This window comes from Poecilia reticulata, linkage group LG10, assembly GCF_000633615.1.
Source record: "Poecilia reticulata strain Guanapo linkage group LG10, Guppy_female_1.0+MT, whole genome shotgun sequence".
NCBI classification, from domain to species: domain Eukaryota; kingdom Metazoa; phylum Chordata; class Actinopteri; order Cyprinodontiformes; family Poeciliidae; genus Poecilia; species Poecilia reticulata.
This window is the reverse complement of record NC_024340.1, coordinates 18,970,343-19,039,563: the sequence shown is the minus strand read 5'-3', so window position 1 is coordinate 19,039,563 and position 69,221 is coordinate 18,970,343. Positions and strand designations below refer to the sequence as shown.

At 37.5% G+C, this 69,221-nt stretch overlaps 4 protein-coding genes across 11 annotated transcripts; 3 read left to right on the top strand and 1 right to left on the bottom strand.

Annotated features, from left to right (window-relative positions):
- The first annotated feature begins 30,106 nt into the window (after positions 1 to 30,106).
- Positions 30,107 to 44,675, top strand: clnk (cytokine dependent hematopoietic cell linker). 6 transcript variants are annotated; one of them, XM_008420538.2, is made up of 18 exons: positions 30,107 to 30,283; positions 30,920 to 31,038; positions 33,399 to 33,439; positions 37,399 to 37,552; positions 39,449 to 39,501; positions 39,590 to 39,638; positions 40,966 to 41,016; positions 41,111 to 41,139; positions 41,252 to 41,262; positions 41,339 to 41,422; positions 41,763 to 41,787; positions 42,385 to 42,409; positions 42,484 to 42,568; positions 42,648 to 42,664; positions 42,744 to 42,835; positions 42,915 to 42,992; positions 44,076 to 44,231; positions 44,321 to 44,675. In XM_008420538.2, exons 3-18 carry the CDS (start codon positions 33,437 to 33,439, stop codon positions 44,471 to 44,473), a joined length of 1,065 nt encoding a protein of 354 aa, XP_008418760.1. In that variant the 5' UTR covers positions 30,107 to 30,283; positions 30,920 to 31,038; positions 33,399 to 33,436; the 3' UTR covers positions 44,474 to 44,675. The 6 variants fall into 6 exon arrangements, with proteins under 6 accessions (XP_008418760.1, XP_008418759.1, XP_008418758.1 ...); XM_008420537.2 differs by having other exon boundaries at positions 41,111 to 41,145; XM_008420536.2 differs by having other exon boundaries at positions 41,111 to 41,151; positions 41,766 to 41,787.
- A 958-nt stretch (positions 44,676 to 45,633) lies between these two features.
- znf518b (zinc finger protein 518B) lies at positions 45,634 to 50,631 on the bottom strand. Its single transcript, XM_008420539.1, has 2 exons — positions 50,547 to 50,631; positions 45,634 to 50,114 (listed from the first exon to the last, which is right to left on the bottom strand). Exon 2 carries the CDS (start codon positions 49,962 to 49,964, stop codon positions 47,523 to 47,525), a length of 2,442 nt encoding a protein of 813 aa, XP_008418761.1. The 5' UTR covers positions 49,965 to 50,114; positions 50,547 to 50,631; the 3' UTR covers positions 45,634 to 47,522.
- A 581-nt stretch (positions 50,632 to 51,212) lies between these two features.
- On the top strand, positions 51,213 to 58,519 carry gsr (glutathione reductase). Of its 3 annotated transcripts, XM_008420541.2 has the most exons (13): positions 51,213 to 51,511; positions 51,890 to 52,064; positions 53,164 to 53,190; positions 53,282 to 53,370; positions 54,567 to 54,636; positions 54,791 to 54,938; positions 55,013 to 55,067; positions 55,144 to 55,243; positions 55,327 to 55,578; positions 57,146 to 57,257; positions 57,337 to 57,468; positions 57,607 to 57,740; positions 57,873 to 58,519. In XM_008420541.2, the coding sequence occupies exons 1-13, from the start codon at positions 51,465 to 51,467 to the stop codon at positions 58,020 to 58,022; spliced, it is 1,491 nt and encodes a 496-aa protein (XP_008418763.1). In that variant the 5' UTR covers positions 51,213 to 51,464; the 3' UTR covers positions 58,023 to 58,519. The 3 variants fall into 3 exon arrangements, with proteins under 3 accessions (XP_008418763.1, XP_008418762.1, XP_008418764.1); XM_008420540.2 differs by lacking the exon at positions 51,213 to 51,511 and having other exon boundaries at positions 51,748 to 52,064; XM_008420542.2 differs by lacking the exon at positions 51,213 to 51,511 and having other exon boundaries at positions 51,970 to 52,056.
- Positions 58,520 to 59,413: 894 nt separating this feature from the next.
- Positions 59,414 to 68,809, top strand: slc30a9 (solute carrier family 30 member 9). Its single transcript, XM_017306938.1, has 18 exons — positions 59,414 to 59,521; positions 59,941 to 60,085; positions 61,208 to 61,405; positions 61,535 to 61,576; positions 61,687 to 61,786; positions 61,981 to 62,073; positions 62,231 to 62,313; positions 62,776 to 62,834; positions 63,712 to 63,779; positions 64,628 to 64,786; positions 65,296 to 65,431; positions 65,521 to 65,560; positions 65,650 to 65,721; positions 65,931 to 66,038; positions 66,167 to 66,332; positions 66,692 to 66,821; positions 67,581 to 67,694; positions 67,796 to 68,809. The coding sequence occupies exons 1-18, from the start codon at positions 59,495 to 59,497 to the stop codon at positions 67,838 to 67,840; spliced, it is 1,785 nt and encodes a 594-aa protein (XP_017162427.1). The 5' UTR covers positions 59,414 to 59,494; the 3' UTR covers positions 67,841 to 68,809.
- The last annotated feature ends 412 nt before the right edge of the window (positions 68,810 to 69,221 follow it).

Genomic DNA, 69,221 nt, shown 5'->3' with positions numbered 1-69,221 from the left:
GCTGCAAAGCTGATTTAGATTTTTAGATCAAAATCTGTTCATGTTTTACAATGGCCCATTTTTCTGTGGTACTGTATATGTATAGTCACACTAATTGGCTGTCTTTTTATTTTGGTTCATAAAAAGAGCACAAAAATGCTGTGTTTCAGTCCCAGCTACCACGATCAGAAGATATGAAGTCACAGTTAAAGAAACTTATGTTCCTGCAGAAAAAACTGCATATTTTAAAATGCTTAGAGGAATTTCAGAAATGTTAAGTCAACCCCTTCAGAAAGCTTGCACCTTCAGATGATAAAAATCAGAAGTAACTCATTCTTGGATCAAATATTCTCTCTCGAGTGTAACACTACAACATTAAAGTCACAGGAGACCAAATATGTGAATAGTCTGTGTTTAGATGTAGAAATGCAATAAAAGAAGTTTCTCATTGTTTGCTTTTCTTTGGTAAGAAGAGTTTTGCAAGAAGCCTTTTGTTCAAAGATGTGCATTCCAGCTGGAAGTAATTCTGTTTCTTTTTGAACGGAGTAACCTTGAAGTCAAGACACAACAGAGGAAAGAAAGTGGGCTTAGAAAATATGCTCAGCTTTGATTAAATCACCACGCAGAGATCAGCACATCGAACAATCATTGACAAAGTTACTGTACAACAGCTTCTGTTGATTTCATCCATCATCAAAACACTAAATGAAAGACAGACACTTTTTTAAAGATAATTTTCTTGACTTTATTGCTCCTGAAAACCCTTTCAAGCAAGTCTTTAAGTTGATTCAGATCGAGGTAAAAAATTCACAACTACAGGGATTATTAGGAAAACAAAGCACAGTGGCTGCTTCGCCTCAAGGACTGTGATTCTGAAGTTTTCATGTTTGCCAGTAGAACTGCAGACAGACATAAAGGCATTCTGATGCATGTTCAGCATTTTGTTGGAACTGCAGAATCCTTTGAAATACCAGGTGGCAGTGGAAGGAAGAGCATCACTGCACCTGAATGCTGTTAAAATGTTTGCCGAAGCAGGATTTATGACAGCCGTGTTTTTTTGTTTGTTTTGTTTTTTACCGAGGCTTTGAAAATGTCCGTCTTCGAAAGAAAAGTATATATACTTCAGGATGTGCAGCCTCACTCTGTGATGCCATAAAGACTGCAGACTATCACAAATATACAGAAAATCCTCATAACGACCATAACAAAATAAAACTCAGAGGAAATCATCCTGCAAACGGTGGCTCCAGAGCCAGTGTGGCACTTTGGTCCCTCCACTCTGGATCTTCTCTTTTGATTATAGACGCAATAAGAAACGATCATTTTAGGAGTTGTTTTCTGTAAGTTTATTGTACTGTAAATTCCACATTCTGAAAATAGAAGTACATTTTATTTCAATGTTTTTAGGTTTCATGATAAAACATTTTGCAGAGAACATATTTAAAAATGTTTTTTGTGGCTCCAGGCGAGTTTTATTTCTACAAATGTCTCCCTCAATGGAAAAGGTTGCTTACCCTTGCTCTAATTTGTCAATGAATGTTTTTTTAGCCTTAATTATGAGAGTTTTTTTTTTGTGTCGTATAGCTCAATTCAATTTGATGCGACAAAGTTTAAAACTCCAAAACACACAAAAAAAAATTAACCAGGAGTCAAGAGTCACTAGAAAGCAAATATTTTAAAGTAATTGTCAAAATTGTCAATATTTCCAATAAGAAAGCACCACAAATTGTACAAGGAAACCTTGCTTCTTGATTACAAATCTTTTGCCATTTGTATGGTGCTGCATTTGTCAGTAAAATTTGTAGGTTGTGCAAATTTTACTTGCAAATTTACTTGCACCATGCCGCTCAGTACATCTCTAAAGGTTTGCTTAGATTTTGATTTTGATTCACTGACACTCTGTTGGTTAAAGTTGTACACACTTACAGCTTAAAAAACATAAAACATCCCTTTACATGAGGTCGAAGTTCCCATGTGCACAGCCAGCAGAGAACAGCTTTAATTGGCTGCTTTTTCACATCAATCATAGAACTCCTAAAAGTTAACGACTGCATTTGTTTCAGTGCTGAAACTGCCGTGACTGAATCAGCATGCATGGACATGAGATGAACAGTTCCACATTGTCATCAGTGGTTTCACTGATCAAGCTATTCTCATTCCTTTTCTGAAAGTATGCATAAAGTATTTCCATTTTTTCTGTTTTTCTATGCTCTAATGCCAACCACCAGGAAAACCCCTGCTGTTTCCACAGAAACTTTGCACATTCTTCAGAAACGTCCTGATCTGGTCTACCTCAGTGGTGGTTCTGCAGTACTTCTCTGGAACATCTTCAGCTTATTTAGAAAGTTTCTCCTCAGAGAGCTGCCCTTCTGACTTGAGATTGCTTGGAGATCAGCAGTAACTCCTGAAATAACAACCGCAAACATTCATATCTGTGTCTGAGGCTCATTCTAAACTACAGCAGGATGCAGCTGTCAGGTAGCTTCTGGTTTTACTACAGGTTAATGATAGAAGCTGCACTGATTGGACTATCTAACAACACAAACTTAGAAGAAGCCGTCACTACTTGTAAATCATTGTAGCATTTTGTATGTATATATGGTAACAAACATGATACAAATGATTCAAAAGCACAGCAAGAACGTCTTGGATTGGTTGTATTTGATATGGTGATATTGCTTTTTAGTAATATCCTACTTTCTAGCAATATTTTAGTTTGCTTATCAGGATGTAATTTGCAAAATTAAAGACTTTGGGTTGCACTGAACCACTATATTTTTGCTGGTTAGACCTCAGTTGGATGATTCTTCACTGATCAGTTCATTTAAGACAATGTGTGATTTATGAAACCTTTATTGTATTTGTGAAATCCCCCCAAAAACAAAACAACATCTTAAAAAAGTATCTTGACACAATTTATAGGAGTGGATTATTCTACAGTTCTTGCACGTGCTTTTCTATCGCTACTGATAAAGGTATCATCTGCTTCAGACTCTCCTTTGGCACTAGAATAAAGAGAAGTTTCTCTGCTTTTAAGAAATCTGGACAGCAGATGTTTATCTATAGCTCAAAATCTAAAATGCCTGAACTGGTTACGTGTGAACCTGACAGGCCTACATTGAATAGAGATTTTCAAAGCATTTTTGGCCATTAAAACCATCTTAGACTCAGACAAAAATGCATTATATGAACTCGACTAACCTGGACTGAGTTATTCTATTGTGATCATAGATTCTTTCTTATACAGTTCCTAAGATGAAATCCTGACTGTTTTCAAAAACAAATCAATTCAAACCTTAGTTTTACCAAATAATGCAAGATTCTTGTCTCTTTCTTGTAAGCCAAATATCATGTATCATCTCATCTTGTCAAGTTGATGTGTTTAATGCACCCGTACTGTACTAGAGGAAAAACCCTCAGTATGTCCAGTGGAAAAATCAATACTTTTATCTCGTCTAAATAAAATATAGTGAATTATGACATATTTTTACTGCCCTCCAGTCCTCTCTGTACAAACAACATAATTCTTCCAATAGATTGCAACATTATAGTCAATAAATTGAATCACTTGAATTAAATAAAGCCCCATATGACTCAAAGTTCTGCTCATGTCTCATCAATTTTCATCTCGGCTTATTAAATCAACGCACATTCCATTTTTGAGCTTGACATCGCAACAAATAACTTTTTGCCTTCCGTCAGAAAAAAATGTGGTTTCCCCTTTGAGTGAGCTTCCTCCTCAATCCTGTTTAGCCGCTCAGAGCTAATGGAACGTAAATGCACACGTCATTAGGAGAAAGAATGAGGGAGGGACGGAGGGCTTGAGTTCAGCTGCATGATGTATGTTCACATTTTCGCATCCCTCCTTCATCTCGGGCAGGTTCTGCATGTCCTGCTGCTGTGCGAGCCAGTCATAGCTGTGTGCCGTTATCACTCATTTCATGGCACGGTGTCTTCTGGCAGGGGAATAAGCCTCCATGGCCAATGATAACTCCCACAGCCAACAAACACCTCTGCATGGGTGAAGCATGACTGGGTCCACAGATAGTTCTCACTCCCTCTGTGTGTGCATGTGCATCTCTGTGCGCAACTGTGCATGACCTGCACGGTTTGTTCGTGTTTTTCCCCGTACGTGTGAACTGGAAAAACCAGGCGGTTTCCATGGGAGTGCATGAACGTGTGGGATGAAGTCTGTGTGTTTCCATGCAAAGAAAGCAGTGAACCATGTCGAATTTGATACTCAAGCAGGATTTCCAAACCTCTGAGCTTTAGATGCTCCCCAAAGAACGAAATTCAAATTGCTCTAATTGGGTTCTGTGACTGAGAATTGTGTCATTTGCACTTTATGTCACAGCTGAGCTTATTTGGATGCACCTGAAGGTAAACACAGATCTTTGTGAGCAGACACACAGCCGTACTGTTAGGTTTTCAGGCATGCAACAATTGGACGGCAAATGGTTTGTATAAGAACCAAATTCTATGAAAGATCATTCATGTATCATGTTACAGCGTCAGTGAATGTTCTTTGTGTGTGCTGATTCAAACAATAAGATAGCTGCACATTGAAACCAGGTGTTGGCTTGCTTCCTGAAGGGCCTTCGTACAGAAAAACATGACTGTTCCAGTCCACTGGAAAAAAAAAAAATCACATTTTCATCCTACTTTATTAAATTATGGTAGGGTCTATGGGCTGATAAGGTGTGGGTTGTTGCAGATCTCCACAACATTTTGTCTTAATTCAATGCATTAATTCAAATAAACATATAAAACAATCAGAATAATTATTTATTAGATCCTGAAAACACTTATATTAGGTCGGGAGAGAAAAGCAACCACTATAACTTGAAAATAATCAAAGATTTAATAACACAACCTTGAAGTATTGTAACAATCAAACAGCAGAACACCTGCATAATCAAGAAACTAATCTGACAGACTAAAACTCTGTCCGATTTTTCTTTGTCTTTTCCACAATTGCACTTCAGCTCAGTAGCTATGCAAAAGCACTGGCCAAGAACATAGACATGCAAATCTTTCTCCCTGACTGTCATTGTTTCCATCTGTTTGTGATATTCTAGTCTGGTCCCAAATATTAGTTCCAGGTTCTGATCAAGGCATTTTTTAAATGATCTGCATTGTGTACCCTGACTAAAATCAACTCTTGGCACCTTTTTTGGGTTTACTGTGTGTCACTTTATGTCTGTTGCATCCCAGATGAGTCGTGTAGTTACAACTTGCACTGCCAATTTTCATTTGCATAACTTGCAAAACTGTGTTAAAGGCCATGGAAATGATCTTGTTGTCTGGGTATTGCCTATAAAGCCAGGTGTGCTTAACCATTTATAATGGTGGTTACATTTTGAAAATCAGAGATTGCTTTGGCTGCTGCAGTTCTCTGTCTCACTCATGTGACCTGTTGGGCAAATTTTTTGAGACAACAAATCAGTTTTTTTCTTTTCTAAATTTTGCTCATAAACAAACATTTAACTGCAACCACAGTGAAATATGTTATCAGTGAGTCTACGTTGTCTGTTTTTTCGTCTTTATGTCCTCATCCTAAGCACTTAGAGGCACAGATAGCAGGGAAAAAAATATTAGTTGCATCTGAATGCAACTAGAAGTTTTACAGTAAGTGGCAGTAAAAGGATAACGCATCTGTGGAGTTGACTAAAAATCCATAGTGCAGAACATCTGAAACCAAGATATGGCCAAGTAGAAATTTAGTTGAGAACGAGATTTTGAAAGTGTGGCCCACATCCACGAGTTCTGGATAGTATGAGTGAGTCATTTAAATTGGGACATAATAACCAAACTATGACTCCTAAAATGTAGTCGGTTGCTTTAATGCACCATGAAGCTGCAGAGTCTTTAAGCGTATGCATGGCGTTGATTATAATAACCACTAAAAACCCACTGGTTTAGGGATGCTGTTGATTAAAAGCAACTGGAACACTGATTAATGTGTTTCATGTACAGTTGATGATGATTTTAAAGATGGCATTTTAAAAAATGTAATGCTTGTTGTTAGTTTTATAATTGAATATTGGGTCCAACTTCCATGTCGGCTGAAATGTGCTGAGCAAAAAAAGCTTGTCTTGATAGAGACTCAGTGTTGGCAAATACCTATTTTTAAAAGAGTCAAACTGGTTTTGGAGACAGAACATTCTGACTAGAACCTCACTAATCTGTGCCATACATATCTGAACAAATCTACAGAGAGTGAAAATCAATATGCACACTTAAATGTAAACCTCACAGTATAGTCTCTAGAGGACAGGCTGGCTTATGCAAATGTTTCATTAGGAAACTAAACTAGGGCAGGTTTTTGTATGCTCACATTCAGCTCTTCTGGTCCGTGTTTGGAAACTTTTATGTCTGCAACGCATGTTTTATAAAAATTAAGAAACACATTGAGATGCAATAAAAACAAGGAATTGATGATGAACTAAAGCAAGTGCTACAAAAGCATTTCATTGTAATCCCTGGGAGATAGACAATCGCAGGAATGCAAATATGACGACAAATCAACTGATAAAGACCTGAAAAGTAAGAGCAACCAAAAGCGTGTTGGAGCAGCAACACAGAAAAATCAAGGAATATAAATTGACAGAAAAAAATGTAACAGAAGAAAGCTTCAGCTACTGCCAATGAATGCCTCCTCTAAGTTTCTGTCCACAAGTCAAGTCTATGTTTATTTGACATATATTCATTGGCTTGACCTATAATTAAAAATACTTTATATTTCTTCAGCTTATTGTTGGCTAAAGCCTTTCATTGAACTCTTAGAAATTGTCTCAGAGTTTCTGAGATTAGAGGGAGGCAGCTTAGTGCATTAAAGATGATTTATGCTAAGTTGATTTGATTTGACATTTGGCACACTTCGGAAAATTCACTCCATAATCCTATACTAACACTTCCCACAGTACAAAAAAAAAAATCTCAATTTTCATTCAAGCCACACTTCTTCCCATCCTCTATTTACACGTTCTGTTTTTTTTCTTTCTTTTTTCACAGGCGTTTCACCGAGATATCTCCTACTCCCCAATGTCAGCACATGAAAATAGAAAACAGGTGGTAAGTGTGCTTGTTGGATAATGGGTAAAATTACATTCAGTGTGTGCATCCAGGGAGAGAAGTTTCACTCCGCCTCACGCCAAGTTCAGCAAATAAAGAGAGGAAAATCAATTGGCTGCTCCATGATTGACCAAATCCCTTCACCTGCAAGTCTTGAAATCCAATGACCTGCATGCCTGATGCATTGCCTCTCACCTGGAGAATAATAATACAACTTTAATTGATACACAGCCACTTAAAGTCTGCTCCCTGTGTTTTACAGTGTATGCTTTTGTAGTGTGTGTGTTTTGTTGCCACTATATTGTTACATGAGTGTATTCTACTTTTAAAAAGGTTTTTGAAATGACTCTGGACATTTCACTCCTTCACCTTTTTTTCCTGAACTAATTATGTTACAATTGATTTACATTTAGTTATGATTCTAAATAAATTCTATTTGTAATCCAAGGAAATCTCCTTTGCTTCTTTTTTTTTGTAGTGGAGTGGACATTTCTCCCTGCAAAGTTAAGGATTTTATCCTGCAGATCAATTTGAGCTTGATTAGTTTATGAACCTTAATATAGTTTGACTCACCCTGACGTCTCTGAACTTGCTACGTTTCTGACCTGTCTTTTATGCAAACCTAATTTGTACAGATTGCAAATACTGTCAGTGTCCTGTTCCCCAGAAGATCACAATTTGTAAATAAGTGTCTGATTTCTACAGGGGGGAGTGTTGCATGCTCAGTCATGGATTGCAATGATGTTTGCTACGCTAAAGGAAACAGGCTGATAACAACTGGGGGATGGAGCTATCTCATGTTCCCACTTGCACACTGCAAATTTGTTGAAACGAGCCTCCTATCAAGATAGCAACTCACGTCCGTACACTGCAGTGCAAACCTGTTCTTATAGGTCTATATATATGACAAAGCATCTTGTATGAGCATCCTGCCTTTAACCTTTATCAGATGATGGAAACCTAGATATTAAAGTAGGTATGGATCAATCACCACACCACATTCTTATAGGTTTTGATGCAGTTTTTTTTTTTTTTTTGGGGGGGGGGGTATTTTTAAATTTTTCTCTAAAGCGCCATTTTAATATTTAGTCAAAGAAGCACAGATTTGTATTAAAGTTCAGACATCTGCTTTTATCACACCACTTCCAGCTGCTGTTTTTCCTTTTAATTTTCTGCTCAAGAGATTTCTATCTGCATTCACGTGAAACCCTGACATCGTGTTAGCTGCACTTATTATAAGTCAGAGATGTTGACCTAGCATGGTGTCCTTGTGAAACCCACAAATCAAGCAGAAGGGATTTAATCAGATATCTTCACTCGCTGACCTTGGTCACAGAACATGAAGGCTGCACATCAGCGGCGTGAATATAAAATGTCTCCAAGAGCAAGAGAATCCCATGCATCATCTGTGCAGAACCTTCCACATCACAGAATCTCCCCATCTCCATGTCGTTCCCACTGGAGTCAGAAAGAGAATATTTTAAACGCAGCTCTCCGTCCTCGCAGATGAGACGCACCAGCCAAGCATTCTTCAGAGCCTCACACAGCCCTCTCACAAACGTCTGTCAGCATGTTCGGCAGTCACAACGCCTCTCGATTCCTCAATGAGAAGAAGTTCGAGCATTAAAAGTCCCCCAGAGAGAGGCGGACAGGGGGGAAGGAGCACATTGATCTGGTTGTGTAACACGTTGCAGTTTGTCATAGGTCAATGAAATTCCATCAGCTTTTCCCCCCTTTGGTCAATATCCATCTGAAGAGTCTCCACAGACATTGTCTTCTTTTTAGTCCTGATCCTCAGGAGTTTATTCCTGTCCTGCTGCTTTTAGCAAGCAGAGAACAATTTAGAAGCTAAAATTTTCTGAAATTGAGATTAAATAGCTGAAAAGGTTAGATGTTTCTCAAAGTGTCCTCAAACATGCAAAATCTTTTAATTCTTTGTCGTTCCAAAAATATTGTTTCATTAAAAGAAATAATAATTAACAGGATCACGTCTGAGATTCATAAACAACACAAATGTTTTATACCTCTTGAACTTTTTAAGTTTAAGTTTTGAACTGTAGTTCAATCAGATTTTAAGTAACAAACTCAAACAAATGGAAAACTTCGAAATCAAAGGGAAATTGTGTTGCGTTTTCAAAGTGAATTACAAATAAAATGTGAAAAGTGCAATTTTTTTTTCCCACCTTTATTCTGACATCATAAATCAGCATCATCCCAAGATTTAGAGCATTTGTCCAAGCAGACAACGATTATTAGTTCAAAGGCCAAAGATGACCCTGGAGGAGCTGCAGAGATCCACAGTTCAGGTGTGAATGTCTGTGGACAAAATTATTAGTTTGTTCATTAGAGATGTGGCATTTCTGGAAAAAGAAAAAGCCATTGCTAAAAGAGTAGAAAGACAAATATCATTGTGTTTTATCCAAATTTAATGCGATGAGCCGACACAAACATAACAAAACCTGAAACTTGAAGCTCTATGTCAAAACTGCATCCCTACCAGGGTTATGCTGTCCACATAGCCTGACAGTCTACAGTCAAATGTAGGGTTTGGATCAAAGAATTAAATACAATTTTAATGTTTCCCATTCAAGCAATGAAGAACTTAATTTGACTTGAAATTCAAATAAAATTCCCCGTACTTCAGTTACTTCCCAAAAGTGGCATGATTAGTGAATATATCTTAATCTAACACTCTGCTTGCTCTTGCAAACCATCTATTAATATCATTGAGTAAAACGCTGAATTTATTTCCACTCAGCAGGATCCAGTTAAACCCCCAGACTCCATTTTGGATGCAGCTCTCATAGTTCAACTCACAGTCAATGAAACTGCTTAGCATATTACCTTGGCAACTGCCTGTTTTATCATCAGGCCACTGTTGAAAATTTCCTTAATGGTAGTCGCATTTTAACCCAGACATTTGGTATGGAAATGTGACTCCTCCCTGCTTTGACAAAATGAGGCTCTCAGCAGAAAGGAGTTTGTTTCAAACAAACAAAAAAACACGACCTGTATTAACATATCAAGGAGAAGAAAGAAATTCGGAGAAAATGGTAGTTATTCTAAACATCTTCCCTGTGGATACCTGACAGCAGATGTCTGGCTCCATAAGAAGATATTTCAATCGTGCGAATTTTAAACAGAATTGCATTGGTTTGTTCTCCTTTTTCAGATGCATGAAATCCCTGCTTTATGTCGTTATGGCACAAACAGCTGATGTTTGTCCACACAGGAGCGCCTGTCAGGGAAAGCCTCGTCCTGCAGACGCAGCTTAGAGCTCCCTGCCATGTGGCTGTGTGCGAACATGTTTACACTCCTTCTCTTTAGCTTTTTATTAAACCTATAACGTGCAGAAACAGACGTCTGAGAAATCTGTCTCGGTATGATATTTACATTAATGCTGTCAAAGGAGGTCAGTGTAGCCTGTGCAGCTTCTTTTTTTTTTTTTTTTTTTCCTTTTTTCTTTTTAATCTGAGAAGCAGTTGACAAGTAGCAGAGTGCTGCTGCTGCTGGTGTGTGATAGCAGTGTGAGGGGGCTCTGGGTGGGGGGGCAGAGGGGGTGCATTAGCTGCTGTCTGGCGTCTGAGAGGGTGAGGAGGAGTGGGAGAAAGGCTTAATGTCTGTCTACTTCTATTTCCCTCTTAATTTCACACACTGTTGAGTCAGCCTATTGACTGACTGCTTATGGTGATGCTGGCGGTCCACCAACACTGCAGAGGAGGCGGTGCATGTAACTCTTCCTCGCTGCTCCATTTCACCAGGCAGGACCACCACTTATTTAATAAAGCTGGTACGAGGCCCATTCTCACCAGCCACGCACACGCTCGAGTGTAATCTGCCTCCTACACGGGGGAGAGTGTGTTAGATGCACTTATCAGGTTGAGCTCTGGGCATCCCTGCAAGACCATTTGCTCGCTACATCTCCGCATGAGTCAAGAGGAATGAGCCTGCTTGCACTCTGAGGGCTCTTAGCACGTCCGTGTCCCGCGTGTGTCAGGCCACAAATCAATACTTCTTCTCTGTTTTTGTTCCCCCCTTAAGATGTAAAACTTTTCGGTTTTCATAAATCTCCTGAAGAGAGAACTGTGTTCTGTTCCTCTGAACACAGTAGACCAAAGACATGAGGGAAACAGCTGGTAGCATGGATAACATTTTATAGTTTACAAATTATTTTTATTTTTTAAATGCCATAATAATTAGAGAGAGCATTTCATTCAAGAGAATTAGATACACTAAACAGATGAAGCGAGTGGCTTTATTTGTGAAATATGACCCACTCAGTGTGGAAGAAGCAGAAAGAAAACCCCAAAATCAACATAACCAGATAACAGCCAAACACGAACAGCTTTGAAAGCATGTTCAACCAGAATTTTAACATGTTTTATTTAATTTTAAGTGACCAACAAACACAAGGTTATGTAGAAACATTGAAACTAAAAATCTTTTTTGGGGGGTAACAGTTAAAACAGATAAAAATCTGAAAAATGTGTGACTTTGTATAAGACCACCTTTCACTGCAGTTAAATCCTCAAGCCTTTTTGAGGTTTGTCTCTGCCAGCTTTACACATTTACAGACTAAAACCGTTTGTCATTCTTCACAAAACAGCTCAAACATAATCAGATGGGGAGTGCCTGTCAACTTTAATTTTCATATTTTGCCACAAATTCTTAATCAGCTTGGACTAGGCCAGTCATTCTATTGTAGCTGTGGCTGTATATTTAGGGCACTTGTCTTGCTGGAAGGTAAACCTCAACTCCGGTCTCCAGACTTTTGCCACTAGGTTTCTTCTAGGGTGCAAAATGTAAAGAACCACTAAAGGAGTCTGAAGACTATTGCTCTGCTCTGTATTTAAGAAATTACATTATCACCAAGAACTAAAACACCATTTCTTTAAAACGGTATGGACCTGAATATTTGGTTTTCGTTTGTCTTTTCAAATCAAGCTCCAATTACAGAGCGAAACATCTTACGCTGATTCAGTGCAAAGAAATCAAACACAGTTCATCAGGTCTATCCTTAACTGAACCGCAGTGTCTGTTGAAATTGGCTGTTTGGTTCAGGTCACAGGAACAAATGTAGGGTAAATCACCAAATTGTAATCTGGCTGCTTGTCACTTTACTGTGTGACTAAAGGCCCTTATCGGCATCAGCAGTGCAGCAGCTATTTTGTTTGCAAGGTGTAAATAACGCTACATTGGTCATGAAGCGAGATAAGGTGTTTTATGAAATGCGGGCATTAACAGATTCTGACAGGTAGCTGATATTCAGCAGAGCTGGTTCAGAAGGGTGAACATCGGAAATGAGATGCAGGAATACGTGCAGAAACTGTGCGATATCAGGAGAGAAATAGGACTCCACATTGTTCCCAAATGATGCTGAGGGTGTCATTGTGTTTGCTTCTTGTGTGTACACTCGAACTGCATTTTATTTATACGCCATGGCTTATTGCTTTTTTTTTGAAGGGATAATATGTGTAATTTACCCGACTATAATCAGAAGAGAACTGGAGGACGAGGAGGAGGAAAAGAAAAATAGATTAGGCTTCATGTGTTTGGAGGTATGGTTCCCTGGCAACAGATTGTGTGCTTGTCAACTCCCCTTTCTTCATAATAAACTCCTGGTGTTGCTCTCCCTGTGAGGGACGCTTCCAGCAAAAAGGCTTCTTAACAGAAGAGAAAACCACGTCTGGCCTCGTGATTTGTTATTCAGTGAACCGCATCTCTGGAGAAATGGATTTACTGGCGTGCCCTCTGTAGAGGAGTGAAGGTCAGCCCATACCATGGAGATGCCATTTGCAGCGCAGTGCAATTGTTAATACGCAGCTCTGAGAAAAGCAGGCAGGGGAAAAAGAAAGAGAAAAAAAACATTCATAGCCATTTGGAATTCTGGAGAAGGAAAAGGATGAAGGGAGGAGGGATTAGCGCAGGGAGAGCTGGGCTTCTGGATGCTTTTCTTTCCACAGTTTCCTTCCCTCATCGCCACAAGACTCTGCTGTTTGAGAAACAAATACTACTACTCCACCAGCTGCAGCTCTCCTCACCTCAGTGTGCAGTCGCATCATGTCGCTACAGGAAAACTTCACCTTTGACCCAAAGAATGTGTGCGGTTTAGAGGCCAGAGAGCTTACAAAATCTGCATAGTGGTACAAAATCTCAGGCTGCAAATTTACTTGCATGGGTACAAGCTGTAACCAGTGTTGCCATGTGGGTCAGTGTTTCGGAAGACAACACTCACAATGTAATATGAATGAGCTGTGATGCAGAGCTGCACAATACAATCATCATTAAATTTGGACGACGTCCAAATAGCAAGGAGTGACTTGGATCCAATATTTGGTGGGAAAAATGTGTTTCTAACTTCATGCATTTATGCTCTGAGCATCAATGATACATTTGGTCTGTTGGATGGACTCTGACTTCCCTTAAGGCAACATTTGACAGACTCAGTTCAGATTTATTGTCAAGTACGAGTTGCAATTGAACACTAATGCTGTAATGAAATTATTGTACAAAGAACTACTATTCAATAAAATAAAAAAACACAGAAAACTAGCATAATTAAATAAAAATTAAAATAAATGACTATCTTAGCTTGAAACCAATTAATACAGTCATGAGTAACATTGTTATTGACACCTACAGAGCACAAGAATCCTATAACTCACTTTAATCTCGTGAGTTTTTACAACTTGTCTAATTTACAGTTGCAGTTGTCATTTTTTCATGTTGCTTTTTTTACGTGTGTCTTTTAAAACATTTGCATGACTAACATTATTTTGTTTGCTTCCTCATTTGCAAAAATTGAGGAAGCTGATTTGGCATTAGTGAAGCCAAGTAGGAGTTCAATTACAACATCCTTTATTCACCAATAGTGGGCGCTGCAGCTCCTACTACACCTGTATGTCTCCAGACCCATTCAATAAATTAGAATATTAGTGAAAATTTCCTTCCTTCACTTTAGGGACTTTATCACATTATATAGATGAATTAGACACAGATGGAGGTTTGATGATTTTCCACTTATAGTACATAAAAACCATATCTCTTGACATTTAAAATTAGAATATTAGATCAGAATAATAAAAAAAACTATTTGAAAGGAACTATGTATAGGCTTACGGAAAACTATGCTTAATATCTGTTTATAGGATTAAAAGACGTTTTTAATCTGATAAACGACACTCATCGTGATGTACATTCTAATTTATTGAATATTTATATCATATCACTCAACTATTTGAACTATGTTCAAAAATGTAATTGTTTTTGTGATATAATGTACATTATAAGTAAACTAACGTTCTGGGGTAAGTTAAAAACCTCCGGCCAGCAGAGCAATTTTAAACAAAAGTAAATAAAATATGTAAACTCATAAACATAAAAAGGTTTGATTGAAAATCTACACCAAGTTAAACTGTAAATACGAATTTGTTCTTAATAACTCACCTGATTAAAAAAAGTAAAAAAAAATTAAATAAATTAATTACATAATACTGCTGCAATTAATAAAAACAATTAAAGAATGTATTAAAAAACATTTACTTACCCTTCTACGAAGTCAAAACATTACTCACGAGGAGAAAACCGAAGATACATCTGCAAAGCAGAGGAATAGTCACTAACTTTAGTAACCGTTCAGACTTCAGGCTCTTTAATAAGCAGGGGCCACAAACAAAGCTTGGAGCTTTTAGTACAAATATTCTGATGATGTCTACACAGATACAAGGTCTTGTTCTCTGATTGAAAAAACATCTCTGTGCTTTCACTCTCCCCCGTCTGGAGCAGAGGTAAAAAAGCAGCAGTAGCTGAAGTAATGTCCTTGTTGTGCATTAGAAAGCTGCAGAAAAAAACAAAACAAAAAAACATTCCAGACATTCAGTCTGCTCTGTTGCTCTGTCTGACTCTGTAATTTTGCAATGCATTTACATCCTGTGTATGTCATGCATTGGTGTTTGCCTTTGGAGCTACAGAAACTAAATATAATCACTTTATGGAGACTAAGAAAACATTCCTCAAAACGCTAAGATCATGTTTTAAAAGTAGAACTTTACAAAGCAGTTGTACTTATTATATATGGGTTGCCTTAAATTGAACCACTAACCCTTCTGGTTTCCTCAGCTGCACTACAGTCCAAATGACTAAACTTCAAATTCTTTTCAGATCTCTTTTTAGTCTACCAAATGTGACACTGGTATCTGTCCAACTTTATCAGTTTTAATTATTATTATTTTATTTTTTTTTGGGGAGGACTAAATTAATTCCAAGAACTCTCTAAAACGTTGTATTATTCCTTTAAGTAAGTAAACTCCCTTTACTTATATACCAGCAGGAAGGAGAACAAGAGTCCAATGATGTCTCAGTTTGATGTAATAGTTTCACTCCCGGGCTGGAAGCTGCAGTATGTAGGACAGGGATTTGCAAGAAAAATCTCAGTATGAAGTCAGCTTCAAAAACCCTTGTTAAACTTGTCATGTGCATATGAAGCCATTGTTGCCGTGCCAATGTTTTTTGTTGGATTGCCATGCTGTTGCTGCACTTTTTCTTCAGTCCCGAGAGCAAACACTTTGGAAACTCATAAAGTATTAATTTGCAATACGCATTGTGGAATATAATAATTTAGGTTTTAATGGACACACATTTGCAGAAGCACAAGGGAAACGCTATTTCCATATTTTAACAAAGACAATAAACAGCGTGGGTTTTATTAATATTTCTTAAAACTTTCAGCAACTTAAGCACATTTGGGAGCTTCTCGCCCTTCTTCCCCCTCATGGTCCATGGATTCTCGTCAAGTGATTCTCCTCCTTCCAACCATTCCCCTCGAGGAAATGGTGGCTTGAAGTTATATCGAGATCAATCTTTCTGTTTGGCGCCTGTGACAATTTATCCCCAGTGAAAAAAAAAAAAAAAAAAAAGTTGAATTCGCTCTGAGCTGCATGTAACTAAAATAGCTGCGAGACAGATCCTGATCTCGGCAGATTGTTGACATCCTTGTACCTGCTTAACCAGACCCCTACAGAGGCTTGCAACAGGATTCACACACCTTAGACTTTTTCACATTTAGCTGTGTTAAAACAACAAACTTCAACGTGATTCATTTGGATTTCATCCAGTAGACCTACACAAAGTAGTGCATAATTGTGAATTGGAAAGAAAAATATACATTGTTTTAATTTATTTTACAAATGTAGATCAGAAAAATGTGATGCACGTTTGTATTCATCCCCTGTTAAAACAAGGTTAGGCTATAAAATAATATGCTAAACTTTAATAATTTAATATATTTGTTTATCAACCAATTAGAATACAGTCCAACTGCAAACAACCACGACAAAGCCATCCATCTAAAGGAGCCGATACTGACGTAGTTTTTGAAGGAAAAAGGACAACAGTTTGAGTCGCTAAGTGTGCAAAGCAGGAAGAGACATACTCCAAATGCTAGCGGTTCTGCAAAATATTGTCTTAAGGGCTAAATACAAATACATGCCAGACTTTTTCATTCTACATAATATATACATCATTTTCTTCCCACCTCGCATTTATTGACTACTTAGTGTTTGATTCCAATAAAATACATTGAAGTTTGAAGTTTTAACAAGACCAAAAATAGTAGGACAGATCAAGGAATACGAATACATTTGCAAGGTGATGTGTACACTGCACTGCTTATATTATATAAGAAATATTTTAAAGTTTTGAAGAAATGAAGAATAAAATGAATACATTTTATATAGCCTAATCATTAAAAGCAGGCAGCTTTGTAAATCTTATCATTTTCAGCATTGTATGTTAAGCAATTTTGTTTGTTTTTTTCACTTTATGCAACAATGACCTGGGTTGCTGCTGGTGGTGTCATGTTTACTTTGCTACTCAGACTCATCAGTCTTCCTTTCAAATAGGGAATTTCCTTCAAACTGGCCTTGTACATCTTATCTTTTTTGCACCAAGCCCAGATCTGATGGCTTACTTTTCAACAATACAACCCCCCAGACAGGTTTTGAAAGCGTTGTGACCCACTAGACGCAGTCTTTCCCTCCGTACAGACGTCTTACCTCTGCAGGAAACTGAAAGAGGAAAAAGAGCTTGAGATGCTCAGCTATGTTGAACATTCAGAGTCTTTTTGATTTGGAAATTTCTCTTCATCGTCTCCTTTTCAAAATTCAGATTACCGTCCCAATTTTCCCGTCTATTGATCACATTCAGACTTATCACGGGCGTGTTTAGTTACCGGTGCCACGAAGCTAACATTTCCTGCTGTTTCATTATCGGTTAAAGTAAACAACTTTTCTTTGTGTGTGCGGTGCAGTGGAGAAACACAGAGCAATCATGACGGTTTGCAGTACAGCTTAGATTATCAAGCTCTTACTACTGCAAAAAAAAAAAATTAAATAAAAAATCCCCACTAACATTAAATAGATAAACAAAAGGCAAATAAAATAAATGTAAAGTTTTATGTAAATATATATTTAAATATATATTTTGTCTAAATCTGCAGAAGCAACTCTTTACAATCTGATTTCGCTCTAGTCGTTATATGAAAGACAATTTTAAGTCAATTATGTACATCACTGGAGAAAAAATGACAAATGTCCTTTGAGGATAAAACATAAATCAAATGGGCTTAGTTTAAAGGCATCTGATCAGGATGCATCTTTGATTCCACCTGTGGAAGGACTTGAGGTCACGTCCATTTACAAGGAAACCATGAGTCAGACCCAGAACCTGTTGGACAAAATTTAAATTCCTTCTGGCCTTAAAATCCTCCCATGAGGAGATAGAGAGTGTTTTGATTCTGCCTGGATTCAGCATCTTGCATAAGTATTCAAACTTTTCACAGTTTTTCATGTTGCAACCATGAATCTATTTTTTTCTTCTATTTTATGTAGTAGACCAACACAAAGTGGCACATAATGACATTTATGTCACAACATAGAGACAGTTTCAACAAATATGAAAGAAGAAAATTAATTTCTCATGGAAGTTACTAACTGCAGCTTTAAGTGGAAGAAAAAACGTACATGCAGTAAAAATCTCAGCATGGAGTCAGCTTCACACTGTTTGACAGTTCACCAAAGCTGACAGAATGATTTGTGGTCAAACTGTTATGTATGTCAATGGCCTATTCAAAGTCCACGTCTAACTTACACTAAGAACCACTAAGACATTCCCCATCTAATTTTACTGAGCTTTGGACGCTTTTTTAAAAGAAGAATGAACAGCAATTTCAGTCTTGGCTGAAGGCTTGCAGCTTTAATTAAAGCAAAGGCGATTCTGCAAAGTATTGAATCTAACGGACTAAACAAGTCTGACAGATTTTCAAATTTGCTCTGAAATGAAACTTTCTGTATCTGTGTGGTGGTGCTTTTATGCACTGGCACTGCAGTGGAAGACCAGCAGCTAATCTGGACTCAGTTAATTGCCGTGGGAGTTGTGGGCAAAGATTCTGATCAATTATTTTGCCCCACAGTGTTGAGTCGAAAACGGTTGATTCATTTTTCACAAGGCGACTCCTCTGAACATCCTGACACCAAATTGGTATTTTTCAGACCACTGATTCTGAAGCATATTAACTATGTTTGAGGCTGGATTATGACTCAGCAGAAAGAGCACTGCTCAACAGAATCCTTTTAGCAGCATAAAAGCTGCATAAACAAACCAAATACGAAAATGATGGATGTCAGCTTTGATATTTACCTTTTCATGCTCACGTGTGTTGATCAAAAAAAATGCTCAACGCATGGAAATATTTTATTTTATATACAAGGAACACTGACGACATGGAGGTTTTGCATGTGTGGTGGAACGGGACCCGAGGAAAATTGGAGTGTCACATTGAATTAAGGTGATGATTTAATGAAGAATAAGCTTGCAATAGGAACAAAAGAGGGAACACACTGGCAAAGAAGGAACACAAGACCAACAGATGTAGAGTTGTCTTGGAAACAAGTGAAACAAGAAGGAGGAAAAGTGAGGATCTGACAAGGAGCAACCAAAACTGACTAGATTATAAACATGGGGGAGATGGTTAGAGCAGCTGAGAGCGTCAGGTTAATGAGGGACATGAACTGAAGAGTTAAGAAAAATATACAAATTAATAAAGGTTAAATAAACATTATTTATTAATAAATTAATAAATTATTCAGGGATGTAAGAGAAAAATATGAAAAAGCAGAACTTAAATACAAGAGCAGCAAGAAAACAGAGCCAAACATTAAAAAAGTTCACAAAACAGCAGAACCACGCACTCTTTTCTTTTTTAATGTCATCTGTTAACTTTTGCTCAACGCAACTTGATAGTAGCACCATCAAATAAAATGAGCTGTTTGAGCCACATATACATAGTTTGATCATTTTGAATATTTGGACTTTTAAAGCAACTTCAAGACTCTTTCAGGATGATGTTTAGCTACGGCCATGTCAGGATATATTCACAAGCTGACATCATGTGCTAACTCCCATCATGTTCACTGGAAACTTACAGGCTGCATCAGATAGTTTTAGCATTATTTCTAAACACAGCAGCTCCCAGCAGTGCATTTGACAACAATGTTACGACTCTCACAATCTTCAGTTTCACTTCATAGTTGAGTTCTTCTAATTTGCTCCACAGCACATTTCTATACAAAGCGAACATCAATGTGCTTGATCAGATCATCCATTTTGCCGTTTGTGGTTTATCAGTGGTACCCCGCAGTTAATTTGTATATTTACAGTGTAAATATTTCATACAGATATTTCCTTAAGGCAGTTAACACTTAGAGAACTGTGGTGGTTTCAGACTTGTTAGGCTTGCAACCCATAATTAAACAAGGGAAAACACATTTAAATCACTGTTACTGGAAAAATCTGTAATCATCCAATTAAGCAACATAATAATGACATAAAAATATAGTTTAAAATATCTTTGCGGTATGCTACCTTGACTGTTTTAATGTTCATGAACAAATCACTCTCAAAGCGGCATGATGTATTCTTTCCTTCAAATTGATTAACCTCTATTACTACTTTAAAGATTTTGGGGATTTTTAAGGATTAAGATTTATTTATGATCTGTCTTAAAATGATCACCCCTTAACTGAAATGCAAACATTTAAATTATGGATAAAATGGACAAATGCTGCATTATTCTTGAGAACATCATGTTTTTTTTCCCCCTTTAGATTAGTTAAGTAAGCAATAAAGTTACATTATTTTCCAGAATTGGAAAATAATAAGATAATTTTCACAACTTTTCCAGACTTCTCTATATGCACAAATGTCTTAACCCTAAATTTAACAACCAAAGCTGGTCCAAATGTTCTGTAAAGTGCATTTTGATCAAATAAGCTACCCTGTCTCCTCAGCTCCAATCTGAAGGTGAGAATCACCGAGGAACATAATTCCAGGTCTGACATAGAAAACAGTTTGTGAAAACACTGAATGGTAAAAAAGAGTTGTGGTCACCACCTCTACAGTAGAACCAAAAAGGTCAGTCGTGGTTTGCTTTTTTTTTTGTCCTTGGTTCAGATTGCGTAAATTGCGCCAAAGGGACTTTAGTGAACAAAGTAAGTATAACACTCCAACCTTTCCAATTTAAAAGCAGTGGACCTGAAATACCAAACCTGCTTCAAAGTTGACAAAAAAATGACTCTCTGTCTTTGAGAACCGGCCATTTTTTTGTGTGTACGTTAGTGTGTGTGTGTTACACAAGGCAAAGGGAAGCCTCAGCTGGCCACTGCAGAGGAGTTTAAAGATTGTCTCATCCTCACTCTGTAGAAATAGAAGTCATACAGCTGCTTCATTTCAAAGATGATTAACTCGAGTTTGACAATAACATTTTTTAAATGGCTTTTCAGGATTGGTTCACTTGTAGTCTGTTATAATATTTGATCTTTTCTTAACTGTAACCGAAATGCTGAATTGGTATTTCTTCAGTTTTCAAAAGTTTGCCATTTAACATATCTCCCATTTTTAATCTATTTTTTAAAAAAAATCATGTTACATTTGTTCCCGGGGTAAGGTCTATAAGATTTTATCCTGCCAGTGATTACTGGCTCCACCAAGTGGTGACTTCAAAAAGAAAGTGGTCTTGCTTTAAATTCAGAAAAAGAGACAAATGTCTGCACAGATTTTATGCTTTATTTTAGTTCTCATTCTGCAAGTTTAGCACATCGTGGGTTTGCAGATTTGGAAGAAAACAGATGTTGCGATCCCACTTGTGTAGGAAGAGTTAGTTTTTAATGACACAAGTTTTCAGATATTTTGAAAAGAGACATCAGAGGGTCCTTTCACCATATGCACAGTTTTCTATTTCCTCTTGCATTTCCTTCTTAAGAGTACATCCTCCCCCACTCAAAAGGTTTCAGAATCTAGCCTAAAAAGCTCAGATAGAGCACAGATAAACAAGCAGGATGAAGATCTGATCGCTCTGTTCAATGTCAGCGATCCCCACATGTTACGTAAGGAAACCACAGCTCAGATTAATAAATTCATCCTCCTTTATACACTGCTGCAGCACAACTATCAAAGACATTTTGTATTTCAAGTAAACACTGCAGAATTAGATCAAACAGATGCTACCGGAAGCTGATGCTGGAGCTAAAAATAAGTACTTATATATTTAAGGATATCATCTCACTGTTTATTCAGTGTTACTCCAGTTAGAGGAAAGTTTTAGAGATGGCTCTTCAGTTCGCCGACCGTAACCTCCAGATATTTTGTCAAGAGCACTCTCTAGATCTACACTGAGCCTTTTGATGAAAACAGTTTTCAGCATAGCTGGACCAGGTGAAGAAGCTGTACTATAGGAGACTTTTGCTAAAGTCTAAGCGGCTGTTTTTGCACTTAGAGGAATTTTGACAAGAATTACAAAATATCATTACTGAGCAAGGCAAGTGTAAGTTTGTTATCTAATGACATCAGGACTGAAACAGATGATTCAGGTGTTTAAACCAGCAACCCAGTTTCAGTTACAGAATGTAAACCTGCTTCCTGGTAAACATCTGCTGGTTTGCTTCCATGGGAATCAAATGATGTCAATTAACCTATCAGAAGATTGCAAAGCAATGATGTCATCAGCTTGGCTTTGATTTTTTTTTTTTTTTTTAATCAGAGAAATTTTGCTATACATGATAAAAAAAAGTTAAATTATAAGATTAAAATTGTAATATTATGGTTTTATTCTCAAAACACCATGACTTTATTCCGGTATTATTTTGACCTTATTGTCGGAATTTTATTTTTTTATATTTTATTTTTTTAAGTATGACCCTAACGCTCCATCGTAATACTTTGAAGTATGCAATTAAAAAAAAATCCAGCCAAATTATTTCCTCATTTGGCATGCAGAAACAATTTTGATAATTCTGACTAGCCTTAAAACAAATTGTGTTTCAATTAATATTCGACTGAAATAAAGTCACGTGTCTGTCTGCATAGTGGGTAAATGTCTCTTTTCAACTGCCTTACTCTTATCTGGGATCAGCTTATGACATTTATCCTGCCCTCAGTTAACAGCCACCATCTCTGTCCCATCATTTTCTTTAAACCACTTGATCCTCACGAGCTCCACACAGCACCCAGGATCTGTGCTTTATATAAATGGAGTGGCTGTCGGACTCAGACACTGTAGGCAATGAGGATGAAATGAGCTCCTCCAGCCTGAAGTTAATGTGGATGGATTGTGTCCAGGATGATGTAAAGTCGCATTTACTAGAGGCCACAGCCGGTGTAAAGTCCTGAACCGTCTGCCTGTTTAAGGAGACGGATGCCGTCCCTCCCAACAGGCTATTACACATGTGACCCGAGCAGAGGTGGCAGGGAAAGTAAGGACCGAGATTCAGTGGTCGAGAGGTTGCATTAATTAGACTTGACCGAGTCGCTGCTCATCCATTATTCCTAGTTTCGCCTGAGCTCATTTGGTATGCTGAGCTCTTTCTCCCTGTGTGAGTTTGTGTTGGAAAAGTTTGCTTGAAAAGCCAAAGAGCACAGAGTAAAGGTAATAAAGCAGCTCTACTTTGGGTAACGTTTCTGAACTTGGTTTCGCCTTCAGGTTAAAAGGTTGCAGCCATCGTTGAAATTGATTCATCTCATAGATTACAGAAACTGGGCTGGAACCAATTTAATTTAACCAGACATTTTTAAAGAAGACTTGTCAAGAATCCTGCCCATTCAAGAAGAGCAGTGCCACTGCGGACATCTTTCATTTTCAAGCTAATTAAGAACTACTTTCTTTTCTTATTTAGACAACTTTTCAACACAGTAATTGTGTTTGTCTTTGACAGCTTTTTTTTCCCCTTCCTTGTCTGATTCACAGATCAAATTATTCCTCAAGAGATTAAAATCAAATACAGTTTTTATTAATTAATTTATATTGGAAAAAAAACACAACAATCCAAACAAACCCCTAAAGATGCCAACATAGGAGTTGTTATAGTCACATGTCTCAAGGTGTGCCTGGCTGTAAAGTCAAGTCTGCACTGTGGTTGCTATATGAAACATTACAATTGAGTCCACCTCCTCCGTTTTGTGTTGGATTCATAGTAGTGGAATACTTGTTGAGTACTCATTTGATTGCAGATTATATTCAGCTGAAGGCATTATTTCTAAAAACCATTTTGAAGCCAATCCTGATTTTAACCATGGATCTGTAGAAAGAGGGTGCAGGAAACAGGATGTTTGCTTTGGTTCCCTGTAGAAAATGCAGGATCTGTTCGGTTCGTTCTGCTGTCCAGGAGGTGTTTGTTGAGGAGGCGAGGTCAAAGATGTGTACTTTAAAGAACCTACTGCTATCGACTCTTTCTACTATGTGATTCTTGATACTGAGAAATGTGTGGTCAAGTCAATGACTGATGGTACTGGGCTTCAACTAGGCCAAAATTAGTTTTGAACTTGTTGCAAGACTTTGCAATCTGTTATCTAATTTTGATTATTTAGCCCTAAATTACCACAAAAAGTACACTCAGGTCTTTTTCACCCAAAGATTTGTCTGATCCCAGGTTAGGAAGGAGTTGGTGACTGTAGACAATGCAACAGTTGTTTAGAAGTAAAGTCCGACTCTGCTGTTTGTGAGAAAAACCTTCAGCTTTTTTTAAATCAGCCTCCTGTAATTTCCAAGATAAAGTTAATTGTCTGTATTAAATCGCAAAAATACATAAGTTCAACCTGACAATATCAATATATTTGTGTAAGAGAGAAAGAACAGATAGCTGCACAAGGAGAGCATCCGGCAAATTTATTATTTTGTTGCTCTTAACAACAACTCATCATCTAAAGGACGAACACCCCACTAATTATATTTACCATAAAACATGAGATGATCGTATCAGCATCTGAAACCGCAGTTAGATGGAGCACATCTAATCATCATTTGCCAGGTGCACGTTTATAATAGGAAATGTGAGGTGATACGATTCTAAGAAAAAGAAAGTGCGGTTACAGATGTGATACAGAATGTTTAGAAGATTAAATCAGTTCATTTGCTATGCATGTTTCCTTGTTTAGGTTCCCATAAGTTGTACTTTTAATTCCGTTCAATTCCTTAATTTCTGTTCAATTTTCAGAGTAAAGGTTGCCGTTAAAATCTCCTTTAAAAAATAGAAAAACTACTTTGAACACATTAAAGATGTGCAGAATGAATGTCATACTCTCCAGCTGACATAATAAAACACATATAAACAAATTTAAAAATTCAATTTAAAGAATATAATAAAATTGTTGTGATCTGTGTTTTCTGTGTATTTATTTTGAGGTTTTTCTGCGTTTATTAGCCTGTTCCGCTGCGAGTCTCTGTCTTCCCTGTTGATTGTTCCCAGCTGTGTCTCGTTTCTTTGATTACCCTCCCAGTGTATTTAGTCACACCTGTTGTCTTTGTCTCTTGTCGGATCCTCGTCGTGTGTAACCAGTAATGTTTCCCTATGTTCGTTGTGCTCCCCGTTGTTCAGTTCCGTGTGTTGCCATTAAAATCATCATCATCTTCATCTTCATCCTGGCCTGCCTGCGTCCTACCCCACCGCTCAACCAGCACTAATCATGACAAAAATAAAAATTCATTTATTTTTGGAAATGTTTTAACATTTTTTTTCCAGCTTTACCCCATGTGAAAGCAACAAAAGCATTGATTCTAATGCAAAATTGAAGATGTTATTGATAAAAATAATAAAACAATCAGCACTAATCATAGCGGTTCGGGATGACAAATTTAGGAACATGTATCATTTTCCTTCTACTTTGCAGTCTGGTCTTTACTGTGTTACTTTTGCTCACTGTGCAAAGTCTTCCTACGTCTATGTTAGACTATTAGATAAAATCCAGCTGTTGCCTGGCAAAATGTAAGAAATTTCAAAGTCATTTTGTAGCAAGACAACTTGCTGCAAAATAATATGGTGATCATTGAAAATACCTAAAGAAACGTGAACAAACAAACAAACAAAACTACTTCAAAAAAGTCTCTATTATTTTTAAGATTGCAGGCTGTTCTTGTGAAAATATCTTTGTGTGTGTGACGTAAAATGCAATTGGGCTGCCAACAATCAGCAGGTTCACTCTCGTATCATTAACCTCAGTTCCTCTCACTCTCACACACATCTTTCAGAGACTCCACGCCCCAGCAGGACGAATGACTGCAATAAATAAGGAATAATCAAGGAATCTTTCTGGCCGCGAGCTGACCTGAATACAGAGTTCCTCCGAGACTCTACCAAAAAGCTGCGAACATTAAAAAGAATAAAGTGCTTTATGGAGGAAGGCTGAGAGAGACAAGCATATAGTGAAACCACACCAGTGCTCAGAGATGGCGAGGTTTGTGGTTTAGTTCATACAGATGCTTGCTTCAGTTAACTTTTGCATGCTGAGGAGTCTACCACAGTTTATATTTAGAGCAGAGTGATTGTCAGCCTAAAAAAGAATACAGCTTAGTTTTATTAATCTATGTATAAACTCACTGCACACTTCTTCTTATTTTCGGCGTAGGCTTCATTGTCAAAAATAACCCCAAAAAAAGGAACTACTCAGTGTTTTTACAGCTGATATGAAAGATATTTGATTCAGAGAGCCCAGCGGATGAGAGAAGCAAAAGACAGCACAAAAGTAGCACAAAACAGTCAGTGTGACCTTTTAAAGTACAGCACAAGAATCAGAGAGGAGATCTTGAGCATTTAAACAGATTCAAGTTCATTTTAAAAGACAAAGACTTCAGACTTGACTATATCTGTAATGGACTGACAACTTGTCCAGGTGGTATCCAGATTCTTACCTGATGACTGCTGGAGGTAGCATTAACATCCCTGCAGGCAAAGCCATCAGCATGCAAATCCAGTCTAAAACAGTTTAGGCAGTTTTAGACTGGACTGAAACTAGACTACAACTTGGGCTGAATAACATGACTTAAAGTTGGAGTAATAGTTTTGAGACTGGATTTTAACTCAAGACTAAAACGTTGTGAAATTAACTCTAGAGAAAAGACCTGACTTGGCATATAAAACTAGAGATGTGATTATGGAAATGCTTCTTATAAGGTTGGCTAGGACTCAGAGTAAAAGACTTCACTTGTAGTAAAGATTTTCATACTGGATTTAAGGCTTACCTTCAGCTTGCCTCTTAAAACCTTGTGACTTGAGTTGGATTTGGGGAGGAAAATAACTTGTGACACTGACCTATGTTAATGACTAAAAACAATAAAATGAATGAATTATGAGTTATTTGGCTAAACAGACATCTTTTTGTGTTCTTCCATCTCACTGGCCTTCCATCATGCTGATGGACCACATCTTTTCACAAAGTTCATATAGGTGTGACACATTACTGCAGTGTCCGATCAGGTATCTCTCTCCACGGGGATGATATTTCATGTCCGGGACATTCATTTTCTAGCCAACTTCAGCGGGTGAGGCAGCACCCATCTCTGGCCATCCGTCATCTCCTGACCTTCAGCACAGTGTCCTGACGGCTGCCCGGGGCACGCAGGGGGTGACTAATGTCGTCTCAGCCGCCACCTCCTCGCACCAAAAGCCTCTGATATCCTTCAAGTATTATCTGAGGCGAGCGTCTACAGATTCCTATCGCAGCTCGGGGCTTTAATTATTCACACTGCTTGAATCACTTGCTCATCAGGGAGGATGTCATTCATTTCTCCCCCCTGCGTGCTTATCTGTCTGACAGTTTGACTTAATGTCAGGTTTTTTTTTTGTTTCTTTGTTTTGTTTAGTAGAAAAGGGATTGTTTGAATTTGCCCAAATGTGGTTGAATTGGTTTGATTTATTTACATGGGAGTTTCCTCGTTCAACCCTAAAAAGAAGTTACAAATTTCCGATTTTATCCTGTTGACTTTAATTTCCCCGAAAATCCAGCCTTGATCTCCGGTAATTGTGACAGGCAGCTGAAAGTTGAAGGGTGGGTGGTGAACTTTTTTCAGGCTTCAAAGCCACAGCTAGACGCCGACACGTTAGCATGGTGACAAGAACATTTAAAGCTGTTTGCGTCACGGAGCTGCTTAGATGACTGCAGATGCTCTGACTTGACAAGACAAATGAGATGCTTTAAAGTGCAGTTTATTTGAGAAAAAAGCCACATGATCCATCAGCTTATGTTCTTTTGAGGCAAAGACAAACTGATAAATGCTTTTTTGAAACTAAAAAAAAAAAAAAAATCCTTATCAACTTGCAAAGGCGCAGTTATGTATCTTGAAGGAAATGTCAGCTCGCAGTTAGCGTCACTTTCTGGTTATTTCTGTTTGTAGGGAACTGATATACACTGCCTCAGCGGTTTACCACTGCGATTAAATGCACACTTCCTACGGAGTTGGGAATTGAATATCTTTTCTTTAACCTCTGTCAGAATCTGATGTGCAAAAAAAAAAATAAAAAATCAACTAGATGTGCTTTTCACCCACTTTATTAAACTTCTGTGTTGCTAACACCCCAGAGCGGGACTATGGATCCTATTTCTTCCTGACAGGTCCAGGACACAGCAGGCTCATTTTTTGGCTGTTGGGACGAGGATGAGCCTGGGGGGGGGGAGGGGCAGGTTGAGGACACAGAATGACCTGCCAGATTGACTAGCCGACAGAGCTGTCACTGGGGGCCGAGACGTGGAGATGTTTGGGGAGTTGGCGTTAGCGGCTCAAAAGATAAGCATCAGTGAGAATATGAGAGGCAAGATGGTAATCTTTCACAGGAAGTCAGGCTATACCATTGCAGAAGAAACCACAGGAGAGAAGCTGACCTTGTGCGCTAGTGCTGCATCGCTGTTAGGAAAGAGGCGCTGGCCTCACACCCACTGCAGACAGGAAGAGGAATTTGCATACAACCTCTTTACAACAACTCTGCTTTGTAAAAGCAGAGAAGAGTGATTGTAAAGAAGTGGTCAAATGTCTTTACAGAAACAGTCAAAAACGTTTCGGAAGTCAGTAACTAAACCCAAAACTCCTCAAAAAAGTTTTTTAGTTTGGTCTCTTTTTTGTTATAAAAAGTATTCTAGAGTATTTCCATATAAATGCTTATTTCAATCCTTTTTATTGTCTGGTTGCCTTGCAGTGTCAGGGAAGGTTTGCTCTACAAACATATTTGCATAATTCACTCTAGGAAATAAATGGGACGATAGATCGCGTCGAGTTCATGCAACGTAGATAAGCGACTGTGATCAGAGACAAAGATGTCAAGTAAAAAGAAATCGGCATATATATTAATGCACATACATACATCAATCAATAAACCAATAACACACAACAAACTACATATGTCAGAGTCATATAAGTAACCATAATTCAAAATGGTTAACCTCAGAAACCGACTTTTCTTGAGTTGCCAAGCATCAACATTTTCACCTATAACTCAGGTTTATGCTGCACTACGTTAACAAGTTCCCTCAAACTGTTCTCTCAAAGTTAAACTTCTGTAAGACACAGTAGAAGCGAAGCTAAACAGTTTAGTTTTTCCTATACTGTAAGTTGCATTTGTGAACTCAAAAATATTTGCCTGGAGTACACCTCTTCACATGTTGTTAAATTATTATAAAAGTATAAAATGTACAGACAATCAATAAAATTGTACTACTTTCTGGTTTCTTTTGGTTTGGTTTGTCTCGGTCCAAGTTAAGAGATGTTACAAGTCAACACTACAATAGATATATTTGTACTCTGTGTTTTATAGATAATGACTAGCCCACCCTGCAGTTATAGATGAAGGATCGGTGAATTAAGAAGTGAATGAACTAGATTTTTAATACTGAGCCAAACATTGCAAATTGAACTACGTTCACTTGTTGTTTACGTTTCCTTAAAAATATGTAATGTCTGCCACTCTTCATCTCTTATATCATCAATTTATTAGCTTTTTTATTCTAAGATATAAAATCCAGCCCCAGCGAAATATTCACAAACAACTCAAAGCTGATTTTCATGCCTGTTTTTTAGTCTCTGCTACACCGACAGCTCCCTTCTGAAGTTACAAATCTCTACATGCAAACCTATTTGGAGCCGTTTACAACCTAACTCTGTGTTTATTTTCCGAAATAAAACGGTCGCGCTGAAGAGTAATGTCGCTTTGAAAGGTTAACCTTTAATTAAAAGTAGTCACACATTTAAATTTGGGTTCACCTTCTTGTTTGATGCAGAAATAAAAGCAGATGGAAAAGCGAAGAGCAAATGTCACCCTGCTTCCTTTTGTAGCCAGTAAAGCAGAAGCTGAAATGTCACCTCAAAAGAAATAACCGATGCTATGACATACTGCTATAACCCTGATTTAAAGAGATAATGTTCTGATTAATACATAGATTATGTGACTGGCTGTTGGGCAAAAGTAATGATGCACACAAAGCAAGAACAAGGTGTCAAAAACAGAACATTACTGATTCTTTTTAAAGAAGATGGCTCTCAATAGAGAGACGCAGATTTGAAAAGCAATGCTCCTGATGAATATTTTGCTCATTCTCTTCACTGCCAGCATTTAACACGGCGAGAAATGCCATGTTATCACAGAGCACAGCTCACGAAGCCGTACACATTGTATAAAACACACCTCAGGTAGTTTGGCAGTAAGTCACCACACAGGAAGTCATTTTAGGTTGTGGTGGGCTGCTCGTCACTCACAGAAAAGTTGAAGTCACTCGAGTGTTGCTGTTCGGTGTACAGCAGAAGAAGAAGAAGAAGAAAAACTGCAGACTTTTTATTTCTGTAGCCGAATACAAACCAAAGACGCAGAGTTTGCTGGATACCCGCTGACGCAGGTGTGCACTTTTGTTCAAGTCTTCAGAAAAGGTAGGCAGACTGAATTATTTTTTTTCATATTCTTTGAATTGTGTATTTCTGCAAAATTATAAACTGAAGTAAGGAAAGAAAGGCTTGTCTGGGTTAAAAATGGATGAGAAAGATTGGAGAGATGGGAAACACTTCAAAGATTTTCTACAGAAGTAGAGAATCTCACATATGTGCATCATGGCAATTTCATTTTTTATGGAAAGGTATGTTTGTTGGAAATCATCAATATAATGTAAACCATTTCAACTGCTGACCAGCTTTTTGCATTTTTCACTGGTATTTTGATGATTTGTAACAAGCAATGAGCTTCAGATCTTTACATTTGGAAAGCCTCCTTGCCATCACCCTAATCTTAAATGCTGTACAGATTTTCTATCAGATTCAAGTTGCTGCACATCTCCAAAACATTATTATAACTTCCAGTAACAAAAGGGCAAGATTAAAAAGATTGCCTTAAAACCTAAATCTGCCATGGATTTAAATAAACTTAGGCTTAACTGTAGCTCTTTTAATGCGTATACAGATATGTTCTACCAACGTATAGCTTTATTAATATTCCTTCTACTCACAGTGCATCCTTTTTGAATCCCCTTACTATAATTTCTGAGAGACTGAAAGTTTTCTGGATCTCTGCAGCTGATGCTTTCTGGGTACACAATGCAAAGCCAGGTCACAAATCCTTGAGAGGTCAGGTCGTTATGATCCAACAAAATCCTCGGCACCCATTCCCACCAGGCCAGAGTTCATTTTCCACAGTAAGTCCTCATCCTCAGATGCTTACTCCTTCTATTTAATCCCTCCTTCTTTTCATACACCTCATCTCACCCCACTCTCCGTGTCTCAGTAAGCTCTGTGAAGAAGCCAGGCGGCTCCCGCTGAGCGTTGTACCTCTGTGCCAAATCTGAGACTACTGAGACAGAGATTTCCCTTAGAAATGCGAGCCGTTGGCCATTATTGTCTGCTGGCATTTTCTATTTTTTGTTGCTAAATTGTCCTAGCATCTATTTTGGGTTGGTTTTCTTTCCTTATTTCTGTTTCACTTGTCCACACAGCTAAGTTACTTTAAAATCTGGCAGTTGCAGAGAAGGGAAGTTTAAATAATGGACCAATTCTTCTACGTATCATTAAAGAGTTAGAAACTCCAGTGAGGATAATATAAATTAATTGAAAAAGAATGTCTTTCAGTCAGACAACCCACAGGGATTTAAATCCTACCTGAACACTGGAGGTGCTTTGCTGCCAAGACTGACTTTGGTTCAGTATAATTAAGCAAAGCTGGGACCTGTCTCTTAAACTTTAAGACAAAAATTAATGGTAAAGTGTATAAATATTTATTAGCTTTTTTTTTTTTTTTTCAAAAGAGGAACAACAACAGTTGTTTATACTGCTGCTAAGATAATATTAATACAATAATGAAAATGTTATATATAGTACTTATTTGAAATTATTTTGATGTAACCAAACCAGCTTTACTTACACAGCATGTTTCATACAAAAATAAAGCGCAATGTTGTGGAAAAAAAAATTATTAAAAAGATAATTAATTTGCAAAAGTAGACCATTGAAAATGATCAAAATATATAAAATGTATCAAGAATGTTTACAGTACAAGTCATTATTTTTGTGCGAAATTATACAATAGAGTGAGAATCTAAATTAAATCACAATTAAAAGGCAACAGAATTGATTGAACTAAGATATAAGAGAAGTATTTCCCAACAGTCAAACTTTCTAAATTACAAAAATAAAAAGTAGAGCCCTTTTTCAGTCAGCTGATCTGCAGTGCACAGCAACGTTTGAGGAAAGGGAAGTTGAAGTTTTCTTTATGCGTCAATCAGTTGGATAAAAGTCTGGCTAATTTCTCTGGCATTTCAGTAAAAATCTTTAAGCCATAAGAAACATATGACAAACGTTGTGCTTTTAAAAAATGGATTTTCAAAATGGTACTATACCCAGATAAAGTCAACTTATGCTTAGTTCAGATTAGTTTATTGTGATTATTTGAGTGATCAATAAATTAGGCATTATAAAACTTGAAAGCCAAATTAGACATCTTTGATTGCCACCACAATTTAGCTCATTTTAAGGTAAAGACTTTGTTCATTCTCAATAAACAGCTTGTTTCTAAAGCGAATATCTGCAAATGTTTTAAAGCATAAATACGTGTTTTGCTTCATCAGGGTTCAATAACTTTTTCCTATCTGAAGATTAAATTATTTGACATACTGAATAAGGAGGCTAGAAAAACGTTTGCTACTCTGTCAGTCGCAATTCTTCTTCTTTGTGCACAAGACAACGTTTTCTTCTCGAATCTGTGGTCTGTCTGATTGCTCTACTAAGAAATGACAAACGTAAGAATGTATATTTTCACATGACTACCAGGTGAAATCAATGCTTAGTGCTGAAATAAACTGTGATGTTTTGAGAAATGATTTGTGACCTTTAGTGGGCCATAACTCTATTTAAGCCTCATTTTGAAATCGTTCTAAATTTGGAAGAAAAGCCTCTTTGAACAGATGCAAAAGTTGAAATGCGTACGTTTAAAATGAAACATCTTTCTGAAGTTAAAAAAAAACAAACCTCTGAAACGGGGTACATTAGATGGAGTAATGCTCTAGAAAGATCTAAAGTAGAGTGTAGTAAAATTAACATGCTGACATTGCGTCATACTTGAAGGCTAAATTCATCTAAAAAAAAAAAAAACATCAGTACACAATCATTAAAAGTTCAACCTTGTGACATATATAACACCAAGAAAATATGTGTGAAATTATGTTAAATTATAATTAAACAATAGATAAAGATTTTAGACTTTTAACAAGACAAATTATCTAATGAAGCTGTCCAATATTTGAGTGTGAATAAATAAAAAATATTGAATCAAAAAACAGTGTAATTCAGACTCCTCCTGATGTGAAAAGCGAAGACTGCACCCCCATCGAAAGCAGCAGGGAACCACAAACAGCGCAGCGTGCTGCTTCTAAAGACCCCATTCCTCTGCATGTCTGACTGTTGAGGAAGACAAATCCAAGAACAAACTGAGTTGGAAGGACACATTCTTTAGCAGAACACCCAACTAATGATGTTTTTCATTTCTGTTTTTCTCCCTCGTTAGCCGCCGAGAGAAGGAGCAGCTATGAGTTTGCTGTGATAATGGTGAGTTATGGTGCTCCAGTGACTCTGGTTCCACATGAATATTCCCAAGGGGGAACTTTTGGAGTCGGCTGAAACTTTTTAAAATTATTAATTTTCTATAAATATAACACAGAAACCACATGGATTATTATTTGTTTTTGTTTTTTTTTTGGTATTTTGTCTTGATGTTTAATTTTGCAAACTTGTAGTATGTCCACAGTCGTGTGTTTCTGGCTTCTTTCTGTTTGTTTGGAGCTGTGTCCACAATTCTCAATTACTGAAACACTTAAGTTGTGCAGTATAAGGGGATGGAGTACTGCAATTCTTTATAATTATGTGTTGAGTGCCCCTAATAATGTGGCGCTTCAATGAGCTGAGGAACGGATAATGGGGATGATGGACAGCAGGATCCAATGATTTTCACTGAAAAGGACCATTGAACTTTATCTATTGTCATAACACAGGCATTAATTTTTATTCTACAACACTATCCAATTTTTATTGCACATTGTGTCATTGTTCTATATGTTAGTTCATAAGTACTCATTTGAATTATGTGAAAATCCATCCATTCATTCAGTCTCTGTGCTCATTTATTCCTACAAGTTCACTGTGGGGGGGGGGCTGGTGGCTACGTCCAGCTGTGGTTGGATGAGAAACAGAGTATACACTGCATAGGTCTAAATTACTGTGCGACATACAGGACAGACAGCTGACTTCAAAGGGTGAAATAGAGGGACCAGTTAATCTAACAAGAATTATTTGGACGGTGGGAGGAAGCTGAAGTGAACCAAGGGAGAGCATGGAAACTCATTGACAGAAAGAGCCTATGCTCGTATGCAGAACGTGGACCTTCTTGTCGTAAGGCAACCGCACTAACAAATTTGCCACGATGAAACCTCAACATAAAAAAAGAAACATTAATATTGTGATTTCAAAAAGAAAAAACTGTTTTCTGTTAGTTTGAAAATCAGATTATGGCACGGCCTGAACACGCGTCTTATCTTGAAGCCGTGGTTTGAGAGTTCTCATGGGTTTATCATCCTCTAGGGTGAGTTTTTATCTCATGACATGTTCAAATCCCATTGTAAATCAATCCGAAAATTAAAGTGTGTATGAGTTTATTAAAAGCATAGATTTTTTTTATATAGAGACCAGTGTTTGGTATCAACAAATACAGAACATCACAAAACATTTAGAGCCTAAGCTTGTTTATGATGGCTTTCTGTATTTTAATTTATAAAAACACACAATGCAAGATTAAAAATTACATCATTGGCACATTTCCGATGGCATGGACTTGAAGAGAGTTCTGTACTTGTCTTTTCTAAAGCAAGAAATACACTGGCCTGAATTAACTTTGTTCTTGTTCTACTATGTTTTGGTTCTTGTGGCCAATGTAGAGGTTTTTAATGATTGGAAAATCGCTTCTGCAGCTCAATTTGCCTGATAGGTTAGAACCCATATATCAGAATGTTCTGATAACGTTTTTATTTAATTCATTTTGATAATATTCCCACTGCACTTAATAACGCACTCAAACACTTTCATAATAACGAAATGCCATTAATTAATTAATAATAAAAAAAAAAAGTTTACAATGCAGCTTGAATGTCATGAACAAAAATCCCACCAAAAAAAAAATATTTATTTAAAATATGAATAATAGATTATCCATCAACAAGCAAAGCACCCATGAATGTTAGCATTAGCAGGCTAACTAGTAGCAATATCATGCTAGGTTAGCACAAGCTTCAAAACAAACTAAATTTACTACAGAACATGATAACATTCTATTGCACAAAATAAATAAATAATTAGTTGGAATTACAAATACCAGAACAAAATAGTCTACTCATTGAAAAGGGGATTTCTTTCCTTTAACCCAGTTTTATTGAACAGCTAACGGTTCAATATTTGCTTCACTGACAGCAGCAAAAGACACTATGAAGAGAAACTAATTAAACTGTGAAACCTCTGGCATTTACACTGTAAAAATCAAGTCTCGGTGCTTCTTTGCCTCCAACAACGCCACAAAACTCTAACACACGAAGCTCGCAATGTTTGAAAAACTCCAGAATTGCCTCATTTTTATATCCCTCTAGTTATTCCAACCTCTCTTCAAAGAGCATGTTTTATATCCCTGGTCAGCATGTTGGAAACTGCACAGGTAGGCTACTGTGTGTTTGGCAAGGTATAAACAAAGCTAATCACTCCATAGAAAATCATAGGGTTTAGGCTTGCACAAGTTTTTTTGCAATAGAGTACATGGGTTTTGATTCATCACCAGTTATATTTGCATTAATGTGCCCAGCAGGGATCCAACTGAACATTAATTAGAATTAAATGTAAAAACAGATTTTAAAGATAGAAAGTAAATTCATTTAAAATGAAATTGTGGTGTTTGTTTATCTAAATAATTAGCAAAAATACCTAATAAAAAAAATAAATTGACTATCGTCTAAGTACATGAGGGCAAAATGGTTTATTAGGATTGAACAAAATTACGATTTTGTTCGTGCAAATAGGGAAAGGGGTGATTTAACCTCGAGCTGAAGATGACACCTGCTTCATAAATAGTAACATCTCTCCTCAGGATACATGCAGTCTCAGGTTTTCAGAATAAATAATATACTTTACTGAACATGGTTACTTTTAGTCAGGCTGCGTTGTGAGACGTTTCTGCATCTGCAGACTTTTTCTCTTGCCACATCTACCTATGGATTATGCTCTCATGTCATTTTTGTCACAAATGTAAGTTAGTTATCTCAATTCATATAACAAAAACTTTAGATTTCTGTGAGCAGTTACAGAATTGTGTCATTTTAAACTTTATGTACAACAGTCTACACATATATTCTGCAATTACAAGTTATTAATACCCATGCAATAATTGGGTTTCATGTAATCTTTTCATTTTACCAATATGTTTCTATATTAAGTGTAATATAGAACCTGGAAAAAATAGGGTGAGGGCAAATACTTGGAGCTCATCAATAAAAAGAGATGAATTGTCAAAATACCAGTGTAAACGTTTAAAAAGCTGGTCAACAGTTATAACAATTTCTTGACTCCTGTGACGGCAGTATAGAGTTTTCAATTTCACTTATGTCAGGGGATAAAGTGAATTTTAAATGTTTTAATAAAATAAAATGTGAAAAAAAATAACAAACAGCTTTTTTCAAAACATATTCATCTGACTTTTTTATGATATTTTGTTTTCAATCAAAACTAAATTTATTGGTTGAGTGAACATATTTTTAAATCTAAACTTGCCAAGTTAATGAATCTCAATAACTTTGTTTTTTTCTGGATGGTTTGAAAAGTAATTAACTGCAGCTGTGATAACAAATATGGTTAATATAAACAAAGTGAAGTAGATATTTTTATCTGCAAAGCAATATCTTAAAGGATGAGTTCATCATCGTGTGTGAAAGTTTCTTCACACCTGATGTTGTGCACGCTTAGAGGAAGTGTTAAATTTCGCCAAAAAAAAGAAAGAAAGCTAGAGAGAGAGAGAGAGAGAGAAATCAATCTTGTCTGATAAATTACTTTGATTATGGTTTCTGGGACCACTGTTGTAGTTGTCGCAATCAAATGCATTTGTCCAGCTATGCCATCGTTGTTTAGTCTGAAACGATGAGGCATAATCTATTTTCTGACTGAAAACAATGTGCCCATTATTTAACACTGTGAAGCAGAATGCTGCTACTTTTCTTAGGCTGAATGCAAGAGTGAGTCAATGTGAATCAAAGGCTTAAACAAGGAAATCCCTGGCGGACAAGCGGGTTGTTGTGCTGCAACACTTCACAACTTCCTGTGCCTTTCAATAAGTACAGATTTAGATTTGAAAAAGCAATGGCACAGAATATTTTACTGTACCTGCACTGTAATAAGAAGGATTTAAGCGTGCTAAGACCACAGGCCACCATTTCTGGAAATAAGTGTCAAATAAAGTAGTTGCGATTCTCTGTTTGCAGGATCGCTTCAGAGAAGACCGGAACAGAGCTCGGACATGTGGTGACTTTGAAGGCAAGATGGAGTCTGAGTATGATGTGGTGGATGACCAGGAGGAAGTGCACAATGTGCGCATATTTCCTGCGAGGCCTATAAATGACGAGAGAGAGTATGCAGGTAAGAACAGAGATGCACATTTAACACCCTCATCTTACCGTGCGTTATTTCACTTCCTCTTAAATCTCATTTGATTTAGTGGCTCTCATTTCAGTTTCATGTTTTTTTTGTTTGTTTTTTTTAATAGAAAATGACTTTAGAAGTGTAAATTAAACTGAAATAGTTTATATGTTTCTCCAAAATGCAAGTGTATGTTTGGGGTACTCTCCTTTTTTTTTTTTGTAACTATGAGTTAGCTTGACTTTAAACTCAGTGGCTCTTCCTGCTTATTAACATGAAGTCCATCTCATATCTTGTCAAATAAAAATGTACAAGTCTGAAGATGAATTCTTGATCTGTCCAGGGAGAGTGAAACTGCAATTTAAGAGAGATGAATACATTGTCATAGATTTTATTGTTTATATTTGTTGAACAAATCAACATAGAGAATCTAACAGATCGTTAAAAATACAAGTACCAACATTCTATCTAATATTAAGCTTCATTACTTAATGTTGGCCGGTTTGCACATCACCTTTCTCTCAGTTTGGCTTACTTACAGTTCTGTAACTAATCTGTTAGTATGTTTTGGTTCATTGTCCATTCTGGACACACTTATTGCCCAAACTTCCTATCCTTTAACATCCTGCCTGTTGTCTTGGGATTCTTAAGGATGTCCTTTCCTTATGATGCCGTGTGTTTTGGGAAGTTCACCAATACGGGGAAGAACTCATTTCACTGTGAATAACGCAGCTCACAAGGTCTTTTATTTTTACCTTTGATGCAGTTTATCTGTCAGACACAGGATCTGTCTCCTTCCTGCTCGGTTTTTAGACGGGACATTTCCATCCTGTTAAGACTTAAGGCATCAGGATGAATCAGACGTCTGAAGGTCCAAAGTTGTCTTTTTCATATCTTTGCAAATTTCTTTTGATTTCCTGACGTCATGTAAGAAAACGGTGTGTTTTATGTGTAGCCAAAGAGTACATTATCAGATGTCCCTCATTTCAACTCAAATGTTGTGAATGAACCTAACAGAAGCTTGACACAAACATTCATTTGGCTAGTAATTATCAAACTGTTTGGGGGAACTTGGGAAGCATTGCAGTTTCATTCCCAAGTGGTCAGTTAATTCTTTAATATAAAAAAAAATACAAAAAATATCTGAATTTTTCACAACTAATCCTTGCACATTCAAAAACCACATCAAAACAACTCACATTCTTCAAGAAACTGACTTCATCTTCCCAAAAAAATCCCCTGTATTATGGGGGAATTTTTTTCTGCCATACCCACATTACACATGTTTTTTAAAAAAAAGAAGCCAATATACATGGCAAGATAAGAAACAGCGTGACAGCAGCTTAAAGTAGTACTTTACGCTTTAGCCAAGACTCAGGGGCTGACTATGCGCTTGTGCATGTAATTAGAAAGAGTCTGAAAGAAGTTCTTGCAAAAAGAAGAAGTAAAAACAGCTTGGCTAAATGCATGGTGAGACTGGGAGGAGTGTGGCTCTGACTGAGAGCTCATGCTGAGTGAGCATGATCTGCTAGTGGGTCTCCAGGGCCATCTGTTGGCTGAGTCAGACTGCGGGAGATTACAATTATCCAGGAGCCGAGGAGGAGGAGGGAAGAGTAATGGGAACAGACAGGCTCTTCTCTCCTGCATGGATGTGGCTATCAGCCAGGGGCTTCACAGCTGCATGTCTCCAACCATGTGCCCAATGCGTCTCTCAAATGTTTACACTTGCGCCGGTCTCTGTCGGCAATCAGAGTGATTTTTGTAATTTTTTATTTCTGTGTAAAACCGCGTATGGCGCTGACCAAGTTACATGGTTTTGATAAGAACTAAAATTCAAATAAAACTTCCGGCCTTACTAATACAAATATGATGATGATATTTTTATTTGCCTTCAAGACAGGGATGTTCAGTGGCCATCAGCTGCTCAGAACCTGTCATCAGTCTCCACTGTAAGCCTTGTTTTCACTGCTTAGAAATTACTTCAATTGCACCACTGTACTGCTTTTAAATGCTCTGTTCTGCTCTTCGATCAATCAGCGTAGACCCCTTCCTAGATGTCCACCCAGAGACATTCCTCAAAATAAAGGTAATCTAGACAGTCTTTGGTAAAGACTGTCTAGTCTATATTGGTAAATATAGAAAACGGTTATTGCTTTACATGCTGTGCTTTTAAAAATCCTTTCATGTAACAGAAACAGAATTCAATGTATTTTATTGGGATTGTATTTCACTGAGTAACACTTGTTTTTTTTTTAAATGTGGCTAACATTTGTTTTTAGACCTCCTGAGTCAAGAGTTCATAGATCTCTCAGAAATGACTTTACCAGCTTTGAACGTCTAAACATGGGAATATTTGCCCAGTGCCTATCCAGTCTACGATTTAAAGTCTTGCCATAAACTCTTAGTTTGATTTGAGTCTGACATCTCAACACATGGTGTGCTTTGTTTGAAACATTTTTTTAGTAACTCTGGTTGTACAGTTGAAAATAAAACTACATACACAAAAGATAAAACAGTTTTTCCTCGGTGTCTAAAGTTAAATCAGACTAAACATATCCTGTTTTATTTCTGTGAGAATTCACAAAATAATTTCTATTTGCTAAATGCCACAATAATGTGTGAAAGAATATGACAGTTTGACAAAATAAGATGTTTTTATGCATTTCATGCATTTCCTCAGTATTGCCTTTGAACTATACGGCTTTGGTCAAACATTTTGGGCTTATTTCCAGAAGTTTCTCACAATAGTTTACGGGAGTTCTGGTCCGTTCCTTCAGACAGAACTGGTGTAACTCAGTCAGATTTGTAGGTTGTTTCAGTCACACACCTTTTCAGATTTGCCCACAACTTCTCTATAGGATTGAGATAGGGGTTTTATAATGGTCACACCAAAACATTGATGTTGTTGTCTTTAAACACTTTGTAACCACTTAGCCTGCATGCTTAGGGTCACTGTTCATTGTAGGATCAATTTCTGACTGAGTTTTAATTTCTTGGTTGATGTCTTTTAGATGTTCCTTCAGTATTTCCACATAATTCTGTTTCCTCATGATGCCATCTATTTTGTGACGTTCACCAGTTTCTAGTTTAACAATCCTGTTCTTAATTAAGCAAATGTTAAAAAATCCTGTGTTAATTGAATTTTAAATTGTAGAAGTAAAACATGACAAAAATGTGACACAAATTCAGAAGGTCAATTTGCAAGGGATTGTTTAGTGGCCAGATTTAGTGTTCACATTCTTTTCCTTGGTGCAATTTAGTTATTAGAAACTAAAAGATATATATCAAAAGGTAACTTTGTAGGATATTTGAGTTTGTGTGGTATTATTGTAAATTCATTCTTGAACTAATTGCTATGATTTGTGCTTTAACATCTGGTTTTTATTTCTGCTGTTTTTGTTTTTGAACTTCAGTTCCAGTTGTAAATAGAGACATAAAGCCGGGACGGCGAAAAGTTAAACTAGGTAAGACCATTCATTACCTAAAAAAAACATGTTATCACTCTGGTTAATACAGGAAACTCAAATAATCAAAAATATTCACATGCTGCTTTCACAGATAGGAGGCCTGTGGAGCCAGAAGAGCAAGTAAACATCTGTGTAATAAACTTTTTTTTTTTATTGGTGCTTAATGTTTTGATTAGGACTTGTTAAATACATGATTCCTCTCCATCTTTTTTTTTTTTTTCAAATTTGACAGCATTCTCGCAGGTATTTAAATAAATATTTACTTGAAGTCTTCCTCCTTAACAGCTGAGCAGATTTATAAAGACTCTCTGCTTTGCAGAAGTTCTTCACCACTCCCACCTTCTCCCTTGGACGTATCCAACAACCTTGCTGGGTTGGCCGTACGTGAAACCTGCAGGAGTGAGTAAGTACAGTCCACGACGCCATTACTTGATCAAGACCTCTTGCCAGTGGTGCCCAAAGTCAGTCCTCGAGGGCGGGCAACCTGAATGTTTTAGTTCTCTCCCTGGTGGTAGTAACAACCTTTTCAGCGTGTCATTGTTATTCTTTGGCCTTCTAATGAGCTATCATTTGATCCAAGTGAGTATAAACCGGGGAGAGAACTGAAACATGCAGGACCTGCACCACTGCCTTATGCAGCTTGATACTGACTGCATAGCAATGTCGCCATCTGCTGGTTGGTAAAATGTCAGCTAATGTGGAATAACACTTTCTATTGATGTCTTGTGCTCTTTTGGTTTCAGTAGACAAATGAGAAACACTGAAAAAGTAAGTGCGCCTTACTTTATTTTTATAATCCTAGCCAGTTTTCCCATAGGTTTCTCTATTACTGGGCAAAAGTCGTGAGCCAGCCATCTTTTATCTGAAGTTTACTTTCAAAGAGCCAGACTTCTAAAATTATTCATTCAATCAAAGAGACTAATATATGATGTTTTGTTTTGGGGGGGGTTTCTTCTTTTTTTTACATTGGGTTTTTGAGAGAAATGAAAATGGCAAGCAATGTATTTATATATTCATTAGTTGTTTATTTTTATTTTTATTTTTTTTGCTTTCATTATTTTTAGATCCATATCAAGCAGTTTGGAGTAAAAACAAATTCATTTAATTGAACTAGTTTTTAAATTACTTAAAAATCAATTAAGATTTCTAAGTAATTTACAAAGTGTTAACAAATTACTTAGAAACAGTTGAGTTGCTCTAAAAAAATAAATAATAAATCCTCCAACATTCAAGGCAAATAGATAAAATGATCCTCAGATAAATTAAAGAGTCATTGCTGAATGTATGTAAAACATAAATTCAGAGATAGATTAAGACTTCACTTTAACCTGCATCCTTTGTTTTCTATTTCTTTTATTTTCCCAGGCAGACTTCAGATCACATGCCAGAAGTAAGGCTTAAAAATAACCTATGAAAATCATGAATGCAGCATTTGGGTTGTACTTATCCTAAAGATCCTTTTAGGTCCCCAATCTACTAAAGATGTTCCAGGCATGCTGAACCATCAACGACATTCTTTGGATTTGGAGACTCATGACTTAGAAATTAGGTGGGACTTTTAATTCTCAGATTCATTACTAAAAGTGATGCTGCATATAATTTCTAAATAGCTTTATGTTTCACTTCAGGTCACATCAACATGTAGGTGAGTATTTAAGTTAGAAATCATCTTAATTGTTATTACAAATTGGTTAAATAAAGTCACACGTTACATCTTTTGAAAGAAGCGATGGGGTCCAGACGTCATCACCATGAGTGGCCTCAAACCAAAGAAGACATTGATCAAAATGATTTTGTTCCAATGGACAAGCCTAACGTAAGCCGTCATATACAGACATTTTATATTCAGAATTTGTCCTACATTTAATAACAGCTGAGCTCATTTGTTATTGCAGACCTACTATGAGGAAGACTGGTATGTTGGACATTGTAATCGCACGGACGCTGAGCACGCCCTACACCTGGTGAACAAGGTATCTCAATGTATTAATATGTAAGAATATTGTTAGAATTGTTATGTTTGTTATCATTCTTACATTTGTAATTTTATGTAACTAGTTTTTACTTAGAGGTTTAGTGTTCAAATTTGTTGAAACTGGGGAGACGAAATTAAATCTTCCTTAATCAAGCATGTTTGCACAAATGGTGACTTAGATCTTCCTGGGATAGTCCTGAGCTGTAAAACCTATCTATGTGTTAATTTAGTTTCTGTGTCTCCCCTCTGTCTGAATTCACATCCTGCTGTGAAGATAGGATGTGGGTTTCACCCCCTCCATTCCTGTTCACACCTTTCTCTCCCCTGCTAATAAAAGAGACAAACAAACTGAAGGTTGTCAGAATACATGGTGAGCAGCTTGGAGGAGCAGTTCACTGTCTTCTCCTTCTGCAGAAGTTTCGTTGAAAACTCATATACGTTGTCTGTGGTTCTCTTTTTTCATGTAGGTTTAAGAAAATACCTATCAAATATTCATGGGCCCTATCATAATTTATGACATTTTGTCACCCTGCACCACAATCTTAGTGCATTTTATTGGAAATTTATGTGATAATTTTTTACCCAAGAAACTGATAAATGGTATTCACAAAAGTTTACAAATAAGTGTGATGAACATTTGTATTCAGTTAATACAATTTATCAAATTGAAAGCAATTTCTATTGGATTTTATTTAGGGGAATCAAAGTAAAAGCGGCTGAATACAAATGCACACCACACTATTAAGATTATTTGTGAAAGATTTAGAAAGTCCTTTATCATTTACCTAATACCTTATAACTGCACACTACTTTATGTTAGTTGAGCATATAAAATTGCAATAAAATACATTGAAGGTTCTGGTTGTGTGTGTGTCACTGTGCTGTTAAATGTTGCTCTAACATGCTAATTGTGACTTTACAAGATATAAGAAGTCACAGTCAAAAAGCTGTCCAGAAACCTAAGAGGAACACATTCCACCAACAACAGAATAAAAGAAAAACAAAGCTTTAACTGTGTTTTCAATTAATTAATGTTTTTAAACTTGATCTTATTTTCTTATTTTAACAACTCTGATGACAGGACGGGGCATATTTAGTTCGAGACTGCTCCAATAACACCAACAGTGAACCCTTGGTGTTGGTCGTGTATCACGAGAAGAAAGTCTATAATGTAAAAATCCGGTTTATTGGGTCCCTCGGGAAGTACGCACTTGGAACAGGCCAACGATCAAATGATGTAAGTATAATAATTCAGAAAATAACATCTAGACATTGTACTCACGAAAGCCTTAAATTTATTGTAACTCACACCCTGTTTTTCTCTAGATGTTTGAGTCCGTCGCAGGAATCATCAAATTCCATTCCATTTTTCCAATAACACTCGTCAGCGGGAGAAACACAGCAAGCAGCAAATGCCCAGAGAACTGTGTGCTGACATGTCCGGTCACCAAAAGTGATGTTGTACAGCTCCTTCAGTAACGTCTGCATCCTCCAGCCAAGAAAATGCTTTCATCTCAAGCTATTTCCCACAATACTTTTAAATTTCTGAGAAAAAATATTGCACATAGGTGTTGTTCAGGGTGGAGTGCTGGGACCTGGTTATCTTCGGTTGCACATTTTATGTCTATTGTTAATTATGATGACGTTGAAGTTGGTATATGATTTGTTGCTAATAATGATAATAAAAATCATTCTTATTCATTTGCCTCCAATTTTTTATGTACAGTTTGCCAAGATTGAAGTTGGGAAAAATAACCAGGAAGGCTTCCTGAATTCAGAATGTCAGGGAAAGACAGTCTTTAACCTGAAGCTCAAATTCCAAAATGGCTGCCAAACAGTTGAAATGTAGTGATAGCTGAAGTAACAACCAAGTTATCTGCGCTTCTGGCAATTTGAATCCCAATAAATATCCAAACACATGCACAAACCTGAATATAAAACAAGTTTTATTAATAGTTTAAATGCATAAATATAAAGAATTGCATCACTTTTAGCTTGTCTGACTAATAATCTGGTCATTGAGGGCAACTGTTAAATCCCACTGTTTCAATTTCTACCTAGAACATAATTAAATTGAGTATTAAGGTATCACAAGATTCAGTTTCCCACTTTACAGGTCAGTGGATCTTGCTTTTGGTTCACTGTGGTCGAGTTTCATTTCTAATAAAGGAATGTTGAAGTAATGTTCCTGTGCACTTCTCCTTTTTTGCTAACTGCAATCAAGACCACCCACAGTTGAGTGACCTTGCACAAGATGTCAAAGAAAAAAACAATTCAGAGAGTTGATCTATGCATGTTTTCAAAGGTTTTTCAGAAGCTGGCATCTTTCTAGATTTTCACAACCATATTTTGACATCGTCTGCACTAATCACCACAAATTAAACTTAATTTAAAAGGGGTTAAATTTATATTTTAACATTATGCTTTTTTCGTAGAGCAAGTAAAAGCCATTAAGTGTATCGATGAACACTGATTCACCAGTCTGTGCAAGCTCTCTGTACATCGTTAACTGTGATATTTCTAGAGTTCATGTCTGGTATTTGCAAACAGAGGCATGTGCTGGAGGGGGGCAAACAGTGTGAATTAGAAGCTGATGTAACACATTTTTGCAGAGGAAAACAGAAAATCTCAGTTATTAATATATTTCTCATGTTTTTATTAGAAAAACTGGAGTTACACAACTGTTATAAAAGGATGAAACACAATAATAATGAACACTGAGCATGTATGAAAACCAAAAACACATTTGGACAACATGATGACTAACTCTAGCACAAATGAGAAGTAATATAAAGGCAAGGTAAAATGCTTCTGACTCTTTGAAATAATTTATAACAATGACTGCACAGCAGCTTCAGGTACTGCAGCGGAAGGAGGGATATGAGGTGGTGGCCATTCTCTATTTAGTATAAACACCATTATTTGATTTTACATACATATAGGGTCTATATATTTAGGTCTATTTACAAAAACATGGCAAACATAACGACAAAATAAACAAAACAAAAAAAAAGAAAAGAAATAGAAAACATCTATAAATATTGTCCGTGGGCAACCAAAAACTATGAATGTAATCATTGGTCTAGCACCTTGTAGGACAGGATTATATAACAAACAGGTGCCAAATTGCTGCCATAAGAAGCAATACAGTCTGAAAATGGTCTGGTCAAAAGACTATGCAAGCTAAAATGTCGAGAAAATATATATACAACAGGTTTGGAATACTCAAGAATAATTACATTTATCATCATCAAGACAGAAAAAGCTTTTAAAAAATAAACATGTGGGTCTATTTATTCCTCGTACAGTAAATCTGTTTCTCTGTCATACTTTGCACCTTTTGCTTGCGATAAGATGGGAAACTTAAGACAGTAAGGGATTTGTTTAGTTCATGTCCACAAAAATCAAGAGCCTTTATGGTAATTCACACATGGTAAGATAAAATAATGCACTGTGATGGAGACTTTTAACCTGCTAAGTTTAGAGAAAAAAGCCAGCCAATCATTTCCTTTTCTACCACATCTACCTCCATCCCATCTAGTGTTAAGTCTAAATTATTACTTTCCCCTACAGTCATGAAGGCCTTCAATCACCTCCTGTCATCTGGTGACGCTCAAAATGCTACCATCAATGAATGGACGACAGAGTAGTAAACACTTATAGTTATAAAACACAACTATTACACTTCTTGTCACACTTCTCGTACGTTTAAGAGTACTTCTTAAACGCTTCCACCTGTAACACCCAGTGATGATTAACTTAAGCAAACAAGCATCAAAACGAACATACAAAGGAGTCTAGGTCTAAATTTTACTTTTCACACCTTACAGCAGTGCTCTCATTGAGGCGTTTCATTTGATGAACTCACCAGTGACCTATGACCTTTTGAGAAGCACAGAATATTTCCCAAACACAGAGATTATCATGGAGTGCCTGAATGGTGAAAACATGTCCCCTTTGGCATGCTAAGATGTTGACTTTTTGGACAAAATTCACAGACTCTAATGGTAGGAATTTCAAATATCATCAATGAAAAAAAAAAAAAAAACATTGTTCAGATATATTTATAACTTGTTTGTTGATTTGAATATTTGGATTCAGGTTGTTTTATATTTTATCACTGCTGAATAACAAACATATATCCAGAATATTCTGTGTGAAAGGTAACATGAACTCCTGTAATTCAACCATTTTCATGTTGCTGCATGTCTGTGTCAAATGAACGTCACTGATAAAAACTGGTTTTAAATAAAATACATGTAATAATACTTCAAACGGACTTTCGGGCTTCTTGAACAGTAATTAGAACTCTGTATTATTTGATGGAATCTACAGTGGCACACAGTCCAATTCTTGGGCATAAAAGCATCAACCTGCATTGCACTTGAATATTCAGAATAACACAATTTACAACATTGATGTCCATATTTTTTTGCGTTAAGAAAATAACCGCCTTAATATTTTGTGAGACTTCAAACACTACTTTTATAATAAATGTACACTCCTGTCCACAGATGAAACACTACATTCAGGGAAAGTCTCTTACAGTACATCCCATCACTTCGTAACTCTGCCCGATCCCTTTGCTTAGCCTCATTTTTAAAATTTGGCACTTTGGAGTCCCGTCAGAGGTTCCCATGTCTGAAAAAGAGTCCGCCCTTGTTCTCTGCACACAAGCCCGGGGCTTCGGATGATTAAGCACCACCACCGGCTGGTTCGGACCTGGCCGCTTGACCAGCTGGTCCTCCTTCAGCGGCATGGGGTAGATAACTGTACAGTCATCGAGGCTGCCTGCCGGTAGCTGAGGCTTGTCTCTGGATATCCGAACCTTAAATGCTTTCTTGCTTTTTTTCCAGATGCCAACCTGAACCCGTTTAAGCGAGATGGTCAAGAACCTGGAGGACTCGTCCGCCTTGCCTTTCCCAACTGTTGCTTGCTGTACTTTATCCACAGCGTTTGCCTTCTCCACAGGTGAAGCAGGCTTAGAATCTTCACATGCGGAAGGCGTTAAATCAGGCCTGTGGCTACATTTGTTTGCGTCTCCTATCTTTGCTCCATTTTCTTCCTTCTTGATTTGAATGTCGTTTTGTGTCGGTGCTGGTGGCTGCAGATTAACCTCCTTTTTTACTTTCACACACTCGGTTGACTTCTCTGTGAGCAACACATCACAGGTGAAGGCCCCGTTTTTTTCAGCCTGCTGGACGCACCGGCCTGACGCTGGAGCCTTAAGCTTTTCATCTGTGCCGTTTCTGATCTGATCTTGACTTGTGCTCTGTTTTTTATGCATCACTATTCCTCTCAGAGCCATTACCAGAGGTTCAATTGGACCTTGGCTTTCCTCTGGCTGCTCGCTTAACGAAAACACAGAGGAGATGACTGGAAAGCTCTGAGGCTCTAGGACATCTCCATTTTTTGCTATGTTTTTAGAGCCAACTTCCCGGATACAGGTCGATATTGTAGGGGTTGTGTGATTAGATAGGACAGGCGTGTTTATTGATGAGGGTTTCATCAGACTGCTTTTTATTGGAAAAGTCTGATTTGCAAGATTGTCTTTATTGACTGGAACAGCAGGAGATCTCACTTTGATGGCTTGAGGAACAGGAGATCTTAAAGACTTTGAAGCTGGTGTGCTTTGCTGATCCAAGCACACTACATCTATGTCTTCTTTAGAAGCAGAGTTGCTCTTGAGGCAGACTTCCCTAGCTCCCAGCTTCACTTCTTGAACATTATTTGTGTCGGACAACCTCCTGGGTGGAATGCTCTTAGAGAGATCCACAGTTGCGTTATTCCTCTCATCCACAATCCTCTGAGAAACTTTAGCTGCCACAGTAACAGGATGCAGGCCGGCATTCAACCTGATAAGACCTCTGCCAGACATGACGCCTGAAGAAGAGGAGACGTGGTTTACAGGTGCCGCCTGCGTAACTCTAATCCCAGTATTTGCTTCCCGCATAGGAGTGAGAATGGTTTTGGAAACTTTGTTTGGGATGACCGCGTCACACTCCAGGTTGATAATTTCCATTGAAGGTCTCTTCAGCACAACCTTCTCTTTAGTCACCACATTTGTTGGATTGTTCGGAGGGTTCACGCCGATGTTTGCCATCATTTTTGTTTCGCTTTGCTTCCTGCTGCCTGTGCACATGCTAGCGCTTACTGACCTCATTGTGTTTGGGTGATGTAGTGTGGACGACAACGGCTTCTCCGGACCAGGGTCTTGGAGAGTGGCGGATTTTGTGTTCTTTATCACAGACTCGTTTTCTTGTTGCGAGATGAGCCGCAGTTTCAGTTCCTTAGTCCCATTAACCGTTTTCACCTCAACAAGTTCCACCAAGCAGCCAGCGGGGATGTTCACCTCCTCTGGTAGAGACACTGTAAGGGCCCTGTTGGGCTGAATGAGTCCATTCAAATGAGGCAAGCGTTCTGTGTTGCCATTAGTGGTGTTGGTCAAGTTTGTGTCCAGTGTTTTCCCCAATTTGGCAGCAGGTGCAGTTGGGGTCGGCACAGCCACCCGGACGACAGGCCGAGGAGGAGGCGGCAGCAGCAGCGAGTCAGCAGTGGGCGCACTTCTTAAGGCACTGGAGACAGCAACTGGTGGAGCTTTCGTCATGCCAGACTTGGCAGGTACTTGAGTTATGCTGTTACTATGCAAACGGTCGATGTGCTTCATCATACACCTCTTCCTCATGTAGCCCTGTCCACAGTGGAGACATTTGAACGGATACTTTGACGTGTGCTGCTTCAGGTGCTCATTCAGCTCCGCCTCACTGAAGGACATGGCATTACAATAAAAACAGTAAAACCTCGTCCCGTGCTCGATCATGTGAGTCTTGAACACCACAGGGTCTGTGGATGTAAAGCCACATTTCTCACAGTACATCAACTTTGAGGTGCCCAGCAGATGCTCCAGCGCCATGTTCGGATGGACACCATTCACAGACGATGGTATGTTTTGATAGGTCACAGGTTTCATGGTGGACTCCACTGGTCATTTGGCCTCGTTGATAACAACTGAAGTTCTTCACTCCATGAAGTTGATGGATGTTCACCTGACATCCAGAGTTTGTTCCACAGGAAGGTTCACACTGCTGAAGTCATGTAGAAATGAGTGAGGAGTCCCTGCCTGTATGAAGCAGATGAAAACAGTGAGATTGAACACCCCCAGCACTCAGTGAACCTTACAGCCAAGACTGCCTCTATGAAGAGGAGGCCCATAAAGCCCCTCCCCCTCACATACAGCTATTGCAGCATTTTCTGCAGCTATTTATTCACAAAATTACAAATCATTACATTCTTACAGTAATCGGTAAGTTAATCAGACGGGAAGCATGTATTCCTATTAGCATTCTCTATCTGCAGTAAGAAGCTAAGCTGCTTTGAACGTAAGGAAAAGGCCCTCCGTAGCAAATAGGAGCTTCTCCCGGTCGACGCTCCGCTTTCCCAATGTTTATGTTTTCAAATGAGTCGAGTCTCTAGCATGCACCTAATTTGACTGTAGTGAAACAATCTATGGGCTGTCACATAGTTTTAAAGATCGTAAAAGCGGTGAAAATACCTTCGATCGGGGCGATTTTAACGCATATCTCCACAGCAAATGGATCCCCCCTGAGTTAGCCTGTCATTAGCTGTCTAAAGCTAGCAGTTGGATACAATTCCGGAAATTTTTTTGTCTTCTTTTCAAAATAAGAGCATGAGACGTAAATAACTATTTTTGACGTTTTTATCTCAGAAGTGCGAAGCGTGTTTTTTTTTTTAAATTGTACTCAGATAAGTGTAGTGCTACATTATTAATCAAGTAAATGTACATTGTAAGTAAATAAAAGTAAAACAATATTTTATTTTACGAGTTTTAATAACTAAGTACCTGATCTTCACTATATTTGATTTGATATTTGGAATAGAGGAAGTCAGATAAAAAAAACTCTAGAGACATGTGCAAGTTCTCGTATTTTAAAAACTAAAATAAAAAAATTACATTTAGTCCCCCTTGAGGATTTTTGGGTTACACGTAATTCAATTGCATCGTGATCTAAAATGTATTATTGAGAACCTTGAATATTTACGGTTTAGATCATAAATGTTTATAAAGTTGACAGAAATCAGATTTATTGTGACTACATTGATTTTTAGCGTATTTGCGGGAAGTGTCTTTTACTTTGACGGTTCTTTTTTTTTTTTGTCTGATTTATGTCACCTTGACAACAGGCTGACTTGCTCTAGTGCGATTCCTAAAGGTTGGCAATTCACAAGTCAGCGTAGAATTTACGTAGGGACCTAAATTTACGACAAAACGTGCTGTTAAGGAGGAACGCATTACTGTCGGCAACTTCCACCGACATTAACGCAAATAGACCGTTATCTGAGACTGGAAAGATTTATAGAGCCAAACAGTTTTCCTACTGTGGGCGGTTTTAGACTTTGACGTTCCCATTGTGACCTTCGCTGATATGGGTCGAAACGCTGATATGGGATCATGCAGCTTTTAAAAATCCGCAGTTTACTGTGTGTGTCTTTACGAAGGTGAGTTTAGCTATATGTTTGTGATAGTTTATAGGTCTGGTTAATGAATATTCATTGGTTTTAGCATATTTCCACGACAGCTGAATATTTAATTGAACAGTTGCAGCAGATAACACCTGCTTTGTTATAGTAGCCCCCGTACAGTTGCCCATGTGAGGCTCACCGTGTGTATTGTGGAAACTGTTTCTGGGATTTGCACACCATTGTTGCAAGTCACAATGACACAGCACAGGCTTTCACTTGACCCTCCCATTCTGCCCCTACCTCGTTCCCCTGAAACAGCTTCCTGGTTATGGCAAAATTCTTGAGCCAGCGAGCAGTTATCAAAGCTTCGACTTGGTTCGCCGCCCGAAAGCTAATCTTCTCCACTCCTCGCAGACACGAACTTATCCGCCGCAACATGGCATCGAACCGGGCATCGGCGGCGGAGACGAGCCGCTTCGACTTCCTGGTGATCGGCGGCGGGTCTGGAGGTCTGGCCGGGGCTCGGAGAGCGTCGGAGCTCGGAGCGAACACCGCCGTGATCGAGAGCCACAAACTCGGAGGTACCTGCGTGAGTAAAAATGAAAACCAAACAAACACACACATACACCAGGGTGAATGTGAACTCTCCGGACTCATTTTTGTTGACTGCTGACAATCCAAACACAGTGATTAAGAATGTTGGTACTAATGAGAAGTTATTCTGCTTTCTTTATATATATATATAGCCTTCTGGCATGCCGCGTGTCTCTCTAACCAACCATAAAACACAATCTCTTAATTAACCTGAGGGAATTTGCTTATATTTTCTGCCATTAAATAATTTTTAACAAGTCTATAACAAGTCAACTGTGAGAACTGGAAATGATCGTGTGGAAGCTGTTTCTGTTTCTAGGTAAACAAGTTGAACTTTGTTTTGCTGCTTGTTGTTTCTTTTGCTCATTCTTTTAATATCATAATTATTCAAATAGGCTTTTTTCCTCCCTGTTCCCCTTCAGTGTATTTTATTGAATCAACCCCACTCCAACTGCCCCAAAAAACATTAAGTTTAATTAATTAACATTAAGGCTCACTGTGGCAGTGGGTAGAGTAGTCCTTTTTGCAACGTGAAGGTTGTAGGTTAGTCCCTAATAAGTAAATTGTGTAACAGTTTATTAACTTTAATATTTTATAAGGGATGGCAGTTATTGAGCAATATGTAAGTTTATTTTAAATTGAAAAAGTAGAAATGCCCAGACTACTGATCTAGATTATTTGTTTGGTTTGCTTGTAGGTTTAATTTGAAGAGGTGTCTCTGCTAATTTATTTAAAAGCTTTTAAACAAAATACTAATTCTGAAACTAAGAAAGGTTGCATTCACTTCTTTTTTGTTTGTTTTGTATAATTAATGGATGTTACAGTTTTCACTTTACTTTTTAAAGTGATTTCCACATGGTTGATAAATTCCTATGTTTGCAGGTTTGGATTTATAGCATGATATAATTTCCTTCTTTCTGTCCAGTTTTGCTTTTAGCCAACACTGAATCCTTGTTCTTTAAACTCTAAAGTACATTACAGTATAAATAAATTTACATTGCTTAAAGATATTGTCTTTTACATTTCACATGCATTTAGAAATTGTCTACTCAGATTGCACTGCATTTACATGCTGTGTTTTGATATTTTCCCAGGTCAATGTTGGATGTGTTCCTAAAAAGGTAGTTACTTTCCCTTACTCATGTGATTGGTCATGTTTGGACTAATAGCCCGAAGTATTTTAAATCAAACCATCTTTCTGTGTTTTCACAGGTTATGTGGAATGCAGCAGTTCATGCTGAGTATCTGCACGATCACAGCGATTATGGCTTTGCAACTGAAAAAGTTAATTTCAGTTGGGAGTAAGTTTCAGTCTGTTCTGTCTCCGGATCAGTTTTTGTGGTCAGCTGTAATGAGCTCTTTTGAAAGCTTGGAAGGAGGTTCTTGAAAGGAATCAGTGTTTGTTCACAGGCACAACTCCTCCCTCGAATCCTCTTTTGTTTTTTGTCTCTTTTGCCCACTTCTCTGTTTGAGCAGAGCTTAGCTGAATCATCATGACCGTTAAAGAAAAGTCTATGTAAGGAGTGTTATTACCCGACCTGAGCAAACTTAAGGTGTGTTTCCCTCAATACGCTTCCATTTCAACTTACTTACTTTGAAAAATGGAGAAAAGTAAAAAAAATGGAAGGTTTTCTGAAAAGAAAAGACAGCATGAGAAATATAAATCAGAAATCTATCATTGATTCTTTTCTCTGTAACATATGTAAGGAAAAGTCAAAGTTTGTGCAAAGATGTAATTGCAACAGGTTTTAAAAGAATTTCATGAACACAAACCTTCACCTTTATTCACATTCGTGACTGAGAGATGAACAGGTGCTCCATTTGGATTATAAGCTACTGTTCTACTGTCTTACAATAAAAATCCCTCCCAGCTCTCAGGAAACATGCAATACTAACAGAGATTTAATAAATTAAGCCAGTCGTGTTAAGAGATAATAATACACACCCCTCATTTCTAACTTAATATCGAACAGGTTCCAGGTCACTTTAAAACATATTTTTTATTTTTCCATTTTATCGTCGTAATCAAACCATTTCACACCCATTTATTTAAAAAAAGGTTAACCAGTAGTTTCTGGTGATTTACACAATTATTTTTGTTGTAAAAAAAAAATATATATATATATATATATATATATATATATATTGCAAAGCACTGTTTGCAAAGCACTCTGTCAGGTTTATTAATAATGATATGTGATTTCAAAAGCAGACACTGCTTTTGAAATCACAATCAGACACTTTGATCGGGTCAAAGTGAAAAGCCAGAAAACATAACAGTTTTCATAGAGCTTCTAAAAGCCTTTGATTGTGAACTGTTTGACTTCACAGAAACAAAAGGGTTAATTAAACTTTCTTTATGTAAAAATGTTAATGATTGATTAAACTTTAAGTGTTCTAAATTTAGTTTTCTCTCAAAGGTTGATTTGTTACATAAACTTCTCAGGACAAAGTGTTTTGTATCTTGTGCAATTAACTTATTTATTTGTATTTGCAGGACTCTTAAGGCCAAAAGGGACGCTTACGTTTCTCGCCTGAACCAGATTTATCGCAACAACCTGGACAAAGTGAGTTTAACTTCTGTCAATGTTTAGGCTACAATTTTGTGGCAAGTTAGAATTATTTCATCTGTTATTTATTTTTTTTATTTTTCCCCCCATAATAAAAAGATGAATAAATGTAACATGGCCTCATGTTGTAGTTCTGTCTGATCTTTTCCAGGCTAAAATCGAAACTATTCAAGGCTACGCCAGGTTTACAGATGACCCTGAGCCCACCGTGGAGGTCAATGGTAGAAAACTGACTGCGCCTCACATCCTCATAGCCACCGGGGGGCAACCTTCTGTTGTGAGTGATGAAGAAGTTCCAGGTAGGAATGGTGATGAGAACTTGTTTTGAAGATGTGGAATTTCATATTTAAACATTTTTGTGTTCTAATTTTAGGTGCAAGTCTTGGCATTACTAGTGATGGCTTTTTTGAACTCGAAACCCTTCCAAAGTAAGGTTTTATATATTTTTTTAAAGATTTTAGTCCTCAGTAGTTGTCTGTAAATAAAAATCTTTTTCCTCATTAGGCGCAGTGTGATTGTAGGCGCTGGCTATATTGCTGTAGAAATGGCCGGCATCTTAGCCACCCTGGGGTCCAAAACGTCCCTTGTTATTCGACAAACAGGGGTAAGAAACAGACCAAACTTATGAAACAGTGACGTTACTACAATGTATGACCGTGCTACAAGTTGCGAATGCTCTCTCTGTAGGTTTTGAGAAACTTTGATGCATTCATAAGCGCAAATTGCACCAAAGAACTCCAGAACAACGGCATCGACCTGTGGAAGAACTCTCAGGTGAAATCTGTGAGTAAGACCGACAAGGGCCTTGAGGTGACGATTGTTACCAAAGACCCAGAGAAGAAGAACGATGAAAAGATCAGCACCATTGAGGAAGTGGAGTGCCTTTTGTGGGCCATAGGAAGGCAGCCCCACACGTCTGGGCTGAACATCGGCACCATGGTAACAATTTACACATGCAGTGCTGGCCACATTTATTACAAAGTTCTTATGAAACAGCGAGGTTTCATAAGAATACTAAGAAGAAGATATTTCACACAGGAAGATATTTGCTTCCTGTATTTGGTTTAATAAGAACAGAAACAATCACTGATAAGTGTACATTGGTAAGTTGAAACTGGACTTAAAAATGATAAATCAATACTAAATCTGCATTCTACATGCCCATAAGTTTGATTGTAGGGGAAAAAAACTGCTTAATAACCATGCACTTCTTGATCTTAAGGTTTGGTATTTTTTACCAGATGGCAAAAGTGAAAGTAAGCAAACCATGACTATGGTATGTAATTTTATTTAAATACCCTCTGGTTTTTAGTCAGTGCTCTGATAAGGCATCGCTTCTTTTTAAAACCTCTTTCTGTCATGCTAAGATTGTCTCTCTCATGTTGTGAAGCTGCCTAACCAGAGTCTATACATCCACTCATCTCATAAGTGAGAAAGGATCAAACCTATTTCAAATTTGGCGAATAATGATGAGAGGGAATTCTGTGGAGGGGGTCCAAGTTGTCCTATCCACACAGATGAGTGCAGATGCAATGGATGATGAAAGTGGAGCATCTGTTATAGTTTTTGCATGCATGTTATCTACCTAGCATTGAAATGAAATTCCTTGTTGGAGGATGACATGGCCAAAGTAAATAGAATGGCTCCAAGGAATGTGGGACTCCACTGTGAGTTTGACTTTGTATTGCCAATAGAAACATGGTCTGTTCTGTGAGTGAGATTTAGATTTTGACCAGTTGAAGGGCAGTGTCAGTGAGACTGATGGTTGGATTGTGCATAAGGCACCAGGCTGTGAGTTGCTGTCCCTTATCTATAAGCTGCCTCATTGTTGATTGAATTGAGCCTGACAGCAGTGGTATCATCAGCAAACTTAATCACAAGGTTACTTCTAAAGCTGACATAGCATTGGTGTGTCAGCAGTGGTGAACAGTAAAGGGCTCAACATAACTCCTTGTGGTGGTTTCTGATGTTGCACTGCCAGCACTTCCTGTCTGCAGTCATGTAGTTTTGTGTTGGTGCTGTTTTGCTAACAACACCAAAGTAATGTGCAGCAGGCTGAAAATACTGTTGTCTTTTGTTTTGAACAAAATTGTTTTCACCACGACTATTGGAGCTGCTTGTATTAATTCTTTGTACCATCTAACTTGACCAATAGGACAGCACTTATTCCTCTCCTATAACATTTCAGAAGTTTAAAGCATGCATAGAGAGTGATTTTTGTCCATACTCCTATGTGTAGCCTATCAAGGTTCCTCTTCAGCTCACCCCACATGTCTTAAAAATCAAACAAATGTTTGCTCCTTTCTTTTTTTTTTCTTGTTAAAATTTCGGTGTTGATTTTTGGTTAAACGACATAATTAGAAGTTCCTAGAAACTCTAATCAATTAAGAAAAGTACATTTCAAATAAAAATATCCTGCAAGAAAAAGCATAAATGATTCTTTTATTATTTCAATTTTTTGTTAAAGATTGCCTCCTGTGAGTGTGCTCTTCCTTTTGTCTACCAGGGTCTGGACACTGATGAAAGAGGCCACATCATCGTGGATGAATTCCAGAACACCTCTCGGCCAGGAATCTATGCTGTTGGGGATGTTTGCGGCAAAGCTCTTCTCACACCCGGTAGGAGACAACAAAAACGACACAAGTCGCTTCGCAGCCAAGTCACTTAAAGCTCACTGTTATTTTACTTGTGGGGCAGTTGCCATTGCTGCAGGCAGAAAGCTTGCCCATAGATTGTTTGAGGGCAAGAAGGACTCCAAGTTGGACTACTCCAGCATCCCCACAGTGGTGTTCAGCCACCCACCCATTGGTACTGTGGGCCTCACAGAAGGTGACTACTCCTGTATCCTAAATGATTTAACTTCCAGCATTCTCTATTATCTAATATTTTGGTAAATATCCCAGCATCCCTAGCTCCTCTAAGCAAACCAGCATGACAAATGCTTCTTTGTTAATGTTCCTTTATCAGATGAGGCTGTTAAATCCCATGGAAAGGAGAATGTAAAGATCTATAAGACATCTTTCACGCCGATGTATCACGCCATCACAAGCAGGAGGAGCCCATGCATCATGAAGCTGGTGTGTGTGGGCAAGGAAGAGAAGGTACGAGATGTCTGTGTTTGGTGACCACGTTTTTTTTTATTATTATTACTTTTCAGAGACAAAGTTCAGTTTTTTTTGTTTTGTTTGTTTGTTTGGTTGGTTGTTGTAACTTGAACCGTCTCATCTTTGCAGGTGGTGGGCCTGCATATGCAGGGCCTTGGCTGTGACGAAATGCTGCAGGGATTTGCTGTTGCCATCAAAATGGGTGCGACCAAAGCAGACTTTGACAACACTGTCGCCATCCACCCCACCTCGTCCGAGGAGTTTGTCACGATGCGTTGATGCAGACATCGTCCCCAACCCATTTGTTTCTCTATATGACCAAAAACTTCTGACAATCAGTCCAGAACATTCTCTCATCAGAGAGATGACTTGTTTCATGAAATTGATTATAATCTTATATTTTTTGCATTTGAGTAACCTTGATTGTAAACGGTGTTCATATTTTTCACTGATTATATTTTTTACTTGAATAACCTTAAATTCAGTTTTGACTCTATTAAATTATGTGGTGGGTCTTGACTACTGATTAAACACTCTAAATACAGTACAATGACAGTGAAATGAAAGTAATAAATGTGCAAAGATTGTTGTCAAGAAACCACCTGAATAACCAAACAATAACACCTCCTTGTGTTTGTGTTTGACTTATCAGTCATTTATGTAATTTTTAATAAAGCCACAGCTGCCCTTTGGAGCACCATTTTAATGCAAAGTCAGAATCTGTATCTGTTGTAGTATTCTACAGATGCAATAAACCTGCATATTTCTTTCTTAAATCTTGGGATTATCTTGCTGTTTGGTGACAACGCCCTTTTCTATTATTACATTGTTAAGAAGCCCTGATTTGGGTTGGGTAATGACAGAAGCACTCCCTTCATGCTGACCGATGAACTCTCTTAGTGCTTTAACACATTATTTTTCTTCTGTTAGAAGATACGTTAACAGACTTGCTGCAAAAAGTTCATCTTTTTTGTGATGTGCATATGGACAGTTTCAGTTAAATATCATATACAATTACACAATGGTGTGAAGATATTTACAATATTTACTCCTAATTATTATTTTTTTTAACAAATTATACTAAAGGAAGAGAAACATAGTTTTCCATGCAAATGTGCTGTAGTTATTCATAAAAGCAGATTGCATTTAACTAAATCTTATATTAAGTTGCATGCAAAATAAACATGACCATACATGTAGTGCCGGAAGATAAAAATATTAAAAAAAATAAAAAACCTTTATGGCAGTAGCATAATCTCACGTCTGTAAATTTCAATGCATTTATTCAGAGGGGTAAAAAAAAAATGTTAGTGTAAAACTATGCTACCAAAAAGAAAGTGGATTTTTTTAAGCTTCTTTTTGCATCACATTTTAAAACTTTATACTAGGTAAGAATATTGTAACCTTTTAAGGGAGCTAGCTTAAAAGGTTACAATAAGTTTATAAAAATATACTTATTTTAGATCATAAAAAAGGAGGTCACCCTCTTCTGATAATCGTTTTCTTTCTCTTGTGATACATAATAGTTAATATGTCTTTAAAATGAATGTCAAAAAACAGAAAGATTCTTGACCTTCCACTGCGTAGTGCAAAATATCGCGACATCATCTGATTCCCCAATGAACTCATACTCACTCGCGCGGGATTACCTCACTGAAATGTCATAGGTCACGTGATTCGGTGTTTGTAGTTTTTTTTCCATCGTATGTCTGAAGCGGCGTTACGATCAATTTGTAAAATGAATTCATACTATGCAGAGCAAGCTTCAACGTAAAAAAGGTATTTCATTTTTATGACAATATTTTATAAACGCAGCCGGTACTCAGTTGCTTCAATTTAGTATGAAATTTAAATGTTAAAGAGCACCTGTTATTTCCAAGGCTAATGACGTTAGCTGATCATGCTACTTAGCTATGTAGCTCTGCTTCCACCGGGTTTGCTTAACGGAGCAGAACAGAGCTAGCCAACAAGCAGAAGCTGTACTTTTCTGTTAAATGAAAAATATCCAGTTTTACCATAACTGTCAGTTTAGTTTAACGTGTTAGTTTGTTTTTAGCCACGCTAACGTTGCTAACTAATGACACTATCTGAACCTGAGAGGATATTTCTCAACGTTAATCTGTTTGAAAGGTGGTTGGGTTAAGTTGGGAGGCTGGTAATGCTAACACGACTGTGACTGGGATATCTGTGAATTTACAGAGCACACTCCTGCACTTCCACACCAAGCCCCGCTGCAGAGAGGATGTTCCCCAGCCTGGCCCACAGACCATGGCATGTCTTCTGCAGAGTGTCCCTGCAGCACAGGTCCTCGCTGTCCCAGTGGTCTCATAGGTTTCCCCGAGGTGAGCTTCTGGATGAGCTGCCTGTTATTGTTATATCTACTTTAAATCTGTTTTTTTTTTTTTACTGTCGGGAAAAAACAACGGGATCCTAGCCAGACTTTTCATTGTTATTATTATGTAAACCAACTCATTTCAGATCAGTCTTTTAGAAGACTCCACGATCACTCTTTCTATTTGCTTTATTGTTGTCAGTTGATGTTGAATCAAAATTTATCCTCCCTAGCAACCGACAAGGCAACTAATCAGCTTTTTTGTGTTAATCTTTTTCTTATTTCTGAATTTTTTCCTCTCGCATTGTGCATGTTTTTAATGAAATTCTAGTTGTTGTTCTTTTATCTCTTACAAGAAAAACGTATATCATTTTTAGACATTTGCTTTTGATGTAGTACTCTATAAAGGGCAGAATGACAAAATGAGTACCAAGACTATTGTGTGTTTATTTAAATTATTTAGCAATAGTCAAATTATTCAAACTATAGTACATATGTTTGGGCAAAGTGATATATCACAGTTATGCAGTCATATTTACACTTTGCCTGCTGATAATACATGGAGTCTCACTTCTCACCTGGCATATTGTTGTGACCAAAATACTTCCAATGACAGTCCGGAGAATTGTTAACAAAGAGAGAAGTGACAAGAATAAGGATATTATCACAACTGCATTGCTTTCCAAAATTGTTGTTATACTGTTTTAGATTAGTATTATTAATTTTGCTGCAATATAAAAAGTAATTTCATGTTTTTCAGTAAAAGCACTTCAATTCCTGTTTAAATGTGTTATTTACATTTTTGTGTAAATTCTTTAACATAACATTTTTACAGAGGGTTGTCACAATGTTTAAAGCTTCATGTTAGACATAGTTTGAGCCATATTACATGTTCAGGCCAAATGTTTGTCTCTTATAACCCAAAACCTTCAGAGACTGCATCAAAAGCTTCTTGTGCTTCTTATGATATCATTGATACAAATATTCACAAAGCAGAAAGAGTTTCTTCCTCAGTTTGTCTGTGGATATCCACACTTAATTGCCTGACGTTTTTTTTACTGTCATTGTAATTTTTTATGGAAAGAAAACACATAACTGCATATTATCTCTAATGAGCCACCGTTTTGCACAGGATGGCAGATTGGAGGCACACACAGCTTATGGCTCAGCCTTCCTGACTCCCGTGTGGCCTCACTGGGGCTCACGAAGGTGCAGTACTACTCTACCTCTGGTGATGGTAAAGATGGTCCTCCAAAATCAAAATCAACTGATTCCCCTTCAGCAGAGAGAGTGGCGACTGGTGCTGCAAAAGTCACCACAAATCCATCAGGTAAACTTTTCCATTAACACACTGGTTAATTTTTTTATGTCTACCTCATTACAGGTAGACATAAAAGAATTACGGAAGTTTAAGCTTAATTTTTATTTTTTATTCATATCTTTACTTCCATAAATAAAGCACTTCAAGGACTAACGAAAGTCGAGGCAATTCAAGTCAAAGGTAAGAAGCCACATTTGCGTGTTCCTGTCAAATTTTGAATTGTTTCCCTTGATAGCTGATTCAGTCTGAAATCAGTTTGTCATTTGATTGCTCTTTAACTTTGCACACAGTTCGAGCTGTCCTCAAAAAAAGGGAGTATGGAGCCAAATACACTAAGAACAACTTTATCACTGCTGTCAGAGCGATGAATGAGTTCTGTCTCAAACCAAGGTAATTCCTTTGTCTTGTATATAAATATTATGGAAAATGAGAAACTGTTCTATTTCCATGTGCGACAATAATTGTACAAATTCCCCCTGGAGTTAATAATTGAGCATGCTTTTGCAGTTCATTTTAAAAATATTGCCTAACATTTCTGTTAGTCTGTTTCAAATTTTCTTGCCCTACTCCTTTTGTACTTGCAGTGATCTGGAGCAGCTCCGGAAGATCAGAAGGCGCAGCCCCCATGACGACACAGAGGCTTTCACTGTGTTTTTGCGGTCAGACGTGGAGGCCAAGTTAGTGCAAATTCTAATGTTACGCCTCCAAAACATCCAACGAGAATTATACCAAATCTCTTCAAACAAGTCATTTATCAAACCAGCATTTACATGCATATTTCTCTTATGTTGATTTATGATTATATTCTTTTTTTTTTTTTCTTTTTGCTATCAGAGCAGTAGATGTGTGGGGAAGCAATGAAGCTCTAGACCGAGAGAGGAATCTCAGGAAAGAAGTGGAGAGAGAATACCAAGAGAGTAGGTTTAACATTTGTTTCTTTGTGGATAAATTGAAATCACAAAGATTTCTCTGTTCATAGAGGTTGCATAAAAAAAATACTCAAAATATGTTTATTTTGTAATGTAGGTAGAAAAACTATTCAAAGTCCCAACTGAAAATGGTTTCAATAACTTTTCAGCTAGGATTTGTACTTGGACCTTTAGGTAAAGTGCCAGAGCCATACCTGTCATAGCCACGCTAATATTCACACAATTTGCAGCAGAAAAATTGTCAAAAAAACCCCCCACAAATTATATATATATTTTTTATTGATTTATTGTTTGAAAAAAAGGTAAAAATGTTGTTTTCTCATTTACATCATAAATTTTACTAACCAGATCATCTCTCAGCTGGTATAGTTATGCATTCCCTGTTTTGCTACGGGGTTGTAAAAAAAATGCTTAATTTTTGCTTTTGTTTGTCCCGTTGTTTATCTACAGATATTTTTCGTAACCAGCAGCTGTTAAAGGAGTACAAAGACTTTTGGGGAAACACTAAGGTAAGAGTTTTTTTTTTGTTCCACTGTTTTGGGGGTATTTTTTGTGAAATTCCTGACTTTATTCCTTATTCTCATCATCTAAATGCTCCAACAATCCATCTGTGTTTCCATTTGTTTGCACGACTGTTAATTTATCCATCTGTCAATTTGTTTTTCTGTATATCCTTTAATCCATTTTTGTTAATTTTTAATCCATCTATCAGTTGTTTGTTTGTCATTTGTTTATCACTTTGTTCATTTGTCATCATATGTTCATCCATCCATCTCTCCCTGTGTTTTTCCATCATCCATTATATTTTGTATTTACAGCCTGACTTCTGTAGAAACACCTGCTGTAAATTCACGTTAAACTGTTGTATTTCTACATTAAAAATGAACCAGTACATTGACACCTTTGAAATGTTTTAATGTGACACTGTACTGTTAATAGTAGCTACATTGATATTCATAAGTTAATGTATAGCATTAACATTCAGTAACATTTGTGCCACTGTACCATAGTTAATTACTCCTGGTTGTGTTTGAGTGACCTTTGTCCCGATAACTGAGGTCACTGCATCTTTTACACACAGTGGCATTCATGTTGCCCCCTGTCTTTGCTGTATGGTGCTGATGTTATTTCAGTGACTGCGCTGTACCTGGCTGGTATGTGGTGGCATATTCTACACTCTGCTGGTTTGTTTGGCCAGAGGAGCCATCTAACCTGCTGCCCTTTAAGAGAACAATAGAGACAAAATGACAAAATACTATTTAAAATGTCTAATATCGTCATTGTTATTATTGATATTGTTGTTGTTATTATAATGGGCATGTCAGGTATGTCGAGATCATCCTTTGAAAACCATTTGTATTTTTATTATTTTTCCTCTTTCTTAAGCCCCGATCTGGCAAGAGGGCGACATTTCTGCAAGGTCCAGGGAAGGTGGTAATGGTGGCCATTTGCATGTAAGTTTTTTTCTTTTTGTTGTTTTGTTTTATTTCTATTGTCCTACCAGGCCACCTTGTTTCTGAATTTTGCATGGTTTTTATAGAGCATTTGTCTCATATTTACTGAATTGTCTGAGCTGCAGCACGCACAGTGGCAGGTGCTGAATTACAGTCTGCAGGGTCACCCCGAATCCTTAGAAAGCATTACAGTAAAATATGGGTGCAGAAGTCTGATGTAAATAAATGTTTTAAAATGCATGGTACGGTGATGCCTACCTGTTGTGCTGAAAGTCTCCAGACATTATTGGGGGTTCCTAAAAATATATGTATCCCAAAGTTGTCCTAAGCATTTATTTTTCTCCTTCCATAATCACTGATACATTTTTTGAGTTTTTTACTAATGCACAAATGAATAAGTGTTCAAACTTATTACAAATGATGTAAATCACAATGAGTCCTTTGTTGTGTCTTCCAAAACATTTTTTATGTTAAAGCCCAGAATTTTTGAAAGCTTTCTGTATAGAATTTAATATTTGTGAAGTGGAAGGAAATGTATGTATATCCCTGTTTAATAAGAATAATGCATCTGGTTGTTTTTAAACGGGTGGGAACTTGGAAACTTGCCGTCACATGAGCCTCTGCTGCCTATTAGATTAGTCAGATTGAGTTAGAGGACATGTGGAGTCACATGAAGCCGGACGACGCACGAGACCTAAAGATTTAATCAGTAAATTCATCAGAGGTCCAGTGATGTGTCAGATTGGTTTCCAAAGCATTCTTCTAAAAAACATGTACATATGTCATTTAGCAAATTATATGTAAAACTTGATTGTTTGGCTTCATGAATCTCTATTTTATGTCCTCAGCAATGGCTTGAACTTCTTCTTCAAGCTTCTGGCCTGGGTCTACACCGGATCAGCCAGTATGTTCTCCGAGGCCATCCACTCTCTGGCCGACACCTGCAACCAGGCTCTGCTCGCCCTGGGAATCAGCCAATCTGTCCGAAATCCGGACGCCATTCACCCGTAAGCAGCACACCTCTCCGAAAACAAACCAAAAAAAGTGTGGTTCTTGATCTGCCATTAAAGAATTTTAAGTTACCATGTTAGGAAAGAGTAAAATACTTTGTAGGAGTTTTATTCCTTGAAACACTAAGCTTGCTCTGTCTGCACCCTAGAAAAAATATGCTATTTGAATATTTTCTGAATGAGTGACAGTGAAAAAAAGAAAATTTCACAAGAAGTCAGGAGTATTGGACTTTCTGATGGACATTTGAGCATGTACCTGAAATGCAGTATAAATATTACGGAAGAGTTTTATTTGACTTTTCCTGAACTATCAGCTGTCTAGCTGCTGAATGTTTCAGTACTTATTGCAGATCATTAATCTTCAAAATTAATTGGGTCTGGAAATGTGTTGAATTTTGAAATGAGTGATCTGCAGGAACTTTGCTTTACGGTCTGTATGTACAGACAGAGCTGGTGTTTGTAACCGAGTAGACGTTGCTAGGCTAAGTCTCGACTCCATGTTTCAGGTATGGCTTTTCAAACATGCGCTACATCGCCTCCCTCATCAGTGGCGTGGGCATTTTCATGATGGGAGCAGGTCTCTCTTGGTACCATGGCATTATGGGATTACTACACCCAGAACCAATTGAGTCTTTGCTCTGGGTGAGTGTCTGCTCTGACTAATACTAACTTAACTCTGTAAAGTCAGAATTTATAGACTAAAGAAAGCGTTTCACATATTAATTTTGCAGGCTTACTGTATTTTAGCGGGCTCTCTGGTGTCTGAAGGAGGTTGGTTGCCTTGATAAAATATAAGATTTTATTATTTTTAGCTGAAGTTTTGCAGTTTGAATTGAAACATGTTTGTTTTTCTTTCTCAGCCACCTTACTAGTTGCAATTAATGAGATAAAGAAGAGTGCCCACAAGCACGGGACGTCTTTTTATGAATATGGTATGCACATTTCGCATTTAATTATGTGACAAAGAGTTTGTTGTTGTGATTTCTTTTCAGTACACACAGAAAATACAACCAAAGAATGCAAGTTTCTGTCAGATTCCCACAATTATCTAAACCTCTGTGTTACCAAAAGTTTTTATTGGTGAAAACATGATGTGAATTATGAACTGCTGTGTAAAACTCTTTATGTTTCCTGTGTAAAGTCATGCAGAGTCGAGACCCCAGCACCAACGTGGTGCTGTTGGAAGATGCTGCTGCCGTGTTGGGGGTCATCATCGCTTCTGGCTGTATGGGGCTCACCTCACTCACAGGTGAACACAAATATATCATCTCCCAAATTGTGATTTTCATATCGAATATAAAACATCCTCAGCCATTTGGTCATTGTTTGAATTCCTGTTGTTCAAAAAACTTCAGCATGGAACTGTCCTTGTCCCAGGTAACCCGTACTATGACAGTCTGGGCTCCCTCGGCGTGGGAACGTTGCTGGGCGCCGTCTCGGCGTTCCTGATCTACACCAACACCGAGGCCCTGCTGGGCCGCTCCATACAGCCTGAGCAAGTCCAGAAGCTCACAGAGTTCCTGGAGAACGACCCGGCTGTGAGGTAAGAGCAGAGGTGGGTAGGGTACCCAAAACGTCGCACTGAAGTTAATTAATCTAAGATATTTCTAGCCAGGTATCCGCTATATGGTGATGGTTCAACTGAACTCAGAGAAGTCTTTTGCGCTTCTGCTTCATCGCATTAGCTGAATATGTGCAGCATTGCCAGACTTACCGGGGGGCTTCTATACAACGCCTGAGCCTCAGTTTGTTTGTTGCTCATCTTTGCTATATGATTCAGCCCTTGTAGACCTTTGCTTGAGGAAGTATAGGTTATCAGATATTTTTCTGCATGTGATTGTGATTTGTGTGGCAGAAATCCTGTATGTACTTGAGTTTTACAGCCGTATCTTTTGCACACAGAGCCATCCATGATGTGAAGGCCACAGATATGGGACTGAGTAAAGTGCGCTTTAAGGCTGAAGTTGACTTCGATGGCCGAGTGGTGACACGGTCTTATCTGGAGAAACAAGACATTGACCAAATCCTTAACGTAAGCTTTCACTTTATGTTTGCAGCAGATAACTTTGTTATTAAAAAGATCATGCCTTTTCATATTTTTTCCTTTCATGTTTGACACAGATTTTGATGGCCCTTTTTTCTGTCCATAGATAGCCAAACATATTTGGTAAACATTTATGGTGATTTTTGTCTTAGTCAGTGGTTGACTAATTGGCTTAACTGCCCCAGATAACAGAGATGTCCATTTTAATAAGTCAAGTTAGAAGTGTTTGTATTCAGATGACAATATTTAGATTTAAATAAGAAAAAATAGAGGGAAGCCCTTATTAATGTTCAAACAAAAAAGCCTGAGTAATCAGAATGTCAGATGAGACTGAGGGGGGGGGGGAAGAACAAAACTAGACCTTTGTTCAGTCATGAGTTTGAAAGAAGAATCTGTTCCTTTAAGACTCAACATAAAATCTAACAATGACTTTAGAACGGCTTGTGTTTAACTGCAACTTTTATTTAAGTTTTTCTGTTTTTAAATCAAATTTGTTTAGACATTATGTTCATGTGAGTGATTTTTGCTCAACCAGCACTTGTCTGCCATCGTCCATCATCTGTCCTAACTAGACAGAAGTCTCTACCATTTTATGCCAGTGTTACCACATTGTCTCAGCAAAGACCTGGGAATCTTCAATCTACCTCAAAACTGCCTGATGTCACAATGTTTGCATTGTTTACTGCAGACATCAGGGTGTGAAATGCATCGCTCAGCCATGGCGTTGTTTATATTCTGCCTCTCCAGGACATTCAGCAGGTGAAAACACCTGAAGAGTTGGAGAACTTCATGCTGAAACATGGCGAGAACATCATTGACACTTTAGGGGCTGAGGTGGATCGTCTGGAGAAGGAGCTGAAGGTAGCGAGGAAAGAAGATGTTGAAGTTGTTTTTTGTTGATGTTGTGCATTAGAAAATACGTCACGGGGGAGATTTGTGACTGTCTTTATTTCCTTTTGCAGCAACGTAACCCAGAGGTTCGCCACGTAGACTTGGAGATACTATAGTGACTGCTGGGGAAACGTCCCGCTGCACAAAGAAGGAATAGAGAAAGCCAAGCCCACCTCCCACTCTGACCATCTCCACCACAGATAAACCTGAAGTCTTACACCAGTTCACTCCCGGGGCGTAAACGCAGCATGTTTGAACAGTAATTGTTGGAGCTGCTCAGCTCATCAGCAGAGAGCAAGACTGTCAAACATCTTATTGAATCTAAGCAAAAGTCCTTCCAACCAGCCACTGTTTGCTTTGGCTTACATTCCTCCGTGTTTGTGTCTGGATTTTAGCAAGGTCAAACCTCGGAACAGGACCAGTATCAGTTACTACGCTTGTGCGTTAATCTTACGTGTGAACCACGGTGATAGTGTTTCCTTCACAAGCGCAAAGGAAACTCGAGCTCTACGTATTTAAACAGAACATATTTAAAGGCTAGTCAATGTTTTGTTTTTGGTTTTGTTTTTTGTTTTTTTTTTGTTTTAATTTGAAGCCTTTTTGAAGATGGCTCAGTGTTGCAGGTGAAAGAGAATGACGAGAAGATTTTAATACTTGAAGAAGAAAAAAATCTGATTAAATGGGTGTAAAGTTTCTCATTTGATTTCTAGTGGGAGTGAAAAATGAACCAGGAAGACAAAAAAAAAAATCAGCAGTAATTTATCATGTCTTTGTGATATTTTATTTAAAAATAAAAATAAAAAATACGAGTTGAGATGAAAATGTGAAGATTACAATTTGATCCCCCCAGAAATTATTACGCCGGTTTCTTTTCAAGAGTTGTTTTTTTTTGCTTCAAAATAATCAGCGGGTGAATGTATTGTTCCAAAGATTAAACCCTAAGAGGGGTGGAATTATTTTGCCCCTTTCTTGCTTTTTTCCAACAAAAAGCACAAAACTGCTTCATCTTTTCCAGATTTCATCAAAAGCAAACCTCCCGACAGGTTTCCAGACAACAGCTCATTTCTGTTTCTACAGTGAATTATAAAAAAAAAAAAAAAATCAATCCCCATTTTAGTATTTCTGCTCATTTATTCTTAAAACAAGAAAACAATTCAGCATAAATGCGCTTTTTTTTTCTTTTTTAAATTCTGTCAGCACACAGTTGCAGCTGCAGCTCAAACACCTGCCACAAGCTTCTTCTCTGCTTCAGGAGGTGGGCCGTAGTCGTACGGCTCTGTTCATGGACGATGGGTTTATATATATTTTTTTTTTTTTTGAAGGTGTCAATAGTTGGATATTTTACTAATATTGCTGCTGCTGAAGGACTTAGAATAAATTTGAAATAATTTATTGAATCATGGTGTTTTATTCTGTCACTTTTGGTAGCATTTCTCATACAAGTTGTGTGATTAATCAGTCAGTTACTTACATAAGGAACCAATATGTGCATCAATT

Excerpts from the sequence above, each read along its gene's own strand:
- clnk (XM_008420535.2), top strand. Across the intron at positions 39,502-39,589 it reads ACCTGTCATCAGTCTCCACT|CGTAGACCCCTTCCTAGATG; the intron begins GTAAGCCTTGTT and ends TCGATCAATCAG. Across the intron at positions 44,232-44,320 it reads CAGGCCAACGATCAAATGAT|ATGTTTGAGTCCGTCGCAGG; the intron begins GTAAGTATAATA and ends GTTTTTCTCTAG.
- znf518b (XM_008420539.1), bottom strand. The coding sequence starts at position 49,964 with ATGAAACCTGTGACCTATCAAAACATACCATCGTCTGTGAATGGTGTC.
- gsr (XM_008420540.2), top strand. The coding sequence starts at position 51,804 with ATGGCAAAATTCTTGAGCCAGCGAGCAGTTATCAAAGCTTCGACTTGG. Across the intron at positions 55,244-55,326 it reads TTGTTATTCGACAAACAGGG|GTTTTGAGAAACTTTGATGC; the intron begins GTAAGAAACAGA and ends CTCTCTCTGTAG. Across the intron at positions 57,741-57,872 it reads GTGTGGGCAAGGAAGAGAAG|GTGGTGGGCCTGCATATGCA; the intron begins GTACGAGATGTC and ends TCATCTTTGCAG.
- slc30a9 (XM_017306938.1), top strand. The coding sequence starts at position 59,495 with ATGCAGAGCAAGCTTCAACGTAAAAAA. Across the intron at positions 59,522-59,940 it reads GCAAGCTTCAACGTAAAAAA|AGAGCACACTCCTGCACTTC; the intron begins GGTATTTCATTT and ends CTGTGAATTTAC. Across the intron at positions 62,835-63,711 it reads ACTTTTGGGGAAACACTAAG|CCCCGATCTGGCAAGAGGGC; the intron begins GTAAGAGTTTTT and ends CTCTTTCTTAAG.